The 72,089-nt window shown below is 43.3% G+C and overlaps 2 protein-coding genes and 1 pseudogene across 2 annotated transcripts in view; 2 read left to right on the plus strand and 1 right to left on the minus strand.

Moving 5' to 3' along the window:
• Positions 1-13,114: 13,114 nt before the first annotated feature.
• On the plus strand, positions 13,115-14,080 carry LOC127210542 (olfactory receptor 7C2-like; annotated as a pseudogene).
• A 9,059-nt stretch (positions 14,081-23,139) lies between these two features.
• Positions 23,140-51,154, minus strand: Slc1a6 (solute carrier family 1 member 6). Its single transcript, XM_051170730.1, has 10 exons — positions 50,914-51,154; positions 44,573-44,784; positions 42,687-42,824; positions 40,014-40,218; positions 38,262-38,304; positions 35,214-35,557; positions 30,393-30,626; positions 28,715-28,909; positions 25,178-25,312; positions 23,140-23,619 (listed from the first exon to the last, which is right to left on the minus strand). The coding sequence occupies exons 2-10, from the start codon at positions 44,775-44,777 to the stop codon at positions 23,424-23,426; spliced, it is 1,695 nt and encodes a 564-aa protein (XP_051026687.1). The 5' UTR covers positions 44,778-44,784; positions 50,914-51,154; the 3' UTR covers positions 23,140-23,423.
• Positions 51,155-69,415: 18,261 nt separating this feature from the next.
• The window catches only part of Ccdc105 (coiled-coil domain containing 105), a 5,114-nt gene continuing 2,440 nt past the window's right edge, over positions 69,416-72,089 (plus strand). The window contains exons 1-3 of the mRNA XM_051170702.1: positions 69,416-70,067; positions 70,557-70,661; positions 72,061-72,089. The exon at positions 72,061-72,089 is cut by the window's right edge and continues 170 nt beyond it. Of these exons, the coding sequence (XP_051026659.1) occupies positions 69,498-70,067; positions 70,557-70,661; positions 72,061-72,089 (704 nt within the window). The 5' untranslated portion in view covers positions 69,416-69,497. The remainder of the gene's footprint in view (positions 70,068-70,556; positions 70,662-72,060) is intronic.

Raw genomic sequence — 72,089 nt, forward strand, 5'->3', positions numbered from 1 at the left:
ATAATAGCATATGTAAGTAACTCAAAAAATTCCACCAAGGAACTCCTAGAGTTGATAAACACAAGTGGCTAGATATAAGATTACCATGCCAAAAAAAAAAAAAAAAAAAGTAGCCATCCTATATACAGACAATAAATAGGCTGGAAAAAAAAAGTCAGGGAAACAACATCCTTCATAATAGCCATAAGTAATATAAAATATTTTGTTGTAACTCTAACCAAGCAAGTAAAAGACCTCTATGATGATAACTTCAAGTCTTTGAAGAAATAAATTGGAGAAGATATCAGAAGATGGAAAGATCTCACATGCTCATGTGAGATCTTGTAAAAAGGGCCATCCTACCAAAAGTAATCTATAGATTCAATGCAATCCCCATGAAAAGTCCAATGCAATTCTTTACAGGCCTTGAAAGAATAACATTCAACTTCATATGGCAAAACAAAAAAAAATCCAGGATAGCTAATACAATCCTGTAGAATAAAAGAATCTCTAGAGTTATCACAATCCATGATTTCAGGCTCTACTACAGAGCTAGTAAAACTACATGGTACTGGCACGAAAACTGAGAGGTGGATCAATGGAATTGAATCAAAGAACCAGAAGTAAGTTTACATACCTATGGACACCCAATTTTTTACAAAGAAGACAAAATTACACTAGAGGAAAGAAAGAAAGCATCTTTAACAAATGGTGCTGGTCAAACTGTATGTCAGTGTGTAGAATACAAATAGGTCCATATCTATCACCCTGCTCAAAACTCAAGTGCAAGTGGGTCAAAGACCTTGGCATAAAACCAAATGCATTGAATCTGATAGAAGAGGATGTGGGGAATAGTCTTGACATAGGGGACAACTTTCAGAACAGAACACCAACAGCACAGGCACTAAGATCCAAAAGTTAATAAACGAGACCTCAGGAAACTGAGAAGCTCACAGAGTGGAAAAAGATTTTCACCCACCCCACATCTGACAGAGGGCTAATAGGCAAAATTGTTGCCTCTGACTCCTTCAGGATTCTACTTAGGGGTTTATTAAAGGCATGTACCTTCCTTACAACCCGACTACCCTAAATAGGAGGGAAAGGAGATTAAGGAGAACAAGAATGAAACCTTCTGGGTATCAGTTCCATGGGGCAATTCCCCTGCTGTAATTCTTAGGAGTCTAACAGATCATCTATCAGACAGAAGAAGCTGCACTGTCCATGGACCCAACCTGGAGGTTCAGTAGTCAGGTTGTAAGGGAGGTACATGCCTTTAATAAATCCTTAAGAAAGTAGAATCAATAAGGAATCAGAGCCAACATGATGTATAGTATTTTTATTCAAAGAAACCAAGAAACTATGCATCAACAAACAAAATAATCCAATTTAAAAATGAGGTACCACTTTAGACAAAAAATTCTCAACATACGAATCTCAAATGGCCAAGAAATGCTGAAAGAAATGTTCAACATCCTTAGTCATCAAGGAAATGCAAGTCAAAATGACTTTGAGATTCCATCTAACTCCTGTCAGAATGGCTAAGATCAGTAACACAAATGACAGCTCATGCTGACAAGAATGTAGAGTAGGAGAAACAGTCCTCCACTATTGGTGGGCATAAAAACTTGCACATCCACTTTGGGAATCAATATGGTGGTTCCTCTGAAAATTGAGAATTACTCTGTCCCAAGATCCAGCTATACCACTCTTGGGCATATACCCAAAATACACCCCCATCCTACTACAAGGATGCTTGCTCGGTGATGTTCATAGAAGCTTTACTTGTAAGTTCCAGACACTGGAAGCAACCGAGGAATAGATAATGAAAATGCCATGCATTTATACAAGAGTGTTACTCAGCTATTACACAATTACATCATGAAATTTGTAGGCAAATGGATGGAACTAGAAAAGATCATCCCGAGTGAGGTATCCCAGACTCAGAAAGACACACATGGTATGCACTCACTTATAAGTGGATCTTAGCTATAGAGTAAAAGACATTCACACTACTGTCCACAGACCCAGAGACACTAAGTAACATGGAGGGCTGAAGTAGGTATACAAAGACCTCCCTGGGAAGGGGAAATAGAACAGACTTCAGGATGAACTGGGGTAGATAGGGTTGGGAATAGGAGAGATCAGGTTGGGGGAAGGCTAAAATACTGAGAGAAACAAATGGAATTGGGGGCATCTCATGACAAGGTGGAAACCTAGAGCATTGAAAACTCTTTGGAGTCTTTGAGAGTAACCCTACTGAAGGCTCTTAGTAATGGGAGATACAGAGTCTGAACAAGCCATCTTCTGTAACCAAGTAAGTCCTCAAGTGGAGGGATTGGGAAGCCAACTCAGCCACAAAACCATCGACCTAGTTTGTCCTGCCTGCAGATTGTTCTGAGACCAGAGCCTAGCAGAATCATCACTGAAGAGACTAGAGAGACTTCATATGGTAACTGATGAGAGCGGATGCAGAGTACCACAGCCAAACATTAGGCAAAGCTAAGGAATCTTATGAAGGAAGATAAGGAGCTCGGTGTGGTGGTGCATGCCTTTAATTCCAGCACTCGGGAGGCAGAGGCAGGGGTATCGCTGTGAGTTCAAGGCCAGCCTGGTCTACAAAGAGAGTCCAGTCCAACCAAGGCTACACAGAGAAACTCTATCTTGGAAAAACCAAAAGAAAGGCTATAGAGATGGCTCAGAGGTTAAGAGCACTGACTGCTCTTCCAGGACACCTGAGTTCAATTCACAGCAACCACATGGTGGCTCACAACCATCTGTAATATGAAGGAGGATAAGGAAGGATTGGAGGAACCAAAGGGCTCAGAGATGCAACACAAGAACACAGACCACGGAATCAACTCACGGGGACTCGTGGCGACTCGCAGAGATCAGAGGACTTAAGGGTCAGACCTAGATCCTCTACATACATATTCAGAGCTGAGTAGCTTGTTGTTCTTGTGAGAATCCCAACCGTTGGATCAAGGACTTCCCCTCACTCTTTTGCCTACTTATGGGACCTTTTTCCTCCTACTGGGTTGCCTTTGTCCAGTCTTGGTATGATGGCATGTGCCTGGTATTATTGTAGCTTGTTATGCTGTGTTTGGTTGATGTCCCTGGGAGGACTGTTCTTTTCTGAAGGGAGATAGAGGGGGTTGCATTTGGGGGAGAGGAGCTATAGGGGGAAAGCTGGCAAGAGGGGGGAGGGAAACTGCAGTTGGGATATAATATATGGGAGAAGAATGAAATAAATAAAAATAGTTTTGGAAGGAAAAAACATGAAATTTGCAGGCAAATGGATGGAACTAAAAAAAAAAAATCATCCAGAGTGAGGTAACCAGACACAGGAACACAAACATGGTATATACTCACTTATAAGTGAATAATAGCTGTAAATTAAAAGATAGCCATGCTACAATCCATAGACCCAGAAAAGCTAAGTAGCAAGGAGGTCTCAAGGAAGAACATGTGAGTCTCCCTAGAAAGAGGAAATAGAATAGACATACACTGTGGGTGGAGGAGGTGAAACAGGGTGGATAAGGTTGGTGGAGGATAGAGGGAGAGACTACTGAGAGGAACAACTGGAATTGTGGCCATCTCTGATGAGCCAAAAACCTAGTGCAGTGGAAACTCCCAAGAACCTACACCCCTAGCAATGGGGGATACAGAGCCTGAACTGACCATCTCCTGTAACCAGACAAGACTTCCAATGGAGGGACTGGGACACCAGCCCAGCCACATAACCTTCAATCTATAGCTTGTCTTGCCAACAGGATGTGCTGGGGCAAAGGTGATGCAAACATTATGAGAGTGGCCAACAAATGACGGATACAATTTGAGACTTATGCCAAGAGGGAGAGCTCACCACTGACACTGCCTGGAGGGTCAGAACCCAGAGGCTGGATAGTTCAGTAACCTAGGATAGATCCAAATATAACTGGTGGAAAATATCCATGAAATGATTCCTAATGATATCCTGATATTCTTATAGAGTTGTGACTAGCCCAGTGGTTATCAGAAAGCCTTCCACCAGCAGGACTGAGCTGAGGGACCAGGTGGGGACCTATAAAGCACCACAGCTGGAGTACCCTGGATGAGAGGGGTTCACAGTATGTGTGTCTGGCCTCAGGCCATCAAGCTGGTCCACAGAAGAGTCCCTGGATCCCTGCAGGCAAGTGCTTAGGCCCCAGGGTCTAGATGCCTGCCTGTGAGCTTCATCTGTATTCTAAGTCATCAACTCTGTCTTAGACTGAACTATGGGCTGCAGGGCACCACCATATGGGTTTCCTAGATCAGGGGACCCAAGGTGTGGAGCACAGGTGGGTCTGACCTCAGATCACCCAGCCAATCCACAGAAGGCTGCCAGACCCAGGTGGGCATTGATGCAGTCTCCAAAACCAGCCATAACCAAGACAGCATGCTGCACAGCCACACTGTCTCAGAGTGAACTGTGGGCTGCAGGGCACCATCATTTGGGTCTGCTAACCCAGGGGAGACTCCAAGATGTGGAGCACAGGTCAATCTGATCTCAGGCCAATCCACAGAGAGTTCCCAGGTCCAAGAAGGCACAGGCACAGGGACAAGAGGGGTCCTCAAACCTTAACCTCACACCGGCAGGCACACAGCATCCTCCCTCTATGTCTCTGACAAAGAAGTGGGCCACAAGGTGTCAGTGCCTGAGCCTTCTTACCCAGAGGAGACTTTATATTGTGGAACTTGTGTAGATCTGACCTCAGGTCACCTGCAAATCTCCAGAGAATTTGCAGATCTGAACCCACAGCACCTGCCTGATCCACAGAAGGGTTCCCTGATACCCATGGTTGAGGGATCTTAACCTATAGCCACTCACCTACAAACTGCTCTTCATGGCCAGTGAAGGACACCAGAAACTACCACCCAATGTCAGAAACAGCAGGATGACTAAGGCCAGCATGAAAACACAAAAAAAACAAAAGCAAAAACAATATGACTTCTTCAGAACCAAATGATCCCAAATCAATCAGCCATAGACACTCAAACACAACTGAAGCACAAGAAAATTACTTCAAATCCTTCATAATGAAGACGATAATGGAGGAAATAAAATCTGAAAACAAAAACAGGAAGATAGAGCCAAACAGATGTAAGATCTTAAAGAGTCATATAGAGATGAAAAAAAGAAATCACTGCAAGAAATTCAGGAAAATACAATCAGGTGAAGGATATCAATAAAGTGGTACAAGATCAGAAGGTGAAAATGGAAACAGAGGAAACCCTGGAAGAGAGAATATAGAGAAGAAAATAGGAACTTCAAAGGCAAACATTGACAAATGAATACAAGAGATGGAGGAAAGAATAGGTCTAGAAGAGACAATGGAAGAATTTGATGCAATCATCAAAGAAAATGTGTTAAATCTAAAAAATTCCTCACACAAAATATACAAGAAGTCAAGGACACCATGAAAAGACGAAACCTGAAGATAGTAGAAACTGGGAAAAGAAAAGATATCTGGCTCCAAGGCCTAGAAAATATTTTCAACAAAATCATAGATGAAAAAGAACTCCCCGATTTAAAGAAAGAGATGCATATAAACATATAAGAGGCCTACAGAACACTAAAGAGAGTAGACCAGAAAAGAAAATCCCACTGCCACATAATAATCAAAACACAAAATATACAGAACAAAGAAAAAATATTAAAATCAGCAAGGGAAAAATGCCAAGTAAGATAAAATAGCAAACTTATCATAATCACACCCAACTTTTGAGCAGAGACCATAAAAGCCAAAAGGGCCTGGACAGAGGTTTTTCAAACACTAAGAGACCATAGGTGCCAGTCCAGACTACTATACCCAGCAAAAATTTAAATAGCTGTAGATGGAGAAAACAAGACATTCTATGACAAAAACAAATTTAAACAGCACCTATCCACAAATCCAGCCCTATAGAAGACAGTATAAGGAAAAACATAACCCAAAGAGGCTAACTACACACAGGAAATAGATAACTTCACTTTAGCACAGCAAAAAACCTTCACAATAGCCACAAATAATATAAAGTACCTAGGTGTAACTCTCACCAGGCAAGTGAAAGACTTGTATGAAAAAAAAAAAAAAAGTCAAGCATCTTAAGAGGGAAATTAAAGAAGATATCAGAAGATGGAAAGATCTCTTTTGTTCATGGATCAGTAGAATCAACATAGTAAAAATGGCCATTTAACCAAAAGCAATTTACAGATTCAAGGCAATCCCTATCAAAATACTTCCACAGTTTTTAAAGATATTGAGAGATCAATTCTCAACCTTATATGGGAAACAAAAAATCCAGAATAGCTAAAGCAATCCTGTACAATAAAAGATTCTCCAGAGGAATCTCCATCCCTGATCTCAATCTGTACTACAGAACAACAGTAATTAAAACAGCATGGTATGGCATAGAAATAGGCTGGCTGGTCAATGGAGTCAAATTGAAGACCCAGAAATAAACCCACTCACCTATGGACACTTGAGTTTTGACAAAGAAGCCATATAATGGAAAAAAGATAGCATCTTCAACAAATGGTGCTAGTCTAACTGGATGGCTACATGTAGAAAAATGCAAGTAGACCCATATTTATCTCCATGCAGAAAACTCAAGTCCAAGTGGATTAAAGACCTCAACATAAAACCAGATACACAAAAATCTGTTAGAAGAGAAAGTGGGGAAGAACCTGGAACTCACTGGCACAGGAGACAACTTCTCGAACAGAACACTAACCACCCAGGCTCTAAGGTTAACAATTAAATAAATGGGACCTCACGAAACTGAATAGTTTCAGTAAGGCAAAGGGCACTATCAACACAACAAAACAACAGCCTACAGACTTGGAAAAGATCTTCACCAACCCTACATCTGACAAAGGGCTAATATCTAAAATATATAAAGAACTCAGAAATTAAACACCACCAAACCAAATGCCCAGTGAAAAATGGGGTTCAAAGCTAAACAGAGAATTCTCAACAGAGGAATATGGAATGGCTGAGAAACACTTAAAGATATGCTCAATGTCCTTAGTCATCAGGGAAATGCAAATCAAAAAGACTCTCAGATTCCAACTTCTACCTATCAGAATGTAAGATCAAAAACTCAAGTGACAGTACATGCTGGTGAAGATGTGGAGAAAGATGTACACTCCTCCATTGGTGGTAGGAGTGCAAACTTGTACAACCACTTTGGAAATTAATATGGTCCTTCCTCAGAAAATTGGAATGGTGCTACCTCAAGACCCAGCTATACCTCTCCTTGGCATATACCCAAAAGATGCTCTACCATACAACAAGGACATTTGCTCAGCTATGTTCATAGCAGCCTTATTTGTATTAGCCAGAATCTGCAAACAACCTAGATGTCCCTTAACTGAAGAATGGATAAAGAAATTGTGGTAGATTTTACACTGTTAGAAACAAGGAAATCCTGAAAATTTCAGGCAAATGGATAGAACTAAAGAAGATCATCCTGAGCAAGGTTACCCAGACCCAGAAAGATATACATGGTATATACTCTCTTATAAGTGGCTATTAGCCCAACATAGATGTCTTCTGAGAGACTCTCCCTAACAGGGGATCTAGACAGATGCTGGGATTAGCTGCTAGACTCCAGATGGAGTGCTGAGAGGGGTATGTAAGAAGGGGGGATGAAAGGACCCAGAGGGTTCAGGAACCCCACAAGGAGACCATCAAGGCTAGAAGGTCTGGACCCAGGGGGTCATGCACAAACTATTGCACCAACCAAAGACAATGCATGCAGCAAACCTAGACCCTCTATTCAGATCTAGCCAGTGGACAGCTCATTCTTCACAGTTGTGGGGAGAGTGGGGACTGCCTCTGACATGAAGTCAGGTGCCCCCAATTTATTCACTTCCCGTTGGTGGGGAGACCCATAGGCACTCAGAGGAAGGGGAAGCAAGCTATCCAGATAAGATTTGATATGCTGTGGCCATGTGGTGGGGGAGGAGGTCCCCTCTGTCAGTGGTCTAGGGGTGTGGAATAGGGCAGAAGAGGGAGGGAGGGTGGGAACAGGAAGATTCATCCAAGAGGATTGCATTCAGGATGTAATCTGAATAAATTATAATATTTTTAAAACTAAAATGCAGTGACAAAGTCATTGCAATGCTTCTAGGTAAAGAGAATCTGATCACTGTCCCCAGTTCCACATGTAGCACTCAGGGCTCATGTGGGCTGGGAACCATGCCTGCTGATATTCTTGACAGATAAATTTCCATCCCACGCATTGAAATGTACATGGATTGACATGAACAGGAAAAGGTAATTTCAAAGTGAAGATCCGTCCCGAGAGAAAGGGCATCACGAGCAAAGTGTCCAGGGGCAAAGATAGATGTACCTGACAAACAAAACACTCTTCAAGATACAGAAAAACTTTCTACGTATTTTCTTAATTTATGTGAAATAATCTCTTCAGAGAATATGGTGATAATGGAACAATTAATCTAATGAGATGCTGTGGGAATTCAACAGAGAGGCACCGAAAGGCTTTTTCCCACTGATCCTCCCACATACGGGGCAACAGTCCAAGGAATCCGTGAGCTCAACTGCACCCTCAAAAGGGACTTACCATTTGATGTCACCTCCCTGCCTTGCCTTGGAGCTCAGCTGAACTTCTGCCACTAGCATAAAAAAGAGGACGCAGATAGCATACCACTGTTGGAGCCCCTGATGGGTAGCAGGTACAGAGTTAGAGTTCTCAAAGGGTGAAGCTTGGGGCCCAAAAGGGTGCAGGGCAATGATGGGCATCTGTTCACCTGAAATGTTCCATGCACTCAGCTCCTGTGTCTTTCTCAGTTTCTCTTACTCTTCACCTCCATCTTGTTTCCTCCCCCTTCTAGAATCTCATTCAAATAGTTCTCACCTTCCCAATGCAAGTTCCTCTTCTCTTAGCTCTCTGAATCTCTCAAAGTGTTTTTCTCCATCATCTGTCATTTGTCTGAAGACATTAAATTGCTTTCATTCTCTATCAAAAATGTCACTGTCTGGGGAGATGGCTCAGGTGATAAGCACTTGCTGTATCATCATAACAACCTAAATGTTGTCCTCTGACCTCTACATGCACTGCATGTCACACTTCTGCACACAACCACAACCACATACACCATACACACACACACAAATAATAATAATAATAAACAAAAATTTAAGCCAGGTATGGTGGTCCATGTCTTTAATCCCAACACTCAAGAGGCAAAGGCTGGCAGTTCTCTGAATTCAAGTTCAGCCTAGTCTACAGAGTGAGTTCCAGGACAGCCAAGGCTATACCAAGAAACAATATCTCAAAAAAAAAAAAAAAACCTGAAAAACAGCAAAAAAAAAAGACTGATTTCAGAATCAAAACACATGTAAACACCTGATGCAACAGAATGGTCTAGAAATCATGTTTAATTCTAATATAGGCAGCCAAGACAGAGGAATCCCAAGAAGCTTGCAGCCCAGCTAGGCTGGTGTATGCAGCAGCAGATAATATACCTTGTAACAACAAAATGTAAGGCCAAAATTGATAGGCACCACGGCACACAAGCACCGTACACAAACACACACACACACACACACACACACACACCCTCGTACATTCATGCATGCTTGACAAACTTCAAATATTTATCACAAATATTTAACTTTCCTTTTATAAATCCTTAATCTTCTCTGTCCTTTTCCAATAAAACATTGATGCTTCTATGACTTACAATTAAGGTTTCATAGACAAAACATATTAGATTTTTGAATATGAATCAAATATAACAGAATCAGAGTTTTTAGATGTGAAATATCTGTACTACATTTCCTCACTTGTAATTCTTTAGTTTGTCATTCTGGCTACTGAAATTTACTTCTATTTATCAAAGACATTATTCAGACGGCATTTCTATTCTCAAAGATTATACATGTCTGTTTCCATTTATATTATTTATGTATTCATATTTTCCTAAAGTAGCTCAAGTCATCAGCCTGTTCTACATCTAATGTTTGGAGTTTGAGAATATGGAATTGGATTTAGTGTGCTATCATCTAAATAGTCATTTGTCAACACTTAGTCATACATTTGCTAAAGCTTTCTAAAATATTAATGAGAGATGCGAATACATGTGATAAAATTACATAGCATACAACTTAACCTGAAAGTGAACATCATGTGATATTGTGCAATTCTACAATTATGTTCCTTTGAAATAGAGAAGAAAGCTAGCAACTCCATATCTCATCAGGAATATTGACAATGTTCTTGGAATTTCAAATGACTATAATAGTACCTGAAGGAGAAATGATAGTGCAATATGGAGAATGTTGTGTTTCTGGTTTTTTCTTACAATTGTGTGTGTGACCCTGTGTTTGTGTAAGCGTACTGCCTGTGAAAGCCAGAGAAGGGAACTGGACTCCTGCCTCTCATTCTGAAGTTATAGGCAGTTGTGGGCCTATGTGCTAAAAGGCAGGGGACTAAATCCCCATGCCCTGAAAGAGCAGTGTGTGTTCTTACCTCTCTGAGCCATCTCTATACCCTTGATTGTGATGAATTTCAACAAAAACTAGTAAATTAATAAGAAATCCCAAAAACAAATTAATACACCTCATCAAAACATAAATTTTATTTTTTTACTTATTATTAGTATCTTATTTTTAAATACATTTTATTAATTTATTCATATTACATCTCAATTGTTATCCCATCCCTTGTATCCTCCCATTCTTCCCTCCCTCCCATTTTCTCCTTACTCCCCTCCCCTATGACTGTGACTGAGGGGGACCTCCTCCCCCTGTATATGCTCATAGGGTATCAAGTCTCTTCCTTCCTCTGAGTGCCACCAGGCCTCCCCATCCAGGGGACATGGTCAAATATGAGGCACCAGAGTTCGTGTGAAAGTCAATCCCTTCTCTCCACTCAACTGTAAAGAATGCCCTATCCATTGGTTAGACTTGGGTAGGGGTTTGAAGTTTACTTCACATATTTTTTTTGTTTTGTTGCACTAGTAAAGAATGTATTATAGAGGAATTGTCATCCATCCATAACGATGTCAACTTTGAACTATACTAAGACACTATTAACAAGTAATAAGTATAACTTGTGTATTAAAAATCTTTAAATACTTTTTCTAAAAAAATATGTTTATTTCAAGAGAGACTTGTCTGTTATTTTAACAAGAGTTTTAACACAATAATAACACCAACATTTTCAGAATTAAATTATAAATTTGATGAAATATAATAAATTTAAACTTTTTTTCAAATAGTTCACAGTATATATGTGGAGGTCACAACACAACTTGCAGAACTTTGTTCTCTGCTATGACTCAGGTCTCAGTGTTTGAATGCAGAACATCAGGCTTAGTGACAAATGCCTTTACCTACTGAGCCACTTACTGGCCCACAAATTTTTAATTATATAAAATTGTCTTGTAATATGTTCACCAATAAAATATATGTGATTATTTAGAGTAACTTATTGATAAGGTTAAAAAACAATATGTTTAATTTTAAATTTACTTTATTCTTATTGTTTGTTTTGTATATGTGAACTTTCGACAACTCACAAGGTGTTCCCACAGATTGTCATAAGAAAAGAAAGTTTTAAATTCTAATTAATCTAAACTGTATTTGTAGTATAAAAACCAGGAACTGGTATAAATGTTCAAAATGGACAGGATTTAATAAACAGCTTACATGTAGAAAAAAAATCAGAGGGCTGGGGATGTAACTCAGTGACGGAACAGCAATGCCTAGAACCTTCCTCCCAAAACTGACAAAAGTACTCAACAGTAGTCACATCATAAAAATGAATTTAAGACTTTAAGCATGAAGTCTTCATGCTTAAAACTCATATTGATTAGAATTTATATAACAAAATCTACAATATAAAGAAAATCTAAGCAGTGATTACATGAAAAGTGGTATTAATACTTGTGGCCAGGCTCACACAAAAACCAGAATGCAGGACGTGCACAAATTACAAACACAGAGAAAGCACCTTGATAAAACAAAGATTTCCAATGATATACAAATCAGCATAGACTCAGGAGATTTCCATTCACACATTCAGTAGACAGAACATACCAAAGTTGCCATCAGGGATACTGATGAGGTATGATTGCTTAGAGACACCAGAGCTGTGATCTTCATATATGAGTGGACATCAGAACCCCCAGGGGGATTTGTAAAACACAGATCAGATCGCTGGCTCCACAAAATGCATGGAACTCAGTTGGTATGAAGGGCTCCCAAATGCCAATCTCTAACAAGTAGATGCTGAAGCTGTTCCAGCGAACACCATGACAACCATTCATCTACATGCAACTTTTTTAGGTGACAATGATAATGACAAATTGCCAGCCAGATATTAAATGATTACCCACAATAAATGGCTACCTGATTACCCCAAGATATTTTGTTTAAGTGCTGCCTTTAAATTTTTGTTATATTTATTTTAAAGATTTTTATAGTTATCTTTAAGCATGCATATTGTTGAGTGTGTGTGTGTGTGTGTGTGTGTGTGTGTGTGTTTACACATGAGTGCAAGTTCTAGCACTAGAAGAGGGCATCAGATCTACTAGAACTAGTGTTGCAGGTGGTTTTGAGCTCCTCCACATGTGTACTGTGAACTAAATACAGGTCCTCTGCAGAAGAAGTCATGAACCTTTAACGGCTGAGCCATCTATCCAGCTCCCACATTTATTCATTTATTCTGTGCGTGTGTGTGTGCGCACACATATGTCAAGGCATATATGTAGATGCCAAAAGACAACTTGTAAGAGTTGGCTCTTTTCTTAGACCATGCATGTACTAGAAATTAAAATCAGGTCATCAGTCTTTGCAGAAAGGGCCTTTAAACAGAGTCATCTCACTAGCATGATACTTAGGTCTTTGTGTGTATTTTTTCCTTGTGTTTTGTTTTTTAGTTTTGGTGTTTTGAGAAAGGTCTCATTCTTTGTAGATCAGACTGGCCTTGAACTCAAAAAGATCTGCCTGATTCTGCCTTCGAAGGGCTGGGATTAAAGGTATGTGCTACAATGCCAAGATAATACCTTAGATTTTAGTAAAATGTATTGCCGCTATTTGGCAGAATCCACCTGAGATGAATTTGTGCTGTGTTTTCCCTCCTTTTAGATAACCCCAGAAGTCTTATGGAGAAAGAAAACCAAACAGGAGGCAGAAACTTTCTCCTCCTGGGATTCACAGGAGACTCTGACCTTCGGTCTTTCTTCTTTGGGTTGCTTCTTTCCATGCACTTTGTCACCATCACAGGCAACTTGCTCATCATCCCAGCTATCGTACCAAACTGCCACCTGCACAAGCCCATGTACTTCTTCCTCCCCATCCTGTCCTTAGCTGATATCGCCTTCATCTCCACCACTATCCCAAAGACTCTGCTGAACATCTGTACACAAAGCAAACTCATTCCCTTCACAGGCTGCATCACGCAGATATTTTTTTTTTCATTGTGTTTGGTTGCCTGGACAATTTACTCCTAACAGTGATGGCCTATGACCGCTTCGTAGCCATCTGCCACCCCCTGCACTACGTAGTCATCATGAATTCTTCCTTCTGTGTGAGGCTGGCTCTTGGGTCCTGGCTAATCAGTGTCATGAGTTCCCTGCCTGAAACCTTGACTGTGTTAAGGCTATCCTTCTGTACAAACATGGAAATCCCGCACTTTTTCTGTGATCTTCCTGAAGTCCTGAAGCTCGCCTGTTCTGACACCCTTGTCAATAACATTGTGAATATATTCTATAGCTATAGTCATAGCTGGCTTCCCTTTCTCTGGGATTCTATTGTCTTACTCTCAGATTTTCTGCACCATCCTAAGAATTCCATCAGCTGGAGGCAAGTACAAAGCCTTTTCCACCTGTGCTTCTCACCTCTTGGTGATCTTCTTGTTCTGTAGCAATGGTCTTGGGGTCTACCTTAGCTCTGCAAGCACATCGTCTTCCAGAATGAGTCTAATTGCCTCATTGATGTACACAGTGGTCACTCCCATGATGAACCCCTTCATCTACAGCCTGAGGAACAAGGACATGCAGAAAGCCTTGAGAAAACTTCTCAGGAAAATGGTGCTTCTTGGTAAAGGGTCCATAGCAGGATCCCTATAAGGATCAAGTCAGTGAAAAATTAAACACACACACACACACACACACACACACACACACACACACACACCATCATCTAATGTACTGATACATTTTCCAGAAATAAGATTTGCATTGTTTTTATTTTACCTTTGATAATTTCATGCATACAACTCATATGTGATCATGTATGAAATGTCTCAGATGTGGGTTTAAAGGGGACTGTGACAAATTGTTGGGTTAAGGGATTTATTAGAAGAGTTGCTAATATCATGAGCTGACAGGCAAGAAGAAAACAGCATTACTTTGAGAAGAGTTCAAGCCCTAGCACCAGAGACAGACGCATGGCAGTAGCTCTGAAGAGGGTATTATGGCCCCTGTTGCAGATTCTACGAGCTTTATTATAACTCTCTCTATGAGGAAGAGGTAATTTTCTCTGATGAAGGGGGTGCTCATAGCACATGTCTGCATTAAGACTTTCTGATTCCCAAGCAGGAAGCATGGTAAAAGTTGGAGAGAAGAACATGTAGCCACCAGTACCTCTGATGTAAGTTTATTTCTACCTGGAAATCTGTTAGCTAAAGATTCATAGACAATGCCCTCAGTAGGGTGTCTTGTAGCATCTGTGAGAGAAAAGGCCTACTTCAGATATTGGGTTCTTATCTGTATTCTAATGCTATATTCTTACACACACACACACACACACACACACACACACACACACACACACACACATTTTACTCTTTGAACTTTCCTCCAACCCCCACCAACATGGCCTACTCCCAGTATCATCTCCTCTTTAATTTTCTCAAACCCACTGAGTCCTATTAGTGCTGCCAGTATGTGCGCTGGTGTGGGGCCATATGTAGGAACATGGGCAACCTACCAGCAGCCACATGCATGAAAAAGAATATCTCACTCTCTCTCCCTCAGCAACCAAAAATTCCCAAAAGCTCCTCAGTTAGGAGAGGTCCCTCATGATTCCCTTTCCCCTTCATCTGGAACACAAATGTCAAAACACAAGAAATCAAGGAAAGAAGCAACAGAATTATTCCAAAATCACCAACTCTGCAATGATAGATCCCAATGATAATGAGTCTTATTAAATCCCAGACAAAGAATTCAAAAGAATGATTATAAAAGTGTTTAAAAAACCAAAGTGAATGGTTTATAAACTCCTGAATTGGTTTAAAGAAAATATGGATAACAATTTAGATGTAATATGAATAAATTAATAACACATATATTTTTAAGAGAATATAAATAGAATTAAATGACATAAGAAAGCCAATACAGGATGTAAGAGAGACTTAATATTTGGGAAAATATCAAATTTAAATTTTGGAAATGAAAATCTCAAGAAATCAAACTTTAATTTGTAAAATTTCACTAGTAAAATGGGTGAAGCAGAAGAACAACTGAGAAATTGACAATAAGGTAAATAAATTAAAGTCTTCAAAGTAAAAAATTAAATAAGAAAATATAAACAGTACCTAAAGGATTTAAGAGACATCATGAAAGGACCAAATTTATAGAAGGGTGAGGTACACGTATGTGTGTGTGTGTGTGTGTTGTGTGTGTGATCTGTGTCTGTGTGTTTTTTGTATGTCTGTGGTGTGTGTGTGTGTGCGCGCGCATGCCATGTACATGTGTGGAAGCCAGAGATTGACATCTTTTTCAGTCTCTCTTCATCTTATTTTTTGAGATATGGTCTCTCAGTGAATCTGGATCTTCCTAGTTTGTCTAGATTGGCTGCCTTGCCATCTCCAGAAGGCCATCTGTTTTTTTCTTCCCAGAGCTGAGACTACACATATGTATCCATTCCCCCAGCTTTTTATGAGTTCTGTGATGTTGACCTCCTTTCATCATGTTGTGTGGCAAGAACTTTATAGATTGAGCCACTTCCACAGTCCTAGGAAATCAAATTTATGAATAATGGAATAGAAGGAGGAAGAAAATTCCATGTTAAAGGCAAATAAGTATATTCAATAAAATTATAACAGTTGCCAAACTTAGGTAAATAAATGGCCATTTATATACAGGAGGCATTCTGAATGTTAAACATAAAAGATCAGAAAGTCATTGCTCCACGTAATAACACTACATACACTAAGAATACAAAAAAGAAAGAAAAGAAAGAAATTCTATTGAAAGCACTTACAACAATTATTATTATAATTCCTGAGCACATGAGCATCCTGAGAGACATGGTAGGGCTTACAAATCTAGTAACATTACTGTAGGGAAAAACATTCAAAAGGAAGAATTCATTGAGCCTTGCTGTTCCTAATTTCTGAAAGAGTTTAAACAATTCTTGAATTGGGTATAATTTCTAAATATATTCTAAATATTTATTCTTATATTCACAGATAAGTGTAGTTCCCATCCCTCATCCCTTCTTTTTGCAACAAACAGGGACCATTGCCAAAAACCACAATCAATCAAAACGCAAAGTTGTGGAGACTAGTCCCAAATGATGCATCTACAGGATAACTCCTGCATCTAAGGCTCAGGGGTCATTGTGGAAAGTGAGGCAGAAAAACTATAAAAACCAGAGAACAAAGGAGTTTTCACTAAGATTGTGTCTCCTAGAAATGTCAACAAAGCTGCACCCATGAAGTCTCACCAACATGGCTGCCTAAACATGACCTAAACAATAATGATACCAATAGACATGATAATGTGGAAGTGAGGAAACCTTGTGAAGCCTCAACCTCAGACAAAGAACTACAAGCAACTAAGGAATGCTGAGAGTAGGAGAAATTGTCTTTCACAGGAGAGGAGACACCATTTGGGATTCGATAACCAAATGGCCAGCCCTAAAAATATACAAAAGTAACATTATATTGACTGAGCAGGATGTATTTATATATTGAGGACTCTGTGTGTGTGTGTGTGTGTGTGTGTGTGTGTGTGTGTGTGTTGCTAGATGGAATTGATCAAGGTGATGTAAAAACATAAGAAAAAAAAAAAGATCAACCTTAACAAAATTAGAATGTCCTTTACTATCAAAGTGAAAGGCAGCAGTCTCCCTGAAGGAGTAGAGACCATCAATGGGGCATACAAGGGGCTTGGGTATTTAATAGGACAGAAAAGGGAACCTTTGGATGGAAGATTTATTCCATCTGTAGATCGACTCCCTTTCAATTATCAAAGTTGTAAGTACCAAGTATGTTCAGCTTCTTGCCTGGAGTCTATAGACATTATCACATGTCAACTTTCCTGTCTGGAGTTTCTCAGGTGACCTGAGGATTTTAGGACATAATTTTTCATGTATAACAATAATTAAAGAAAAGGAATCCATGAATTAGAGAGAGACAGAGACAGAGAGAAGGAGGGAGGGAGGGAAAGAGAAAGCAAGTACTTGAAAGGGTTTAAGGGAAGAAAAGAGAAGGAGGAAATGATGTAATTATATTATTATCTCAATATATATAATTTTAAATTGAGATTGCTTATAATCATGGCTGACTCATAAAAGTCCTGAACTGACACTATAAGGTAATCTACAGTTTAAATTTAATCTCCATCAGAATTACAGCACAAGTCTTCCCAGGATAACTAAAACAATACTGAACAACAAAGGAACTGCTGAAGATATCACCATGCCTGATTTCAAGCTTCACTCCAGAGCTATAGTAATAAAAGCCACAGGGTATTGTCATAAAAACAGGCATGTTGATCAATGGAATTGAATCAAAGACCTAGACATAAACCCACATACATACCTATGTGTACATAATTTTTTTATAAAGAAGCCAGGAATACACACTGGAAGAAAGAAAGCATCTTCAACAAATTGTGCTAGTCAAACTGGTTGTCTGCATGTAGAAAAATGCAAATAGATTCATATATATTATGCTGTACAAAACTCAAGGCCAAGTGGATCAAAGACTGCAATATAAAACCAGACACACTGAACCTCACAGAGGAGAAAGTAGGGAATATAGTCTTGAACACATGAGCAGCAAAGACAATTTCTTAAACAGCACAGACATTAAGATTGACAATTAAATTCATTCTACTGTAATTTGATCTAGCATATCCCCCAAAAGGCCCATTTAGTAAAAGTTTGGTCCCTCTTTTGGCACATTGGGAGGTGACATAATTTTATGAGGTGTGGCTTAATGGAGGGGAGGTCTTTGTGTCATCAGAGGTGTGCCTCAAAAGAGACTGGTAAGCCCGAATCTGCTTCACTATTGTCCCAAAACAATGAAGTTAACCAATCATGAATGTAATCCTTCAAATATTTGAGTCAAAATAAACTATCATTGTCACAGCAATGGGAATCTAACACAGAAACTTACTAAAGAAGCTAGGTCAGAGGAGGGAGGCGCCAAGAATGTTTAAGAAAACACTTTGACCTATTGACATGCCATGGCCCTTTTATACACGGCACTCTCTGAGGATGGAGACCTTTGAACACAAGACAGGATTTAGCAGATCTCAAGACTGAAATTGATCTGAATACTGGAGTCTTTGGGAAAGGTTCTAGGGGTTCCAATGTTTGTTGTATGTTTGAAATGTTAGTTGATTTTGATTGGTTCGTTGGTTGGTTGGTTGGTTGTTGGCTGGCTGGTTGTTTTGTTTATGCTTTGTTGGTTTTATTTTGTGGAGGCATGGTTTCTCTTTGTAGGGTTGGCTGTCCTGGAACCTGCTCTATAGGCCAGACTACCCTTAGACTTACAGATCCATTTACCTCTGCCTCCCAAGTGCTGGAATCAAATGTGTGCACTAGCATGCATGGCTTGGAATCAAGGGCTGTTTCTAATCTCTGACTATAAATGCCTCAGTGGTGACTATAAATAGATTGCATAGACCTTGAACCTCCCCCCCCCCCATATGTTCTAACATGATTGTGTCTCCAAACACACTTGCCCTGAGGACTACTCAGTCCTAAATCAGACAATGATATCATGATCCCTCTCCACATGCCCCAGAGAACATCATGGAAAGGCATGTAGAAAGACTTCAAGAGTCAGCAGCTGCAGATAATGGATGGGAAAATGCTTCTGGGATAGGGACAATTAGTTCTCTCCTGAGAATCAACCCATGTTAGGATGCCAAACTTCCAACAGATAGCCCTACAGGTCCTCTGGGTTTGAAAGGACTTGTGAATTCATAATGGCTGTGCTTACCTGCACAATACTGGTGTAAGATCAAGCCAGTCAAAACTCCAGCATGTTTGGGAGAGGTTCATAGCTCCATCCCTAGCTGAAAAAAGCATGTGAAGCCTCCTGGCATGGGAAGTCAAGTGTTTTTCATGGAATTGGCACTTGGTAGGTTGCCTGTAATCCAGTAGAAGGCCCTACATCAGTGCTACCAAGGATAAAGCACTGATTGGAATCAGTGGTCTATGAAGTTGGAAAAGGGGGTCAATATAGGTGGTTCTGGTATGGATTTGGGGGGGGAGTAGAGAAGAGTTGTGTTCAAAATATGCTGTACATTTGTACAAAATTCTTGAGGAATGAACTTTTTTAATCTTAAAGAGAGAATTAGAAGCTAGAGAGATCGCTCAAAAGTTATGAGCATTGTCAGCTCTTCCAGAGGACTTGGGTTCATGTCCTAGCATCTACATGGCAGCTCACAACAATCTGTAACTCCAGTTTCAGATTATCTGGCACCCTCTTCTGGCCTCCACGGGCACTGCACACACATGGTGCACAGGAAAAGCACTCTTACACATAAAATAAAAGTAAATACTTTTAAAAGAATTAAGAATAAGAAATATAAAGCACTAAAAAAGAATACCTGTACTTGGATTTCTTTCCCCTATTGAAAAGCAATTCTTTCAAGTTAGAAAAAGTTAGTTCTGTCTTTCTTGGACAAAGAAGAAACAGACTTTAACTAGAATAATGTTTTTATGTGAGTGGCTTCATGGTCTCTCCCAAAATGTCCTTGCTGGAACCCTATCTTCTCAATGAAGCAGTATTGGGAATGGAGCCTGGTGAAAGCTGCTTCAGTAATGAAGGTAGAGACTCATATAGAATCATGCCTTATTTGTAGCTTAGTAATAACGTTTGTCTCCATTTTTCTTATGAATGCCCTCCCTCCGCTTCTGGCATCTACCATGTTATGAACCAGTACAAAAATGTCACCTAATTAGATGGAACTTGCCTGGAGTTAGACTCCCACTTCCAGAACCAGTAGCTTACATAAACTTCCACATTTTATAAATTATCCAGTCTTAGTTTCAGTTAAAGTAATAGGAAATAAAGTATTTTGCTGTTTCTCTGTGTTTTCACCAAGGCTTTGATGTCCTGCCAAATCCACCTTCATTCAGGAAAATAATCCTTAATTCAATGTCTGTCTTTGGTTTGTAAAGAGACACAGTATCCACTAAGGCAGCATGGAAGTATAATTATAGTCTTAGGAGTTGATGGTTGGGGATATTAGACCCAGAAACAAACCTATCCTGTAGGAAACTGTTTCATTCCCAAACTTGGAGTAAAGAGGTTAATTCAGAGAGCAAAGAATGCAAAAAGCCTATACACCCCAAATAAAAAACTGGGCTTTGCTTACCTTGTAAGCTATGACCTCTATTCTGCTTGGCTTTAACCATTAACTTGACACAGCCTCGACTTATCTAAAGGAGTCTTAATTGAGGGATTGCCCAGATCAGACTGGCCTGCTAGATTTTGGGAGAAGGGATGTTGTGGTGGTTTGAATGATCATGGCCCCCATAGGCTTGTAGATTTAAGACTTGTTCATCAGGGAGTGGCCCTATTTGAAAGGATTAGGAGGTGTGGTCTTATTGGAGAAAGTATGTCACTGGGGATGGGCTTTGGGGCCCAAGCCAGGCCCAGTGTGGTGTGTGTGTGTGTGTGTGTGTGTGTGTGTGTGTGTGTGTGTGTGTGTGTGTGTGTGTGTGTGTGTGTGTGCGTGCGTGTGTCCTGTTGCCTGCAGGACCAGATGTAGAGCTCTCAGCTCTCTCTCCAGTGCCATGTCTGCCTGCATGCCACCACACCATGATTAAAACAGACTAAAAATAAAAACAAAAAAACAAAACAACAACAACAAAAAACCAGACTAAACCTCTTAGACTGTAATCAAGTCCCAATAGAACACTGACTAAGATAAATGTCATATTGGTTGATGTAGCCCACTGTGAGACGTGTCGTCTCTATATGGTTGATCTTGAAGTATGTAAGAAACCAATTAGGTATTTGTCTGCCTGCCAGCCAGCCAGTAAGCAGCATCCTCCATGGTTCCTGTGGTACTCCTTTAGTTGCAAACTGAGTTTCTTGGTTGAAGATAGTGCTGTGTGAAATAGAAGTAGGCCTGCCTTCAAGTTTCTGCCTTGACTTCCCTCAGTGGTGGAGTGTGACCTGGAATTTTACCTCAAGTAAGTAATTTCCCTCCCTAGGTTGCTTTTGGTCAAAGTGTTTTACCACAGCAACAGAATAAAACTAGAGCACCTCTGATCTTCCTGATAAAAAAAAAAATGTCCCCCTACCCAGATCTAGCCAACGGTCAGAACATTCTCCACAGTTGAGTGGAGGGTGAGATATGACTTTCTCACGTACTCTGGTGCCTCACATTTGACCATGTCCCCTGGAGGGGGAGACCTGGTGGCACTCAGAGGAAGGACATCAGGTTGCCAAGAAGAGACTTGATACCCTATGAGCATATACAGGGGGAGGTAGTCCCCCTCAGGAACAGTCATAGGAGAGGGTAATAATGGGAAAATAGGGGGGAGGGAAGAATGGAAGGATACAAGGGATGGGATAAACATTGAGATGTAACAAGAATAAATTAATAAAAAAAATTTTTTTAAATGTCAAATAAAAGAGATACCTATGGCTGTACCCAAGAGTATATGCTGGCCATGATGCCAATGCCTACTGGTATGCACTTGGTGCCCTGGACCACACTGCACTGGATTGTCCATTTCAGAGACTGAAAAATAATGAGTCCATGGATGTTCCATGTCTGTGTGACAAGGCCCTAAAGTTCATGTGCACTTCTTGATAGTTTTTAGTCTTAATTATCAACTTGATGCAGTTTAGAATCATGTGGAAGGAAATCTCAGTGAGAAATTGTTGAGACTGGGTTTTCCTGAGAATGTGTAAGGGATTTTAATAGAATTATTCGAGACAAGAATATGCACCCTGAATGTGGACCACACTTTTAAGGGCTGGACTTTCATTTCAATGAGATGCAGGGATCAAGCTGAGCACTAGTGAGCACACACTCATTCTCTCTGCTCTTGACTGCGGATGTGAACAGTCACTTTGACTTCCTGCCACCTTGACTTCTTTGCAGTGGTGGAAAGTAACCAAGAACTAAGAGCCATATAAACCCTTTCACTCTTAAGCTGCTTTTGTCTGAGTTGTTAGAAGAAACAGAACTAAGACATCATTGTACCACGCATCTTGCCACATCATGCTGTGGGAAGAAGTCAATAATTTTCATGATTCACTAGAAAGGGGCTGGAATCACACCTCTGACCTAGCCCACCCTAGCCTCAACCACTTGTGCCTTTGCTGGTTTGAATTGGAACCTTCGCCATAATCAACCATATCCAAGATGAGAATGGCTTTTCTGCATTCTTTGAGTCTTATTAATGAATCACTCAATCTGAAGGCGGTCTTTAGCATCTCAGCACAGAAGCCACAGATCACTTTACCACAAGAAATAGCAAGTGTTTTTTCTTTACCCTCCTCAGCTCCACCACACCTTGAAAACATAAAGAATGAGTTTATCTTTCTTGCTGAATTTGAAGATTTTCCTCCCCCGATTCCAATTGTTTCTGTCCCTTTATTTCACGCCACCTTTCACATTTTCAGCATACACTCAGAGATGAACAGAGACCTTTGGCATGATGAATTGTCTTTTTCAGCTTAACTGGACTGAAACAAGTGCCTAGAAAATTCTTAAAGCACATCTGTGTGTGTCTGAGAGATGACTGCATCATAAGGACTCAGACCTAATGAATGAATGGACCGTTCCCTTGATGGTTCAATAATATGATGGCTGTATTGAAAAGAGATGAAAAGAGGGAGGAAGGATATAGCTAACGGAAGTAGTCACAGGTATGATGGTCTTGGTGAGCTGTATCCTGTTTCAGTCACTTCGTATTTCTCCTGTGTCTGCTTTCTGACCACCAGGAAGTGAGCCACTCTCTTCCACCATGCCTTCTCACTATGGTGAACCCTCCCATGGGTTGTTCTTGTATGTGAACCACACAAATGCAACAGTGACAGATACATTTTGGATACCTTTCATTCCTTCTCTTTTATCTCAGCAGTCCCCAGAGAAGCCACACAGAACATGTATGTTCAGCCCACAGTCAGTTGGGCGACAGATGGTCCCCAGGAGTCCCCTCCCAGCCCCTTCCCTCCTCCCTGCACGGAGAGCTACAAGCTTCTCACATGACGCTCTCATTGCCTCCCCGGCCCCTTGATGCCCCCTTTTCTTGTGCCATGAGTGACTTGTAAGGCTTCCCAAGGCTGGGAAGGGTCAGCTCAGCCTCTTGCAGATCCAGCTCTCGTTGGGACAAATGCTCAATGACGGCTGCTCCAATGGAGTCCCCCAGTACGTTGGTCATCGTCCGAAGCCGGTCACTGGTGGAGAATAGATAGGTTAATGGAGGGCTGAAGAGCTCCTTGGAGAACCCAGTGTAGACTAGGAGCGCTTCCAGTCTAGTCCACAACCACATGGCCTTGAACAGGCCTTACTCTTCCTCAGTTTTCCTTCCTAGCAATATCACCCCTGAAATCCCTCATAGTCCTTGATTTGTGGTTCTTGTTTGTAAACATAATAACTTAGAGATGATTAGATAAGAGAGATTGATGTAGACTGTTGGACATTATGATCTGATACAGACTATTAGACATGAGCATCTGGTGCAGACCATCAGACGTGAGCGTCTAATGCAAACCGTTAGACATGACTGTTTACTATAGACTGTTAGACATGACTCAATGCAGGTGCAGGGCGGGCTGGAGACTGCCCATGTGAGGCTTTAGTCCTTCTGTGCAAATGAGACTTGGCCTTGCTCACAGCTCCCACATGGGGATGGAAATCAACATTTTATGTAAATTCCATGTTATATATATTAAAAAAAAAAAGAAATGAGAGAATGAATGGTGAAAGGACAAAGTGACTCAGGAAAAAAAAAAGGAAAGAAAAAGAGAAAAGAGATAAGGAAAGAAGGCAGAAAGGAGAAGGAGGAGTGAGACAGGAAGGGAAAGAAAGAGTACGTAGAATAGAAGAAAAGGACAGAGGGAGGAAGAGAAAGAGAAAAGGAAGGAGGGAAAAAGAGGGCAAGAGAGGAGGGGAAGGAATGGGGATTAGGGCGTGGCTCCTCCCTGCTGAACTATTGGCTACCGATAGATTCTGTGAAAGGAGGAGTCTTGTCTTTGTGTGTGTGCCCTCTTATGAGCCTAGTAAGCTCCGTGGCATAGTCTCAACCCAAGAGACACAAACGGCTCTGTCCTAACTCAGTGGGTCACAAATAAAAATAGGACTGTGGGAAGAGGAGTTGTAGGATGGAAGGGTGACAGGTGAGAAGAAATTAAGAGCGAGTGGGGGGAATAATCAGAGGGCATTGCAAACATCTATGAAATTGTCAAAAAAAAAAATCACCACCCAAATTTAATAAATGAAAAAGAACAGGGGGACTGCAGGGAGGAGAGAAGCAAAAGAGTGAGAAAATGTGCCTAGTCATAGCATTCAGATCATAAATCCACCAGTGTCTTTTGTCCATCATCACAGATGATTTTACAAGCCAAAATTCTTTATCACTACTTAACGCAACAGGTAACCTATGTTTTCCTCTCACTTCTAAAATTCCTCAATATTAGCATGTTGCTATGAATTAAAACTTTTGCATTTTTGAGTTTAAAAATAACTATTTGAACACCTTTGTATGGTTTCTACATGAAACAGGCTGAAAAGAAATTGGCTCGCTGATGCACAGAGACCACCTTTTTTGAATCCTCCTCTCCAGGTCCCAAAAATGATAAATGTATGGGCTTGGAGTTGAGAAGCCATCACGAGCAGGCTCTCCCAATACCTCCCTCATTCTCTAATGCCCTACAGCTCTGTCCTTGCAAAATCCTTCAGAGAAAAAAGTTATGAGAAGAGATAGGCCCGCAGTTAAACCCAAAGCACACTCACAGGAACCAATCCACAGCTATGATCAGTGTGATGTCCTCCGTGGGCAGGCCGACGGATGTGAGCACAATCACCATGGTGACTAATCCTGCCTGGGGGATGCCAGCTGCTCCTATGCTGGCAGCTGTGGCTGTGATGCTGCAAATGAGAGGAAAGTCGGGAATTCAGGAGGAAAGAGAAAACAGAAGATTGGAAGATCAGGCCAACGCAGAAGGAAAAATACTACATGATCTCACTTTTGATGTGAAACTCAATTTAAAAAGTTGAAGTCCCAGAAGCAGAAAAGTAGAAACCACGATGCTGGGCAGACAGGCTGAGAGAAGGGAAATGTCTGTGAAGGGGTACAAATGTCTGTCTAGAAGATGAGTGAGCTCTGGGGATCTAATAAACAGTGTGGAGAGTGTGGCTAATAATGCTGCGGTCATATTTAAAATTTTCAAATAGAATAGACCGTAAGTCTATTCTCACCAGCAGAAAAGAGAAAGAAAGGCTGGGAGGGAAGACAAAAAGACAGACAAGGGAGAGCATGGGAGGGAGGAAGCAATAAGGCTCAGGAGGTGGAGGGAGGAAAAGGGAAGGAAGGGAAAGAGGGAGAGAGAGAAGAGAGTGAGGGGAGGGTGGAGGAGAAAGAAAGAATGAGGTGAGAAAAGGAGACATCCAGATTAGAGGAGGAAGAGAAGGATAAGAGTGAGGGAGAGAGTGGAAAAGAAGGGGGCAGAAGAGAAAAATAAGAGTAAAGGGGGAAAGACACAGGCAACAGAAGAGGAGAGAACCGGGGAAGAAGCAATGAAAATGAAACCATGGGAGAAGATAAATATAATAATCAGCCTGACTGTGGGGATCATTTTGCAAAGCGCGCATACAGCAAATAGTCAGGAAATACACCTTAAATATGCATGACTTTTGTTGGCTCTCACCCAGCCACAAAAGCTGTGGATGGCTGGAAATGATAGAGTTGTTTTTAAGTCGGCAAATGCAGCTTACCACATTGGGAGGTAAGGACAATCTGACCTGTCTTGGGTTTTGAGCCTATTTCTTTTTTGATTTCTTTAAGTTGTTCATTTGCTTGATTCCGTACGCATGAATGTTTGCCTGCATGTATGTTGTGTACTGTATGTGTGCCTAGTGCCCATGGAAGCCATAAAAGGGCATGAGGTCCCCTGGAAATGGGGTGATAAGCAGTGGGAATCAAACAGAGGTTTTCTGCAAGAGCATCAAGAGTTCTTAACAACTGAGTCATCTCTGCTCCACTAGTCCCCCCCTTTTTTTTTTTGCTCAAATAATTAAAACAAAAAGCTAAGGGTATATCTCAGTGGCAGAGCACTTGTCCAGCATGTACAAAGCCTGGTTTCCATTTTCAGCTCCACAAACTAACATGAAATTCAAAGTCAGATCTACTGGGTCAATGGGTGGCCTATGTCAAAACTCCACCATCAACTCCAATTGCCCAGAAAGATGTGCTATATACTATAAAGACCACTAAGTTTACCAGAAACGTAGTAGTGCCGGCTCTCTTGCTCTGTAGCTTAGGAGACCCCTTTCTGGATTCTATAGCTGTCCACATAGAACAAGGGGAGATGATTATCCCAGAGGATGGCTTTATCATAATGATGGTTGAGCAGTTACTAGGACTGGCTTTAGATAACGGGCTCTCGGGTGAGAAAACTCTATTCATAAGCTTTCCTTCCACCTTGCACGTGAACTCAGAGCCTCCCCTGCTTCATCAGGAGAGTGGTGGACACTCCCTATCTTCTCACTGTGAGCAGGAAAGAGCCTAGGACAGTGCCTGTTCAGGTTTCATATCTGATACTGAGATAAAATATCTGCCAAAAAGAAGCTTTGGGAGAAAGGGTTTTGTTTTGGTTCCAAGCTACAATCCATCACTGCAGAGAAGTCAAGGCAGGAACTTGAAGCAGCGAGCCACACAGTCAAGAGCAGAGAAATAAATGTGTGCATAGTTATGGGTCAGGTCTCACTCTCCTTCTAAACAATTCAGGACCGAAGCCCAGGGAGCAAATACTACCCACTTTTTTAGGCTGAATCTTTCTGCATTAATTAAAACAATCAAAATGATCTTCCACAAACACATCCAGAGGCCAACCTGACCTATACAAGCCTTCACTGAGATTCTCTTCTCAGATGACTCCAGATTCTGCCATGTTGTCAATTAAAACAAACCACCACAGTACCACATCACTAGCCAAGACTCCCATCCAAAATGAAGTATAGGGACCTGAGAGATGGTTCACTGGGTAAAGATGCTGTGCTGCCAAGCCTGACAGCCTGAGTTCAATTCCTGGGACCCACAGAGTGGAAGAGGAAAACTGAATCCTGTGGGTGGTCCTCTGACCTCCACATGTGTGCTGTGGCATACACACACACACATAAAGATAAATGCATTTTGATGGGTTGGAAAGGTGGCTCAGAGGTTAAGAGCACCATCTACTCTTCCAAAGGTCCTGAGATCAATTCCCAGCAACCAGATGGTGGCTCATAACTGTCTATAATGAGATCTGGTGCCCTCTTCTGGTGTACAGGTGTACATGCATGCAGAGAACTGCATACAAAATAAATAAATAAATCTTTTTTAAAAGATAAATGTATTTTGAATTCTTTAAAACCAAGTTGTTGGAGAGATGGCTCAGCAGTTAAAAGCACTTACTGCTCTTGCAGAGGACCCAAGGTCTATTCCTAGAAGCCGCATCCAGCAGCTGCTATCTGTAACTCCACTTCCAGGGAACTTGTAGCCCTTTTCTAACCTTAGAAAGAACCTTCACACATGTGGCAAACAGGAATTTACACAGGCACATATACATACACACAAAATAGAAAAAAAACTTTAAAAAATACTAAGTTTAGTTTGTACTGAACATGTATCACACTCACATCCTTATGATGTCAAAACATCATTACTTTACCAGGCATGGTGACACATGCCTACAATCCCAGCTCCTCAGGAATCTCAGGCCAGCCAGCTCAGAGAGACAGATGACAGACGGACAGACAGACAGACACAGACACAGACAAACAGACAGACTTACTAACTGACTGACAGAGAGGCAGGAAGGAGATAGAGGGGGAGGAGGGAGGAAAGAAAGGAAGGAAAGCAGGAAGAGAAAGAGGGACGATAGGGAAGGAGGAAGGAGGGACAGACAAGGGGAAGGAGGAAGGAGGGAAAAATCATAACTCTTAAGTCAGGATGTGTCTATGGTAGAAATTTCCAATGAAGAAAATACAGAATTAACATTGTCATTTTTTTTTTTTTTTTTTTTTTTTTTGGTATGGTAGGCAGACTATAAACAGCATGAGCAGAAAACAAACAATCAGCCTTGAGACAAATGCTATTGAGTATCCTGCATCCTTTGTCCAAAATATTAAAGGCCGGAAATGTTTCACAGATTGTTTTATTTTTTGAGATTTTGGGATATCTACATATACCATGTTATATATCTTAGGTAGGAATGAGATGCAACTATAAACAGGAAATTCGTTTGAACACACAGCCTCTGTCCTACCCAGCTGATGACATCATCCTCTCACCTGATTGTGGTAATCTGGCCAAGGTTGAGCTCATAGTTGTTGACTTGAGCAATAAAGATGGCTGCCAAGGCCTCATAGAGTGCAGTGCCGTCCATGTTGACAGTGGCTCCCACGGGCAGCACGAACCTGGTGATGCGGCGGTCCACACCCAGGCCCTCCTCCAGGCAGCGGAAAGTGATGGGCAGGGTTGCAGAGCTGGGGGAAGAGAGCTCTGGAGGCTGAGAATAGGGGGTTGAAGGATGGGGCAGGGCAGTGGCAGCGAGGAGCTAAAGGAGGGCTCTCCTCTAGCACACTGAAGACGTTGGAATTTGAGCAAAGAGTAGAAGTGGGAATGACAGGTGTGCATGGGAAAGTGAGGCTCCTGATGCAGAGAGAACTGAGTGGTGGGGATCCCTCAAGAGAAATGTCTCTTGACCCATTCACACCGACAGCTTATGACACTAGTCCAGCCCGGACTGCATACATGTGATGGGTAACTTGGTCAACTTGACAACTAAGAATGACCCAGAAAGAGAGTCCCAATGATGGGTTACTATATTTGGTTGTCCTATGGGAATTATCTTTGGGGGACTGCCTTAACTAATTGATATAAGAAGATCCAGCCCACAGTAAATGGTACCACTGCCTAGGCAGGGGGCCCTGATATGTAAGAGTGGAGGAATCAAGCTAAGCTTAAGCAAGCAGCAGGCATGCAGGCATTTATGCTCTGTTCCAGGGTGTGATGCAACTAGCTGCTTCAAGTCCAGGTTTTTATTTCCCGTGATAGACTGTAACCTGGAATTGTAAGCCAGATAAATTCCTTTCCCCGCCAAGTTGCCCTTTGTCAAGGTATTTTTCTCACAGCAACAGAAATGAAACTAGAACAGTAAAGGACAAATTGTTTGTCTGCACAGACAACAACTCCATCTACAAGAGTCCTAGGTCACTCCCCAACCACTTTCCAGAGTGTACTTTAACTGACTGGCAACTTTAGTGGGAAAAGTAGGCATTTTATCTGGGGTTATTTTGTCTGCAATAACTGGGCTGTGTGATCAGCATTATGCCAGGAAACATAAAGCTTGGACTCATGGGGTCTTTACCCTTAGAGCCAGACAATGTCTACTGAGAAGTACCCAATGCTCCCTCAATTTTCCCCATGCCTCAAAAACAGCACTACGGGACTGAAAAACTCCATAATAATCAGATAAGTTTAATTCTGGGAATAGCAGCACTATACTAGTTAGCCACCGATCAAAGATCAAAAGGCACATCTCCAATCACCATGAGGACAATAAAAATATTTTCGTTGGCTCTTGGAATAGTTTCTCAAACCATTTTGAATTTGGATGATGAGAGATAAGGGTATCGCTTTATTAACCCTCTAAAAGCACAAACAGAAGAAAGCCAAGACTCTCTGAGCTTTTACTACTCCTAGAATACCATATTAAACCCAGAATCGGCATCTGGCTCTCCTCCTTATAAACTAGAGAAATAGGAGAAGAAACAAGGATATCAGGAGAGTCATCACAGGACAAACACTATATCCTCAAGTATAGGCCACCTGTGGGGAGCTTCAAAAGTCCTCTCAATTCTCCTGTATAACTAGAAGAGGTGTGTGGGCAGGTAGAGAGGAGAACACCTAAAAGAAGCCATGAAAGATGAAGAACGGATGTAGGAAGAGTGCAAGGAAAGGCCATACCTGGAAGAGGTACCCATGGCTGTGATGAGGGCCTGTAGGATACCCCCGATGAAGGGAAAGGGGTTCCGATGAGTGACGAGGAAGTAGATGAGGGGCAACACACCACCAGCGTGAAGGAATAAGCCAACGATGACCGTCAGGGTATACATGCCCAGCTGGCCTCCAAGGACAGCCATGTCTTCCATTTCTAGAATCTTCCCAGAAATCAGGAACAGGATGCCCACTGGAGCATACCTGAGAAAGGCATATATTCATTAGGGTGATCTTCCTCATGGGTCTGGAGCTGGCATTCCCAAGGCTTTTTCCATATAGTGTCTTGGATCCAGACAGTTCTTATCATGCAAGCCCCAACTCCACCACCCCAACCCTTCCCAAGCATCAAAGCCAGCACTGAGACACTGGGCAAACGGCCCTGTGGTTATGAGCACTTGCTGTTCAATGATGAAGACTTATTTCAGATACCACCATCTACATTTGGGCAGCTAAAAAAAAAAAAAAAAAAAAAAAAAAAGCACCTCTAACTCCAGCTCCAAGATATCTGGCACCTCTTTCCGGCCTCTGTGGACACCCATAGACACCCATGAACACCCATGCATATCTGCACATCCACTTACACAGACGCATGCACATATATATATATATATACACACATAGAAATAAAATAAAATATTTCTAAATGGCACTGGCATTTGGGTTTGCTTTCAAAACATGGCCTCCAACAGCTCACATGTTGAAGGCTTGGTTCCTAGTGGGCCAGTGTTCTGAGGTGGGGCCTGTGGAAGCTAAGTATTCAAAAGACTTCCAAACTCTGCTATTGATTCGTAGCTGGATAAGCTATTGGGAGTAAACTATAAGAAGAGCCTAGTTAAAGCAAACAGGTCATTGTGTGGGGGGGGGGAGGGGTCCCTAGTCCCTCACTGTCTCCGATCTCTTCTTCCCAGATGCTGTTAAGTTAGCAGCCTCGTGGACTATACTCATTCACCATCAGGGCCCAGAAGCAACGGAACCTGCGAAGCTGTGAGGCAAAATAAACCTATCCTCCTTTAAATTGGACTTCTTGGGGATTTTGGTCCTAGAAACAGAACACTGATAAATACAATTGGATTCCATGAATGTATCCCCCTCCCAATGGTCATCTGATCAGCGAAAGAGTTCCTACAGTGCCACATCATGCAGCCTTCTGGGATGTTTTATATCATTTCCTCATTAGGGCCCTTCCAACTCAACTCCAGGTGACTATTCCTTGCAGAGTCCCATCCTTAGACATTGCTAAGTGTGGTGGTTTGAATGAAAATGGCCCCCATCGGCTCACAGGGAGTGACACTGCTAGGTGAGTCCTTGTTGGAGTGGGTGTGTTCTTGTAGGAGTGCCACTGGGGGGGGGGGCCAGCTCTGAGGTTTCAAGTGATGTTCAAGGCAGGCCCGGTGTATTTCTCTCTTGCTGATCCACATGGCTCCTTCCAACACCATGTCTGCTTGCATGCCACAGTATTTCCTGCCATGACGATAATGGACTAAACTTCTAAACTGTACGCCAGCCCTAATTAAATGTTTCCCTTTATAACAGTTGCTGTGGACATGGTGTCTCTTCACAGCAATAGAAACCCTAAGACACTAAGACACTTGCTGTCTCTGGCCTTCTAAACTTCCACAAATTGCTGCCTGTGCTAGTTAGTTCGAACTTTTCAACTTGACACAGCCTGAAATCACCCGAGAATAAAGTTTCCCATGGGGAATCAGCTAGATCAGGTTAGCCTGCGGGCATGTCTGTGGGGGACTATCTTGATTGCTATTTGATGTAGGAACGCCATTATGGGAAACATCATTTAATGGGCTTGGCCCTGGGCTGTGTAAGACTAGAGAAAGCCAGCTGACTACTAAGTAAGCAAACGATTATGGACTCACATGTTTATTCTCTCTACTCTTGAGTGTGATGTGATGTTTTAAGTCCCTGCCTTATCTTCTCCACAATAACGGACTGTCGCCCAGAGATGTGAGGCAGTTAACCATTTTGCTGCTGCCTCATGTCAGCATTTTATCACAGCAACCAAAATGAACGTAGAATACTCATTGTTCAAACACTCTGGGTTTCTCGAGCTCTCGCTATTCTTTTCCTTGTACGTGACGTACCCATCTCCTCTTCATGTCCAGTTAGGTTCTTCCTCACCTTTCAGGGCCAGGTGCATGTGTCACTCCTCATCTTCCCAGGCAGTACCCACTGCATAAGCCTCCACGCACACTGCCTGCTCCACACTCCTAACACTTCACTGCTGTAGCTTTACGACCATGCCTACTGCTTTGCGTTAAATATAAGTGATCTCCACCTGGTTCCTCCTAGATTTTCAAACTTCTTCAAAATAAAGTATGAATTAAGTGTGTGTCTGAACCCTGCTGAGATGTCTGCTTGGTCTATTATTTAGTGAAGGAATGAAAGAATTTGTTTAAAAAAAATTAATGTGAGAAGGAGACGAAGATTCGAGGAGATGACTCGGTGGTTAAGGTGCTTATCATGCAGGCACGAGAACTAGAATTTGTACCCCCCAAAAACCCATGTAATGCTGGGTAGGCACTTCAGCAAGCCTGTAACTCCAGCCTCAGAAAGTAAAGTCAGGGGAATCACTCAAAGCAATTTGGTTAGCAAGCTCAAGTTCCTTGAGCTCTGGGTTTGATTGAGAGATCCTTCTGTGATGAGTAAGGTGAAAGAGCTATGAAGAATGATTCCCAACATCATCCTCGGGCCACCTCACACATGCACACCCCAAACTCATACAAAAATAACATACATACATATGCACATCACACCATGCCCAAAAGTAGAAAAGAAAATAAGAAAACATGAGTAAGGATGTTAAGTTAATAGATAAATGGAATATCTGAGAGAGTAAAGAGAGAACGCCAAGTGCATACATGAATAGGCAGGTCTGGGAATGATCTAAACAGAGTGATTTAAGTGAGTAAATAAATAAATGTAGTCAATGTGTTAACTTATGGGATTAAGACTACATAGGTCAGTGTCACAGCCGTTGCCTAGCTTATTCAAGGCCCTGGGTTCCATTCTGATCACAATGCAAAAAAAAAAAAAAAAAAAAAAAAAGATTAGTATTTGGGAGACTGAAGGTACAACTCAGTGTTATAGTGATCGATTTCCTAGTATATATAAAGACTTACTTCAACCCCAGCATTTAAAAAAATAATTATGGGGGCCAGAATGTGGAGCCACAGGTAAAGAAATGTCCTGGCAAGCCTGGTGACCTGAGCTGGATCCTGAAATCCACACGGTAGGAGGAGAGAACTACCTCCCGCAAGTTTATTCCCTGATCTTTACATGCATTCTGTGGCATGCGTACTCACACAATTATACTCAAACACAATAAGTGATAGATGGTAGATGGATGATAGATAGATAGATAGATAGATAGATAGATAGATAGATAGATACATAGATAGATAGATAGATAGATAGATACATAGATACATAGATAGATAGATAGATACATAGATAGATACATAGATAGATAGATAGATAGATAGATACATAGATAGATACATAGATAGATAGATAGATAGATAGATAGATAGATAGATAGATAGATGTGATAAAGTAATAACAATTAGGAAATAATTTAACTAGTGAGTTGATTTATCAGTGAATTAATATATGGATGAATGATTTAACTCATAAATAGAAGAAAAGATTAAAATAAGATAAGTACGTGGGCCAATGCTAGAAAAGGGAGAGTAAATAAATGAATGAAAGAAATACGTGAGGGAATGAAGGAAGGAATAAGTCATTAAAAACAATCACTGCAGAAAAGAAAAAGTGAATTAGTGATTCATGAGTGAATTAGTCAATACAGAAGTGCGGTGGTGCATGCTTATAATCCTACTAATCAGGAGGCTGATATAAAAGTCTGGCAGGTGTCAGGGCATCCTGGGCTACATAGGAAGACCTGTCTCAGAAAAACAGTGTAACGAAGTCACAGCAACTGTAGTTGTCTGCACAAGATTGACACAAGATCAAGCCAGTCAACATTCCAATGTGGAGTAGGGAGGGGCTCTCAAGCCCCACCCATAGCTGAGAAACTATCTTTACAGTTAATGGCTGCTAGAGGAGGAAGAATCCATCCTCTTCATGAATGTGGCATCTTGTAAATTGCCCAAGCTCAGGGGATGTCCCCTCAACCATGTTCATACAGACAGCTCTAATAAGAATCAGTGGAAGATATATACACATACAAACACATGCATGTGAGAATACCATAGTTTTTGGACTATAAGATGCACCTGACCATAAGACACACCCGGTTTTTAGAGGAGTGAAACAAGAAAAACAGTAAAGACAGCAATCGGACTATAAGACGCACCCTAATTCCCTCCCCCCACTGACACTTTTGGGGGAGAAGTGCATTTTAAGGTCCAAAAAATTACGGTATGAAGTTGTAGGTACAACACGAGAGTCTGAGAGAAGTTAGAGGAAGAGTGCAAAGTGGATATTATCAAAATACTTTGAACACACGTATAAAATTCTCTAAGAATACATTTTTTAAAAAATGAAAAAAGTGGGTTACTCTATGTGTGGAAGGATGAACATAGATAGAATCAAAGCACAAATGAGTGAGAGAGTAAATAGATTAATGAGGTTATGAACAGCTGAATAAATCACCACATAAAGATAAGAATAAACAAATAAGTTAGTGACTAAATTAACTGATGCACAGATGAGTGACTTGACCAAACGCCTGCAATAGTCTCATCAGCCCCATCTCCCACTCCCAGGAACCATCACTACCCACCCAGGCACGGGGACCCACCCACCACTCACCATATGATGATGCCCACCAGCCTCATAATAGCCTCATTGAGGCTGTCGAAGAAGTCCCTTAGGACACGGCCTTTGTGCTTCATGCCACCAATGACCAGCCCAAAGGCCACAGAGAAGACGACGAGACCCAAGGCGTTGATGCCATTGGCTGAACCAGGTACAGGCACAGTCTCCTCAAAGCTGATCACCTCCTGCAGGGTGCCCAAGGCCCGGGTGACATTTTCCAGGATGCTGGTTTCATTCTCTACCGAGGATGGAGGAGACATGGAGGCCCCCAGGTCTGACCCATTCTCTGTCCTTACAATGGTCCTGGTTACCATTCGTGTGCTGTACTGCGTCTTAAACTGAAAAGCAGAGAAATTGGGGCCAGATTCAGTGTGGTGGCTAACTCACTTGTAGACATCCTTAAGAATGCTTAGCATGCATGAGGTGCTATGTTCCAAGCTTGGTGTAAACACACACACACACACACACACACACACACACACACACACACACACAGAGGAGTTATTCTTTATCCTACTAAGACCACTGTTGAATATATAGGAAATGGGTTAAATAACTCAAAGAAATACAAGCTAAGCATCCCTAAACCACGAATCCAAATCCATGGCAGACAAGAAAGTAAAGATGCTTTCAGCCAAGGCTGACCAACTGAGTTTGATCCCAGGTCCCATATGGTAAAAGTGGAGAGCTGATTCTGCAACCTGTCCTCTCTAATCTCCACATGTGCACCGTGATACATAACCACACACACACACACAAGTAAATAAATAAGATGTGATAAAATGACTAAGTAAAATAACAATCCAATATTCAAAATTGGAAACTTTTTAAAGATTTGTCTAATTTTATTTTGTGTGTCTGTGGTATGCTTGTCTAAATTGGCATGATTTGGCCATTTCACTGTATATGAATTTTATATATGTGTATATATATGAAGAATAAATATATTTCATACATGTGAATTGTGTGTTAGTTACATATTTAATACAGTGTATCTTCCTGTTGTATAAAAGTTTCCTCTAAATCGAAAGATTCATTCCAGCAGGGAACTGAAAGATTCATGAAGTTCAGAAAGTAAATACACTTCACATGTTTGAGAAATCTGTAGCTTACAAGATTCATGAAGGCCCTTCCTTGCCTCTATAAAAGCACTAAATAACTGCTAAGAGAGGAGACTGTGACCATCCAAGCTGCCAAGAGTGGATTCTCAGACCTGTTGAGCTGTTTGGAATTGCACAGAGACCTCCTCCGGGAACACAGCTTTCAATAGTTGTCACCGATACTGGGATGGGCTTTTGAGTCATCCCTGCTCCTGTCAGTAAGTCCTCACCCACACACCAGTTAGAAACCCTGCCAACAACATCTTGGTTCACCAAGCTGGACTTGGATGTGATCATCTCTTTGGTCCATCATAGGGTAAACAGACCTGTGTGTTATATCTTCCCAGGAAACATCTCACACAGAACTCCTCAGCATTTGTGATTTTCATGTCCACAAACACACACAAGCATGGATTGAAAATATTTGGAAAAAATAACATTTGTGCAGTGAACAAATACAGACCTTTGTTTTGTCATTAGTCTCTAAACCAACAGTTCTCAACCTGCGGGTCACAATCATCAAAAAGCACATATTTCCAGTAGTCTCAAGAACTGAGAGCCGGGCATGGTGGTGCACACCTTTAATCCTAGCACTAGGGAGGCAGAGGCAAGTGGATCTCTGAGGTCGAGTCCAGCCTGGTCTACAAAGCAAGTCCAGGACTGCCAGGGCTGTTACACAGAGAAACCCTGTCTTGAAAAACCAACAAGAAAATAAAAATAAAAAATAAATAAAATAAAAAGAACTGAGCCACCTCTCAGGAGCAAAATTATAGCTATGAAGTAGCAACAAAAACAATTTTGTGGTCAGCAGTCACCACACTATGAGGAACTGTATTAAAGCATCACAGTATTAGGAAGGTTGAGAACCACCTGCTCAAATAGAGAAGAACACTGTCTGCATATCATATGCATGTATTAGCTTTCCCGCATCATCTAGAGATGATCATCTCCAAATCCCACCCACTTCATATAAAAGACTTAAGCAACAAAGATTTTGGATCCAATCTTTGTTAATGCAAAGGTATAGTATAATTTTTATATATCAGTTTTAAATTTTTTTAATAAAACATATTACTAAAGAAATGAGTGATGGAACAGCAAAATAGATGCCAGCAGGTAAAAGCATTTGCTGCACACAGACCTAATGACCGGGGTTGGATCCTCAGAACCCACGGTGGGAGGAGAGAACCAACTCCCAGAAGTTGTCATGTGAGCTCCCCACCCATACTGGGCATGCATTCACACACATACATGCACATTGATGATGATGATGATGATGATGGTGGTGGTGGTGGTGGTGGTGGTGGAGGAGGAGGAGGAGGAGGAGGAGGAGGAGGAGGAAGAAGAAGAAGAAGAAGAAGAAGAAGAAGAAGAAGAAGAAGAAGAAGAAGAAGAAGAAGAAATTAGCAACTAACATTTGCCTAATATAAACAAGTCCTGAGTTTCACCCTCATCACCAGGGAAAAGAAATGAGTAAATGAACAGCAAGGACATTAAAACCCAAAGCATTAAACAATGGACATATAGTCTGAATCTTTATGTGGTTGATAAACACCACCTGCCATCCAAATCCAGCCCACTACTGCTTCTGTCAATAAAGTTTTAATGGACCATGTAAGCCCTCCTCACATGGTGCCTGTGGCTACTTTTCTACTACAAGCCCTGAGGTGATGCTAAAACACATGTTAGGATCTCTCTCTTTGACATCTATTTTCAGATGTCCCAGAACCCCAGTTTTCCCAGCCTCCATGAGTCCTGTGACCTAGCAACACTTTGCATCACCATCATAGCCACAGGAAGTACACTTGTTCTCCCAGAGTCCTCCCCAAGGGCACACACCCACTCCTTCAGACTCTTCTTCCCACCCTTCTCAATGGGAAGCAAGCTCCTTCCACCCTCCAACCCCCCCCCCCCTTAATTAAACCATGTGCTTCTTCCTAACCTGTTTGAAGCAGGCCTCCACAAGGTTAGGTGGAAACATATTTCTGCACAGAAACATCAGAGAAAGGAAAGTGGTTAGACTTTGGGACTGAACCAAAGGACACTACAACAATAACAATGACAATAGTAGCATGGTGGCAGGCAGCATAGAACTGCACGATGTGGGTCAAGTGCTAAGCAAAGTACCTGCCCTACACCATCTGACATAAATCCCACAATGACCCTAGACGTGAATGCTACTAATATCCCTAGCTTCCACACAAGGAACCCAAAGGCCAGATGACATCACCCAAACCCATTGAGCTGATCAAAGGTGCAGATGGAACTTACATGGCTTGACTATAGTTAGGCCCCTCCAGTGTTAGAGTTTAGCTAGAAGACCCTCACCCAATACTAGTACCAAGTTCTTGGACACCCTAGATCCCTGAATAATGAGATAAATAAACCACTGTTTCCTGTTTTTTACTTCTGTTTTTATTGTACAACTAACTCAGTTTCAAGTATATGTTTTACTTAATTTCTAATATATTTATGGACACATGTGTAGGCATAAGGTTATTGTGTAGTTTAAATTCTGATTTTCTTTCTAGACGTTGTGTAAACTCTGCTCCCCCAATCATCCCTCTGTTATGTCGATAAAGCAGCTAACAGCCAATCAATGAGAGAATAGGGCTGGGCTTCCTGCCAGCCTGGGGGGGAGGTGAAGGGGGAGAGGGGGGAGAAGTCAGAGGAGGGGCCATGAGGAGAGGTCCAAGGAAGAGGAGGAAGGAGCTGTAGTGGAGGAAAGCCACAAAAGTGCAAGTAAGAGTCTCACTTATTTGTGTGTTAGTTGGGTTAAGAAATAAGCTAAGAGAAACAAACACTGTTTTATAAAAAAAAATAAAAAAATAAAAAAACCCGACATCAACATTCATGTGTTGTGGTCTACACGTAGCAGGTAGACAACTTGTAGGAGTTGGTTCTGTCATTGCTCCAAGTGGATCCCATCTAAATCATCTCACTGGCCCTAAATTTTATTACATTTACTTAGCGAGTGTGTGTGTGTGTGTGTGTGTGTGTGTGTGTGTGTGTGTGTGTGTGTGTACATATGCCACAGCGTGTGTGTAGAGGACAACTTGTGGGATTATATTCTCTCCTTCCAACAGATGGGTCCAGAGGGTTGAACTCAAGTCACCAGGCTTGGTACCAAGTACCTCATTAGCCATCTCATTGACCCTCAAACATTGTATAACAGCAACAGAAAACAACGTGGTAATTCCTAAGCTCTCCCAATTCCAAGACAGGACAATGGGAAAATAGGTATAGCTTTGACATTGATTTAAACAGGAAGCAAAGTCTTCTTGGACTAAAAGAATCATTTGCTCACCCAAGGAGTTTGGGAACACCTAAGCAAATAGCAGCTCATCTTACTTGGTCCTAAGATATGACAACTGTGTCTTCTCCAGACTCAGAGTCAAAAATCATATTTAGATGTAGCTTTCTTGGAGGATATGTGCAAGGATCCAGGGGGGAAAGTGAGTATGAAGAGGCAGGCGGATCTCTGTGAGTATGAGGCCAGCAAGTTCCAGGACAGCCAAGACTTTTATACACAGAAACCCTGTCTTGGGGGGTGGGGGGCAGGGAATGTGAGTACCAAAAATGACAACCAATAGTTGCTTCCTTTTACAGACTAAATCCACCTGTCCCTGTGGTCTCTCATAGAAAGAGAGCTGCTGTTTGTAATCCAGAAATCCCAATGAACTGAAAATGTCACCTGACCAGGTCCATGAAAGCATCAGCTGTAGGGACAGTCTCAATTCGGCCCTCACGGTGCAGCCCCTCCTTGGAGCCCTTCCCAGGATGTATGATGGTGACCATTAGGATGCCGATGAAAACCGCAATGACTGTAGTCACCATGTAGTACACAGCTGCCCGCATTCCCATCCGCCCCGTCGCCTTGTTGTCCAGGGATGCCATACCTACAAGGGAGATAGTGCAGTTCCTGCAGCAGCACCCATACTCTTCCACACCTTCTTCCCCTGTCTGCTCCACCCATTCCACACCATCAGCTCAAAGCATTGCATGCATATCCCTTAACTGAAGAAATCCACAGAAAGCATGGGTGCACTTTCACCTGCTGAGAGTTGCTGCTTTTATGCTATCATGACTAAGTATATTATTGGGCAAAATATAATTTGACCATCATTTTTTAAAGTGAATAAAGGGACCTGGTAAGATGACTCAGTAATTAAGAGCATCATATACTGCTCTTACAGGGGACCCAAATTCTATCAGCAGCCCAAATATTCTGTGCCTCACAATCACTTATAGCTCCAGTTCCAGGAGATCTGATGCCCTCTTCTGGCCTCCATGGATACCTGCACTCATGTGCACAGCCCCACATAGACACATGATTAAATAATAGTAACCAGATAAAGACATAAAAGTAATTAAATGTTTTGTTTTGCTCCGAAATTAATTGTACAGTGTATTGAGCATATTTCATCGTCTGGAGATCATATGGCGCACATGGGATTAGAAGCATAGGTCATCTGCAAATGCTGCAGCATTTTATAGAAAGGGCTTCAGCATCCTCAGGTATTGGTATCTGTAGGGATCCTGAAAGCAGTCCGCTGGTGGTTCAAAGAAGGGGTGATTCAGGTTTTGTGTCTCAAGCTTAAAAAAAATTTTTTTTAAATAAAATATTGCTCAGGAAATGAGCAACTAGGTCAGCACCTTAGACCTGACTCAAAACAAATTCACTTACAACCATATTCATGGTGAGGAAGTGTACATGTGTGAGCACAGACCATGTCATTTTTCTACTCCAAATACCTCCGCCAATCATAGTACCTTCCCTCTACCCCAAGTCAACCTTTCAGTCCCACTCAACGCTCCAGTGATCTCTGATTACTCCATAAGCATCACAAACCTTGAAGTTTTTATTCCATGGTCTATGCCAACTCTCACCTCCCTCCACCCCATCCCTTTCTACAGTCTCTGCCTGGACACTGTCTGTGCTGTGTCTACAGGCCCTCTGCCAGGCCCACACAACCACCCAGCTGCTAAGAGTTTACTCATAGGGATGCTAACAGCTCTTCTAAGAATAATCTCCAGCAGGCTAGGCACTTCCTCCTCCAGAAAGGCCCTAGAGTCATCTATAGCCAATGCTTGGCTGCTGCAGCGATTCAGATGGAGACAGAGTCGGAGGTGAGGGATGACTCCGTGATGCTTCTCACACTTCAGAGACACCCCCCCCCCGCCCACCCACACTGAGAGACCAGCCTTCTTCCTAACACATCATCTCTGCTTAACTTCTCTCCGCACCCTGTCCTGCTTCCCTCACTTCCTCATTTGTCTCTCCCTGCATGAGTCTCTTGTGACCACAGGCGTGTAACTCAACCTAAGAGACCAGTGCTTTAAGTCTTGGTCATTCTTTCTGTCCCTAAACCCAGGGCTTGCTCAATATCCACCTATGGGCTAAATCTGGCGCACTGTTTGCTTTTGTAAAGTTTTCTTGAAACACAACTTGATGAGTTGTTTTAGTTGTTAACTCAACACAGTCTAAGGCCACTAGGAAGAGAAGCTCAATGGGGATGGTCTAGAAAGGTGGACCTGTGAGCCTGTCTAGGGGAGTTGTCCAGATTATGCTGATTGAGAGAGGAAGGCCCAGCTATTGTGTGCAGTCCGATTCCCTGGGCAAGGGATTCTGTGCCGTATATGTGCAGAGACAGAGCTTGATACAAACCCATGTGGGTCCTTTTCTCTCTGCCCTTGTTTGTGGCTGTGATGTGACTAGTTGCTTCAAGTTCCTACACTATCTTCCCTGAATGGTGAAATATAACCTCAAATTGTGAGCTTAAAAAAAAAAAACCCCTTTCTCCCCTAAGTTGCTTTTTTATCAGGTATTTTATTACAGCAACACGAATGAAATTAGGACAATAACCATGTCCTTTGTTGACTTATCGCCTCTAGGTGTTCTTCTATTCCAAGATCAAATCTAACCATTGCAATGAAGATCAGATAGGCCCTTGAAGACAAAAATATTTACCATATAGAAGAAGAAGAAGAAGTGCCACATAACCCTTCCATGGCTGCTTCTCTTCCTCCACCCTCTAACTTGGTACCTTACCCTGCATGTTCACCCACACCCCACCTCCTATTCATCTACCCCACATCTTAGCTCCCTTCCCTGGCCCCTCCACAGTCTTTTTTTCCCTTCTGGATAACCCTGAGCTCTAGCAGGATGGTATTTTAAAAGAAGCACAAGAAAGTTATCGGGATACATGATTCACGTGACAGCAGGATGAAGGCAAGACCCAAGCATGACTTGAGTTGATGAGTTGGGAAAGGCCCGGATGGCTGACGTAGCCCCGGCTCTTTGGTTCTTTCCCCAAGTTTGGGCGCTGGGTAGATAACGGAGATGCACAGTGGCTTGGGCTCTCACCTGTGACGAGGCTGGAGACAATGAGAGGGAGCACCAGCATCTGCAGCATCCTCATGAGCAGCTCACCAGGAAAAGAGAAGTACTTGATCTGGCGATAGGAGAGCTGGTATGGACGTAAGGCAAATGCCAGGCTGACACCTAGAGCCAGGAAGAAAGGGTTCATGGAATAGACTGTGGATCTCAACCCCAGGCACGGTCGGTCTATCCACCCCCCAAGAGAGTGTGGTGCAGTGAGCAGTGAATATTCTATGGGGACATTTATGTGCATGGACGTTGTGTGGATTTGTGTACTCATGGGTATATGCGTGTGCTTGCGTGTGGGGGGGTAAGGGTGTTTATGTATGCAAGGGCGTGTGTAAGAGAGTGTGTACATGGCTGTGTATATGTTTGGGTATGTGCATGGGTACTTGCATGAGTACGTATGTATTAGGCATGAGTGTGTATTCTGTGTGCATGACTCTGTGTGTACATGGGTGTGTTAATGGGTATGTTTGTACATGTCTGTGTGTGAGTATGTATAGACATTTGTTGAGCATGGGTATTTGGGTGCATGCTGTGAATTTGTGGAAATGGGTGTGTGTGTCCATTTGTGTGCACATGGACATGTGTGCACCACATACATCTGTGCATGCATCGGTGTGTGTGTGCATTCATGTGTGTATGTGTATACTGTAGAAATGTACAAAAGTATAGACCATACAATATATGCAAATGTATATATGTCTGCACCTATTTGTGCATACATGTGCATGTATATGTGACAGTGTATACATTCAGTTGTGAACATAAATGCATGGCTAAATTTTTTGTTGTTCAAGAAAATTTTAAACGTTTCATATATTTATACAATGTATATATCCATAAACCACTGCATCTCGCATGGCTAAATTTGTTGGCTCATATAAAAACGTATGTGCATGCATTTTCTAGGTGTGTCCGTAAGAGTGTGACTCTTCTGTCTGTGTTATCGCTTTCAAACACGGAGGTGCATATGCACTTAGCCACCTAAGTATGTAGACATGATTGCACATATAAGCATCAAAGTGCTCATAACATCTCACACAGCTGCTGGCCCTGGTATCCTTGGGTTCCACACTGTCAAATTAATCAAACACATATGGAAATTTTTAGGGGGAAATGTATATGATGAAAGTAGAAGAGGGACTATTTGAGGAAAGGAAAAGGACCGGCAAGGGGTGATTAGGTAAGAAAGGGAGAAGGAAAAAGAATATGATCAAAACACATTGTATGTGGGTATGAAGGCGTCACGATGAAACCCACTATTCTATCCAACATACACAAAATGTTTAAAAACTGTGTCTGTTAAACATGTAGAGTGTATTTTCTTGTCTATATTCCCTCAATGATACAGTAGAGCAACTGTTTACCTGGCAGTTACATTGCTTTGTAACTAGTAACCTAGATAGCAAGATAGCCTCAGAGCCTATCTAAATACTACCCTCGTTTTATTTAAGGTATTTCAGCATCTACAGACAACAAAAGCTTGTGAATAATCAAATCCCTGGGTACCCAAATCAGTGGACACTGAAGTGCCTTAACTAAAATGAGGTGTTGTTTGCTGAAACCACTCTCCAAGTGTATGATGGATTGCTGCCTATTTATACACACGTGCACGGTTTTTCTGTGTGCATCCTTTTCTGTGTGCAATCGTAACGTGCAAGTCTGCGCGGTGTACTTGTATCTGTGGACATACCTACACATGTGTCATCACATCGTGTTCATGCAGCTGTGTTTGCCTATGTGTGTGCCCTCTCTGCCTTGTGTCCTCAGAAGGGCTCGGGGAGGGGCTTGTGAAATGAAAGCACCAGAAAGAGCAAGCGAAGAGAGAGCAGCTAACAGAAGTCCTGCCCAGAAGCAGAGCTCACCAATGATCACAGCGCTGACTGTGAGCAAGATGAAGGCGTTCTGGCGCAAGAAGCGCCGCACGTGCTCTCGGGTCATGGTCTGCAGGCGCAGGCGCGTGCGCAGTGCTCTCTGCTGCAGACTGTCCTGCAGGCCCTGCAGACAGCCCACACCACCCAGGCGCTGGCCGCTCTCCCTCAGGAACAGACTGTTGCCGTGGCTGCTCATCGCGTCTCTGCGGGGGACAGAGGAGACCAGGTCTGGTGAGGGAGAAGTCCCGAAAAGGTTTGCTTAGGGTGAAGGGCCGGGCACTGGCAGCTCGGAAGTGAGGGGAAGGGCGATATTGATACGTTGGTATGTTACTTTGCCAGAATGCTTGAGACCTTCACCTATTGGATTCAGTGTTCATGTCGTAGCAGCAAAAGGTTAAGGCATTCGGACCCATACACCAGAGAGGATGGTTAGAGACAGGGTAGAGAAAAACACCAAATATTGCACAGTTTTAAAGGTTTTTCTGCCTCCATCCTCCCCCTTCATTTCACTAAAATCATCTCAAACAACTGGGGGCTGCTGCAGTTCTCAAACCTAAGTGCCAGAACTTTGCTGAGTGTCTGTTTCATGAAGGGCTCTTGGAAGGGCACCTTTAGGCTAGTCCCACGAACCACAACAGTTGGGTGTCCAGCCGGAAGACACGCATAGTCGGTTTTTCAATCAGACAAAATCACCAAGTGCCTGAAAAACAGTGGGCAGCCAATGATGTGGCTACTTTGTATGCGTGACCAGGGGAGAGATGGGGTCCCGTGGGAATCGCTTGGGAAAGAAACAATGACAATTCTGGTCCAGGCTTGTTCATGAACCTCTTTTGGATTGATACCTCAAACTTTGTGTTCCTTTTTTTACATTTGCCCATATCTATTTAACCTTATTAACTTACTTTTTTTTAAGGTATTCAAAGTGGGATGTTGTATTTTCCATAACTTAAAAAAAATGCTTGTAAATATAAAACTTCCCAATGTGTTTAGCAACCAAACACTTGGAAGTTCCAAAATAGCTTGGAAATTGTGGCTTTCAATACAAGTTAGGGCAGTTCTCTAATACCGGCTACTCCAGAGGCTGAGACAGGGGGTTACAAGTTCAAGGCCAGTCAGCACTTGCAATTTTATTGGACCTTGTCTTAAGATAAAAAGTTAAAAAAAAAAAAAAAAAAAAAAAGAGCTAGTAGCCAGAGGTTAAAAGATGGCTCAGTGGTTAGGGGTACACATTATTCCTGCAGAAGACCAGAGTTCCATTCCCCCGCACTCACATCAAGTAGTTCAAAGCTGCTATAATTCAATTCCAGGAGATCAGTGCCCTCTCCTGGCCTCATTGATACCTGCACTCACATGTGTACACACACACACACACACACACACACACACACACACACACACACACGAATAATCAAAAAGGAAAATAAAATTCTTTGTTTTTAAAGAGGGCTCAGCGGAAGGGTACTGGCTTGCCATGTGCAAGGCCCTAGGTTCAGTCCTTAGTACTGATTATCTCAGCTCCGCGAGTCGCTGGGAGTCCAGGCAGGCCACCACATGCAACCTTGAACTGCTTCGTCATTATTTTGTCAATGTTTTGCTGCCACTACTCAAGTGGTGACTAAGATGGTTGCCCTCCATGTCTGTTTAAGTTATCCACCCATTTCCAAAAGACGGGCCATCTAATTAGGCTTGCCATGCCCTGTATCCTGCAAATCAAAGCTCTGGTACTCAATGTTTTAAAGCCCCAGTTAGGATTTTGCTCCAAATGGTCCCCTGAAGCCACAGCATTGCTTCTCAGCGCTTGCTCTGAACACCCATAGACCCAGGACTGCAAGCTTCACAGCAAACAGGTAATGTCTCCCTGTCCTCTGGACACCATGGTCCCAGTTACTAAGTGATAACTCAAAGTCACGCATGAATCCCAAGAGCATTCAACTGAGTCCAAAGCAGATAGGAGCCTGGACACTTGTCTCTTTCCTTCGCTGCCCAACAAGCCATGCCATTCAGTTCAGACAGCTGGTTCTACAGATCCGCACCCTCAGACACAACAAACACTGGATGGAAAATACTCGGTGAGTAAAGGCTAGGGTTGCACACCCTCCATCTCAGCACCCAGGAGGCTGAAGACAGGAGAAGCAGGAGTTCAAGGCCAGCCTGGGATTCATAGAAAGACTTTGTATCCAAAAAAAGGCACTCAGTCAGTCAACTCACATCTAACTAAAAGAGTATTGACAGCTGATGGATTGGCATGGGGGGGGTGCTGAGAAATGGCCATTTTCTTCAGTGATGTGGCCTGTGATGGGCTGCCCATGCTTCAGTGGATGGTGCTTTATACTCCTGGGCGTAGCGGAAGCACTAAATGCACTCAGTAAATTATTTAAAGGAAGAAAAAAACAGAAGAGGAGAAAGCAGCAGCATGAAGTTAGGAAGAGAATGTGAGGGGCTGGGTGGGAAGAGTTGAAGAAGGAAAGACAGGGTAGATACAACCTAAACAGACATGTACTTGTATATGAAATTATTACCAACGAATCTTTTTAACTCAATGGTAAGGCTAGAGAGATGGCCCAGAGGTTAGCAGGGCTTGTTGCTGTTTGACAGGATCCAGGTGAGGTGGCTCACAGACAGAGGAGCCTCTAAAGGAACCTGAAGTCATATGCACATATCCATACATGAATATACATAATTAAAAGGCACAAAATTTATTGTTTTATTACATGTATGAGCATTTGACTCTACATGTATGTGTGCACTGTGTGTGTGGTGACCATGGAGTCCAGAAAAGGCTTTGGATGTCCTGGAACAAGAGCTATAGGGAGTTGTGATTAGTCACGTGGTTCCTGGGAACAGAATATGGGTCCCCTGTGAGAACAACAAACGGTCTTAACTGAAGGACCATCCCTCCAGCCTCAGCATAAATCTTATTCTTAAATAAATGATGGTGTGAGACTAGCGTGTGCAATAGCTTGGGTTTAATTCCCAGCACCAAAAATCAATCAATCAATTGATAAAGGTATTTAATCTGCATCTGTATTCGGCATGAACAGACTTTTCCTCTTAGCATTTCCTAAACTATACGTACAAAAATAAACTCTGACTTTACAAAAGTGAGGGTAGAGAGGACCAGATGGCTTGGTGAGTAAAGAGGGTTGCTGCCAAGCTTGGTGACCTGAGTTCAATTTGGGATCCACGTGATGGAAGGAGAGAACCAACTCCCATAAGTTGTCCCCTGACTGCCTTGTGTATACACGCATGCACACACACACATACAATAAATGTAATAAATATATATATGATATATATATATATATATGCTGACTGTAGCCTAGTAGAGCCTAAACGAGTGCTGGGTGCTCAGGGGTATAGCAGTCATCAAGTGTACATGATGCTATAGTGGAAACTAATTTTTTATAAGCTTCTAAAATGTAATAAATGTTTTTAAACAATGTGTTCCTTCCCAAAATTGGAGGAAGGGGACAGGGAGTCAGCCAACAGGTAGTAATTAACATTTTTAAAATTTTAAATAAATAAGCAGAAACCCAACAGATACTCAAACAGATGCTCAAACGCAAGGCTACCTTCCAACACCTTCTCTATGCCTGCCCAGATCACCATAAACTCCTGCAGCTGTGATTTGTCACTATGTTGACTCTTCCTCTTTAGCTCAGTGGACACTCAATAATCGCTCCCACTCACAGGGCATGGTGAAATCTTTCATAAAACAAAAGCAATACAGGATGCCAGACCAAGTTCCATTACACTTCCATCTTCATTAAACACTTACCATTCCTTTGCGCCGGGAGCATCTGAACTTCTGTCTTCTAATCCTTTATAAAAGAATAAACTGTTGAACATTATCATCACCCTCCCCTACCCCATCTCTCCTCTCTACTCGTTCAAGGTCAAGATTTGTAGCTTGCACATGAATGAGATCACACAGCATTTGACTTTGTGTACCTGGCTTATAAAATTAACATTAATCATTTGGGAACATGCTATAATGGAAACTAATTTTTTATAAGCTTCTAAAATGTAATAAATGTTTTTAAACAATGTTTTTAAATGCTTGATTTGAAAGTATCCTCCCCTTGGGCCTTCCTGGAGCTCTTTGGCCCTTGGGGCTCTCAGGCATCTCTCGTCAAGGCAGTCACTTGCTCTGGCTTCTCCTGGATCTAGGTCCTCTCTTTGCCCCTGTCTCCTAAGCTACCTGTTCTGGGAACGGCCTTTCCAGGATCCCTAACCTCTGCAAGGTAAAGAGCCCAAGCATGGGTCTCCCTCCTTGTCCCCTCAACTCTTGAATGTAATGCACTATGCCAGACACCCCTAGGAGATGACCCGAGGCTCAAACAGGTGATAAACTTTTAAGACTGGGAGGTCTTTGAAAGGGTCTGTCTCACTACACAGCTAACACCCAAAGCTCAGGGCTATTAGCAGCATGGCCAGAAAACAATAGAAAGAATAAAGGGGCCACAGTGTACCATAATAAGCCCTGGGGGAGAAGAAATGTGTGTTTCCTACGCTGACCATATATTGGCTATAGATGTGTAATGGCACCAACTCCACAGAACAGGACATCATCCTAGGATAGAAGGTTCATCCAAAAAACACTTGTATGAGCTGGGGCGCAGCACACGGTGGTGCAGGCCTGTAGGCCCAGCACTTGAGAAACACCACCTGAATGGCAAGCCTGGGCTACATAGGGAGCTGTTGTCTTCTGACTCAGAGAGAAGGAGGGGAGGGGGGAGGGGGCCATTAGTACTTTTAACTAAATCATAATGTGATGTGATGTAGTGTTGGCTTCAATTTCAGCCTTCAGAAAAGAAATATGCAAAAAAGATCTTTTTGTTTGTTTGTGTTTTTCATATTTTCTTTTTATTTGCTGATGCAGCCTGAAGCTGTGCAGCTTGCTCTCTCTTTCTCTCTCTCTCTCTCTCTCTCTCTCTCTCTCTCTCTCTCTCTCCTCTCTCCTCCGCTCTCTCCTCTCTCTCTCTCTCTCTCTCTCTCTCTCTCTCTCTCTCTCTCTCTCTCTCTCTCTCTGTGTGTGTGTGTGTGTGTGTGTGTGTGAGTGTGTATTGTGTGAGTGTTTGACCTGTATGTAACATGCCTGGTGCTGGTAGAAGCCAGAAGAGGATGTTAGAGGCCATGAAACTTGTAATCAAACCAGGATCCTCTGAAAGAGCAGAAAGTCCTCTTTAGCACCGAGTCATCTCTCTAGCCCTAAACCTGTGAGTTTAAATGGCCTGCTTTTCTTTCCTCCCTGCATTTTCAGACTTAGAACTAAGCCATCTCCAAAGCCTTTTCTTAAACAATGGTTTATATATATGTGGGGGAGGGGTCATCATAGAGTGACGCTGTGCTACCTGGAGGAATAAGAGGAGGGAAAGGCAGGATAGAAATTAACCACACACACACACACACACACACACACACACACACACACACACACTTGAATACAGCCTCATATCTTGTGGGCAATTGACACCTACGTAATCTTTTATGGACACCCAGTCCCAAACAGACTCTTCAGACATATGGCCACACACAGTCTTCAGAACTGCAAATCCATATGTGCCATACCAGACACACAATTACTCCACACAAATACTCGCTACATTCGTGCACACCAGCAGGCATGTAACCTCGCACACACCCTCACATACGCAGCCCCACGCATTCAGCATCAGCCATGCGAAGTCTGTCTACACACACACACACACACACACACACACACACACACACCACAGCCATGCACACCATAAGACTCAAAGCCACATACTTTGAGTCTCCTGCACAAGTACCCCACACAAATGAAATTACAAGGACAGTGACATTCACACAATTCTTAGGCACACAAGCACCATGCTTGAGCACACAAAACTCAAAACATTCAAATACTTAGCTACACACAGCTCCTTAGAAAGCAATCCCACCCCACCCCCCAAAAATCACACAAATACAACCCATACACAGCATCTCCATACACAGCTCTCCGGGAATGGTGGCCCGACAGCAGTCATGCCTGGAGTGAGGTTATGAATCCCCTGGTAGGGAAGAGAGAGTCTAACCCAAGAAACAGGAAAGGCATCAGATTCAATATTGCAAACAGGACTGTCTGAGAATTGAGTTTAGAGAATGGGGTGTTCGGGAGATGGAAAGGAGATCAAAGGATCTAGCCACAGGAAACTCACCTGGGCTGGGGCAGAGGCAAGTTCATTACCTGTAAAGGGACTGGGAAATGCTGGGGAAATGTTAGGAGAAAGTGGAGACATGTGCACAGGGGACCCCCTCCTGACTCGGACCCAGAGCCTGCCCCACGCAGGGCCAAATGTCCCACTCACCAGCCTTGGGTCAGCGGGACCGCCTTGCCCGCGCCTCGGCCTGCGCGCTGCTCCGGGATGAAGAAGCCAGAACCTACGGAAGCGCTGGGCCGGGTCCGCAGGGACCCTCCAGGGACCCACGCTGCGTCTGCGTTGGGGACAGGACGACAGAAGGACCGGCGTGGAGCAAGGACGCGCTATGCAATCGGAGGGATGCGGGCTGGCCTTGCGCTCACGTGGGCGCTGGGGGCGCGGGTCCGGGGCGAGGGGGGGGGGAGGCGGGACCCCCTCTGGGATGTCCCCCTGCCGCAGCAGCACAGGAGCTGGGGGACGTGGGGCGGGCGGGGTGGCCCGCCTACCCTGCACAGCCTCCGCCCCTGCGCCGAGCCGCGCCTCCGAGCCCGCCCCCTGCCCCTCCCAAGTCCTCCGAGGACAGCAGGCCCCCTTGGGGTGCATGGGGTACCCGGTGCTGGTACCGCTACGCGGGCGCCCACACCCTCAGTGTGTTTCTGAGGCAGGGGGAGAGGAGACAGCCAGCGTCTGGTGACCGCAGCCACCACGTGGGCTCTCTGGCCAGCTCCTCCCTTGGGTGCACCTTTCTGGACTTTACTGCTGTGTCCCTCTCGGCCAGCCCTCTCCTTCTCTGAGCCTGGCCTCCACGCTGAAACAAGGGAGGTGACTTGGCCGACCCAAGAGAAAATTACAGCTGAGCAAAGTAAAGCGCCCGCTCCAGCGTGTAAACGCTCTCTGCAGCGTGAAGCGCTGTGCAAACCGGAACCTTTCATAATTGCTGTTACCGTTGTAATTAATAGTATCCTTTGCTGTCTGCTGCGTGTGTGGGACTGTGTGGAGCTGCATTTTGCCTCTCAGATGACACTGACTTGGTTGCTTCCAGCACGTTAGTCCTTCTGAGAACTGAGGCTCTTTATAGAGTTTGGAACAGAACCCAGCGGGAGAATAAAAGTCAGTGGGGGCGAAATGGCCTATAGCTTGCAGGGCAAGGCTGGCGACCTGAGTTTCGTCCCTGGAACTTCCATAAAGGTGAAGGAGAGAACCGACATCAGAAGTTGTCTCCCGACCTCCACACATGTGCCAGAGCAAAGTCGCCAACACAAATATGCACACTGTTGTTATTGTTGCCGCTGCTGTTAGTGCTGTAGTCAGCAGGTGCCCGTTATAGTTATTACTGGGCTACCACTGGCGGCAACCTCATGTATCTCGTAGATTCCTTTAGTTATAGTCATTTGTGCAGCCCCATGGAATAGACATTACCACCCCAGTTTGCCAAGTACTGGGTGGTTATAAAGCAGCACAGCCAAAGAGCTGCCCCCTAACTTCGGTCTTTATTCAGACAGCCCTAGCCTTAATCCTTAAACACACTTGCTAACTAAGGCGGTTCTCAATCTTAGCCGTACCTTTCAAACACCAGGAAAACTTTTGTAAAATTCTGATGCCAAATCAAAACTGCGCTGAGAGCCTATCTCCAATCCCCTCCCCCCCGCCCCCAAGTCAGTGTGGCTATCACCAATAAAAAACAGCAAGAAATTCTGGCAAGGATAGGGGGAAAGGGGACCTTTATACTTTGTTGTTGAGAGTGTAAATTAGTCTGGCCACTGTGAGCACTGCTATAGAGGTTCCTCAAAAACTGAAAACAGAGGTGATTCAACCTGGCCAAGCTTGAGAATATATGCCTAAAGGATTCCAATCCAAAGATCCACAAATCAGGTGTGTGGCTACAGCCATGATGTGAGATCGTTCCACAAGTTCACCAAGCACTGAACAGATTTAAAAAAAAAAAAAATGCAGTGCATGTGCATAGTGAAATTTTACTCGCCTGTAAAGAATGAGATGGTCATGTTTGCCAGAAAATGAATAGAACTTAGAGTTGTGGTTTTAAATATAGTTTTATTTATTCTTGGAGAATTTCGTACATGCACACAATGTATTTTGATCATACCCTTGTCCTTCGACTCTTCCCAGACCTTCATGTCCACTGAGTTTTAACCCACTAGTCCCACTAGGCCTGCTTCACTGCGGATGTGTGTGGCCATCCACTGGAGCACGGTCAAACTACCAGGGACCACCCATCAGTTGTCCATAGCTCCTTAGCTGTGGGTTGGTGCTTATGAGCTAGAGAGCTCTCTAGCTAGACCTCATGCAGGCAACCCTTTCTGAGACAGGGGGAGGGGAGACAGCCAGCATCCGGTGACCACAGCCACCACCTGGGCTCTCTGGCCAGTTTCTCCCTGTAGCTATGAGCTCATGCATCCAACAGCCCTGTCGTGTCCAGAAGGCTTTGCCTCTCAACCTGCCCTGACCAAACTTCTGATTCTGCCTGAACTTCGGACCAATTGAATCGCATCCCGGGAATGGAACCTAGACAACATTGGTCTATTCAAATAACCCTGCAAGCGATATTAAGGTCTGAGTAAGGCGTAGGTAGGGCCAGACCACACTTTCAGCCAACCCTGCCTCCTTCTCGCTCCCTCCGTCTGCCTGTGACCTGGTGTTTCTAGTGCTAGTTCTTTATATCTTCTCATCTGCACAGCCCTGTGAAGTAGGCATTACCATCCCTGTTTGTAGACGTGGCAACAGGGACTCAGAGAGGCTAAGTAACTTTTCTCAGGGAGCACAGCTGAAAGTGCCCCCACTCCCCCAGTTCTAATCTTTGTGCATGCAACCCTTGCTCTGGTCCTTGAGCATATTTGCTGACTCAGGTGGTTCTCAGCTCTACCTATCCACCACATCCCGACGCCAAATCAAAACCACACTGAAGCTGCCCGTGCGAGCCCCGTTCTATAATTCCGATACAGTGTATGTGATTCTGGGCTTCAAGCTTAAGCTCTCAAGCTATCCACAAGGAAGTTTCGGGGACTGCAGAGGCAAGTGGAGCTCAGGAGATTTAACAATCTCAGAGAGGATCAGGGTTGCGGCTCTAATCCAAAATTCTCCAGTTTCCACACCTTCCATGATCTGCATGATACCACAGCTGGAGACACGTGACAAGCCACAGTGAAAATCCAGGGGCACTAAGACTACTGCAGACTCAGTGTGGCATTACACACCTACGATACTTGCATTTGGGAGTCTGAGGCAAGAAGATTGCAAGCTCAAGGCCAGCCTGGGTTACAAGTATGAACTTTTCCTCTAAACAAGAGAAAAAATCATATGTAAAATGGCCTTCAGACAATTTGTATTAGGTGTGTGCAGCAAAACTGAATTTTATGTTTCGACTAGAGCCACATGCCCAAGATATCACATTATGTACACACCAATAATCCAAAATCTGAGATGAAAATGCAAAATCTGAAACAGGGACTGGGGCAATTAAAGCTCTTGCAAGCCAAGTGTAAAAGCTGTATGGGCATAGAAGGCCATCTCTAAGCCCAGCCTCAGAAAATAAAGACAGGAGGATCTCCAGAGCTAGGTGGTTATGGAGACTAGTCATATTGGGGAGCTCTGGGTTTGGTTGGGAGACACTGCCTCAATATATAAGGTAGAAGAGCAATTGGAGGATGATTTCTAACATCCATCTTGACCTTCCATATGCACACACACACACACAAACACACACATACACACACACAATTTCGTCTTAGTTAAGACAGTCTATTCTAGAGAAAGCCTCTTTAAGATTAAGGAGGTTCTGAAAGGAGGTTCATTAACAATAAGGAAGTAAACAAAAGTCTTGAGAAATCCCTGAAACTTAGTAGATTCACAGACTCTTCCTTTATATAAGTAGTAAGGACTGTTAAGCAAAAGGGACTCCCCAACTTTTCAAGCTGCCTGCATATCGTGTAGAGAACTCTAGATTGTATGAGCCGTCACCCATGCTGAAAGTAACTCATACTCCAGTAAACGCTTTGGTTCACCAAGTCAGACTTTGGTGGTGTTGTTACCCTGATCAGTTGTCAGTTCCCTATCTGGACTGAGTGGAGACTTATTTTACATATCTCCAAGAAAGGTGGTCACGCAAAAGTGGCAATACTAGAGAGGCTGAGGTAGATATCTCCCTAGATACCCCTAGGGAGACTAGAGATACCACAGCCATGATAATTGTGAATACACAGCAGCTTTGCCTGCTGGTCCTAGGCCCGTACAAGCTGGGCCCTCCTAACAGTCAGCTACAGAGGGAGGAGGAGCTCACAGGACCTCACCACTTACAACGGAGCTATTGGCAACTAACAGAGCCTAGGAGAGGGGAAGGAATAGCAAGTAGCTCTGTAAGTTCTGATGGTTGGTTCCAAACTCAGGGTTCCACAGATGGCTCTAGTTAAACTCTGTGGGACACACCCAATGTCAATATCTGACCTTTGCATGTATTTACATATACACACAAACATACGCACAAAGTACACACTTGAAAACAAATCACATTCAGTGAAAAACAAAGCACACACAAAGGCCACGCATCGTATGTTCCTGTTCCTGTGAACTGTCCAGAATAGGTCCATCCATAAACACAGAAAACACATGTGTGGGGCCTGAGGCCAGGGGAGAACAGTGCGAGATGTTAAAGGGGTGGGATTTTCTTAGGGTGATAAACTTCTGTAGCTGAATGGGGTGATAGTTCCCCAACTTGGTGGATCATAATAGGTAAGGTAGAGTACCAAACTCATGTTCTTTAAAATGACCATTGCATATGACATGAATCTCCCCACCCCCCAGTAAAACATACAGACAAACAAACAAACAAACAAACAAACAAAAACAATTGACTAAAGAAAAAAAAACACTTGGCATTTTAGATAAATATTTCAACGCAATATTTTTCTAAGATTCACTTATTTTAAAGGAGTGCGTAGGGCAGGGAAGGTTGAATACAGTAAATGAAGTGCCTGCAAAGTCAAGTACCTCATGTCTGGGCAATAGTGCCAGGGGATAGCTGCCAGACCTGCAAGAGCACTCTGTGTGTGTGTGTGTGTGTGTGTGTGTGTGTGTGTGTGTGTGTGTGTGTTGTGCATGCTATACCAAACCCCAGCACCTCATAGCATTAGATACTACTTAAAAATAATGACAAAATACCCACATGGTGCATATTGTCACCATGTAAATAGTAGCAAGGATCCTGGGTTTTCTTTCTGTCTCAGCCTCTTATGTGACTTGGTTCAATAATATTACTGATTGTGTCAACATTTTTATATTTTAATTGTCGTAGTAGTAGCGTTAATGTGGAGGATGACTGCATGACTACGTTTGGGCATTCCTGACATCCTGCACACTACATGAATACTTCATCCCTGTCCTCACCAGGGAGTCTCTCCTCCCAGTAGGTTGTGAAAGGGGCTCAACGTGGCTGTTAATACACATTTACACAGGGTTTGAGCCCAAGTTTATGGCCTGCTGTGATACAATCTCTGGCTCCAGTCAGCTCCCTCCCAGCACAGTTGCCACTTGATGACTGCACACCTTCTTTTAGGGTAGGTAGGCCTGAGCACTAAACAGGAGCACGAGATGGAAGAATCCAGGCTAATTCCTTTGTGTGAAGCACTCCCTACCAATTAATTGGGGCAGAACTAGCCTAAGGCATCCCCGAAGCCCCAGGAGTCATTAAGGGAGAGGAGGGTCTCATTATGGGCTAGCTGCTTCCCTGCTGTTCCCAGGACCCCAGAGAGGTGGGGGCGGGTCTCCCACTCTTGACTCCCACAGCCTCTCCTCTCCAGGCAGCAGGCAGCACAGCTGGATAGGCAAGGGAAAGGTCTGACAGTAGAAACAATTTCAGGGGAACAAAAAAAGAAGTACACAATCAGAAATGACACACAGCACAAAGAAATCCAGTTCAGTCTGCATTTTTTTTTTTTTTGTATTTTATTCCAACTATTTGATATATGTTAGTTCTTGAAACTCCAGATTTTTTTCCCTCTTGGTAGTTGTGTGATAGTATATGGTGATATTAATCACACTTATTATACTTCAGGTTTTGCACATGCTTCATGTTATAAATTTAACTTTATATGCTTCATACTAAAATGAAACCTCATAAACTCTTCCGTGTTTTGAGACATATTTTGAATGTAACAGCAATCAAAGCTCTTCTCTCTTAACTTTAGATCCCATCAAATGTCTTTGGAGTCCATGTTCACAGTAAAGAGTTTTGTCACCCACAACAAATCATTTCCGTATCTTTAGCTTCTTGTACATATTTTTTAAAGTTCCTTTTAAAGGGAGGGGGGACATATAGTGGGGTGGGGACTTGGAGGGAAGCGATGGTGGGTGAATATAATCAAAGTACATTGTATAAATTATTAAAATGTCAAAGAGTAAATGTTACTTAACAAATAAAAGGTACATATATAGGTTAATGGATTTTTCTAGTAAATGAATTCATTGGGAAAATCCAAAGCGGGTAAATCCATACGGACAGAAAGCAGAGTGGTGATTGATTGCCTGTCAGAGGCGGCAAGCAGGGGAAAGAGAGGTGACAGTAGAAATGGAGTCCCTTTGGGGTGAGAAAAATCTACATTTTTTTCAATGACTTGTTTTTTAATTATGTCAAATGTGTGCAGATTTGTGAAAATTCCCTTGCGGCTGGAGTTACAGGCAGGTGTGAGCCGAAACTCTGATCCTCGGCAGGAGCCCCTAACCGCTGAGGCACCTCTCCAGCCCCAACAAGCCAGTGCTTGAATTTGAAGGCTGCATAACAAGTTAGTTATTATCAGTGCCTGAAAATGTGTGGAGCTGTCTGTTTATTTGGCTGATTGGTTTTGACATTTTTTGAGACACTGTCTCATTCTGTACCCTGAACTGGCCTCAAACTTATGGCAATCCTTCTGCCTCCACCTCATTGGTATGAATCTACTCACTATGCCCAGCTGAAGTGTGTACTTTATAGGAATTTTATCTTATGTATATTTTACACTAAGAAAAAAAATCAAGACCTAGTATGACGGTGCATGTCTTTAAGTCCAGAACTTGGGAGGCAGATGCAAGTGAGTCTCTATGAATTCAGGAATATACAGCAAGTTCCCAGCCCACCAAGACAGCATGCTGAGATCCTGTTGAAAAAAAAAAAAAAAAGAAGAAAGAAAGAAAGAAAGAAAAGAAAAGCAAGAAAGAAAAGAAAACGAAAACACCGGGCAGGCGTGGTGGCTACACCCTTTAATCCCAGCACTCAGGAAGGCAGAAAAAGGCAGGTGGATTCACTGTGAGTTCCAAAGCCAGCTGGTCTTACCAAAGGCGTCGGATAAGGTACACAGAGGAAACTCTGTCTCGAAAAAACCGAGAGAGAGAGAGAGGGAGAGAGAGGAGAGAGAGAGAGAGAGAGGGGAGAGAGAGAGAGAGAGAGAGAGAGAGAGGAGGAGGGAGAAAAGAAGGGAAGAAAGAAACAAGAGAGTCAGCCTCAAGGTATGGCTCAATGGATAACGATGCTTGCCACCAAACCAGCTTCATAAATTGTCCTTTATCCTTCTCACCTGCACCATGGCATACATGCAGAAGCAAGAAAGACACACACACATACACACACACACAATGTTTTAAAAATCAGTGTCAATATTTGATCATTTAAAAAAAAAAAGAAAGAAAGAAACCAGGCATAGTGGTGCACGCCTGTAACCTCAGCACTCAGGAGGCAGAGGCAGGCAGATCGCCGTGAGTTCGAGGCCAGCCTGTTCTACAAAGGGAGTCCAGGAGAACCAAGGCTACACAGAAACTATGTCACAAAACAAAACAAAACAAAACAAAACAAAAACAAAAACAAAAAAAAAAAGAAAGAAAGAAAGAATGAATGAATGAATCAAACCAGGCCTGATGGTGCAGGATTCTAACCCCAGCTACGCAACAAGCTGAAGCAAAAGGATCAAAGGTTTAAGGTCAAGCTGGGCTACAAGGTGAGTTCAAGACCAGCCTGGACAACTTTGCGAGACTATTTAAGTAAAACAAAATCAAATCAAACGAAGGGCTAGAGGTGAAACTGGGACATAGAGCAAGCCTCGTATGCATATGGTCCCAAGTTTGGCCTCCAGCAGTGAGGACATGGGAAGAACGCAGCACTGCGCATCCCGACTCATGATCAAAGCACAGTTGTTGGCAGCAGCTGGGGGGGGGGGGGGGGGCAGGGAAAAAGGACTGGCAGAAGTGGGAGGGGCCGGAGGATGAGAATCACCAGAACAAGTTACGTATGAAAACGTTATCCTGAAGCCCACAAGTTTGATTTTTTTTTAAAAAAAAAACTACCTTAAAAGATAAAATGTCAGTTATCAAGAACTAGAGTTTTCAAAAATCACTTTTCAGAATCAACATAGCATCAAACTGCCTTCTACCCAGCTATCCCCAATACTCACAGACTAGCGCAGCTCTCAGATCTCACGAGAGAAGTTGCTCTGTGCAGTGCGTGGAGACTAACCCAGAAACTCCCACCTGCTGGTAGTAAAGAGAGTAAATATCTGTGGGATGCTCTGCCACACGTGGGACATCTCCATCACCCTCCTTCCCTTCAAGGAAGAAGATGTAGAAAGATTGCAGGAGTCAGAGGTTTAGAAAGATCTGGGCGAAATAGTGGCTTCTGCACATGGCATAAAAAAACCCCTCTGCACTCGTGTGAGCTCACAGGAGCTGTTGTGGCCTGCACAAGAGACCAATCAACATCCCAGTGTGAATCTGAACGGGCACGCAAGCCCCCATGCCTAGCTGAGGAGCAACTGACAGCTGATGGCTGCTAGAGGAAGCAGGATCAGTGTTCATTGGGGGATGCAGTGCCAGGCAGGTCGGCTAACCATGCTCTGGGGTGTGGCCCCATACCCATGCACTTCAAAGCAGCACTAACTGAACCCACTGGGCTATGAAACCAGAACATAAACCTGGGAGGGTGAGGTAAGGGAGATTCTGGGATGAACTGGAAGAAATATGAGAGGTAAAAAAGTTGATCAAAATACATTGTATGCTTATATGAAATGCTCACAAAAAGTAAGACTATTTCAATCATATTTTACATAGTAAAAACACAATGTTACATAGGTAAGCTTCAAAAAATGAAAGAGATAAATGTCCTTCCAGCTCACGATTATTTATTCAACTTTTAAAAACACGTTTATCTTTATTTATGCACAGGAGTGTTTGCCTCCGTGTATGACTATGTACTGTGTATGTGCCAGGCGCCCCAGGGTGTTGGATCTCCTGGAACTTGAGTTACAGATAGCTGTGAGCCACAATGCGGGTACTGGAAACCAAACCTGGGTCCTCTGAAAGAGTAGCTGGTGCTCTTAACTGCTGGGCCATCTCTCCAGCCCTTACTCGACATTTATTAGCTTCTGCTTTATGCTAGGTACAGTGGCATACCTCAGGACGGAGAGGAAGGTAGATTTCTGTCCATTCAAAGCCAACCTGGTCTACGTAATGATCCAGACTAGCCAGGTCTGCAGGGTCAGACCATGTCTCAGATAATAATAATAATAATAATAATAATAATAATAATAATAATAATAACAACAACAACTAAAACCATCTATATCATCTGGGCATCATACTAAGAAGCAGCCCAGTCCAGCCTGACCTTACAGTCAAATGTTCATGAAAAATGGTCCTGGAGAGCTTCCATGGCCTCTCCACTCATCTTCGCCTCTTCTATGTCCAGCCACATCGGTTCTCATGGACTATATACCAACTGGCTCTATTATCCTCTGATTTCTCTAAGTGCAGAAGGTTGAATGGATGGAGGAAAGTAAAGCTGGAGCTGTTATTTCCTTGTGTCCCTCCCCTCATGTTCCCAGCAGATCCTCCCCTCTCCCAGCTCCTCTCCCAGGTCTGCAGCACTACCTCCATACTCACTCATCTTTGTGTTCTTTCTTTTTTGTTTTTTTGTGTTTTGAAATCTATCAAGTCCACATTGTGTTCCCCAAATATTCTTTTTTTTTTAAGATTTATTTATTTATACACACTTATGTATGCGGGTGTTTTGTCCATATGTACATTTGCACACCAGAAGAGGGCATTAGATCTCACGGGATTACAGTTATATAAATGATTGCGAGCCACCATGTGGATGCTGGGAATTGAACTTGGGACTTCTAGAAGAATAGTCAGTGCTCTTAACAGCTGAGCTATCTCTTTAGCCTTCTCCAAATATTCTTGAATGGTTAGTCTGCCTTGGTGTGTGGTCCACCAAGCCTTAAAGAAAATTTTAGCTTCCTCCAGCAGCTATAAAATGTCAATACCTTATTAGCAAGGAGTGGGAATTTGTGCCTGCCTCCCTTCCTCCGCCCCTATGTTGAGACTTTGTCCAGCTTAAACTTGTGCAGTTCTAGAGTATGGTATCATAATTGCAGTACATTCATATGTGTAACTGCTCTGTTGTAATTTTCGTCTGTTGTCTGGGTCTTACTGAGTTAAGAATTGGTCTTTAATTACTAATCCTCCGGTGAAAGTCATGAGTTAAATTAATATGCTTAGTTAAAGCAGCCTACAGCTTTTCAGTGAATTCTACAGTGTGCTTCTCTGGCATTTGGATGTACAGTAAAAGCTTAGAATTATGTCAAGACAGATAGCATCCTGTCATATGAAAAGCAATAATATGGTAGAAAGAACAGACTGACACCTGCAAATTGTCTTCTGACCTACACACACACACACACACACACACAGAGAGAGAGAGAGAGAGAGAGAGAGAGAGAGAGAGAGAGAGTTGCATATGTGTGTGCTTACACGATACAAATATGCAAAATAAATAAGATTTGTTTTTTAAAATTCCCAGCATGCACTTTTTTTTTACAAAGCTGGGCATAGGCTTCACATGCTTGTGACCCCAGCATATTGTGGGAGAGGGGTACAGAGAACAAGAGAATCTCAGGAATCCACTGGCCTCACTGGAATGAACTCCAGGTTCCATGAGAGGCCCTGTCTCCAGGCAATACATCAGAGAATGACAGAGGAAGACACCTGGTTTCCTGAACTGGCCTTAGTATGTGTGCACATTTGCACACTCATGTGTATGCAGCATACCACACAACAACAACAGTAACAACAAGGGAAAACAAAAGAAAAAAATATACATAGCTGAGCTTTACGGGGGAAGGGGAGTTGCAGCTGAAGTGATGGCTCAGAAGTTAAGAACGCTTGCTGATCTTCCAGATGACCGGAGTTTAGTTCCCAGCACCCATGTTGGGAAGTTCATAGCCACCTGTAACTCTGACTCTAGGGGTTCCACTACCCTCCTCTGACCTCTGAAAGTGCCCACACATGCTCACAAAGATAAAATTAAAAGTAAGGAGTAAGAAAGTGAATGGAGAATGGAACTTCAGTGTGTGAGTTACCTATTAATTATACAAATGATTCTAAATTTATCAGCTCAAAATAACATATAATAAGTACACTATATTGGTGTTAATGATCTAAATATGGTTTAGCTGTGTCCTCTGACTCAAGGTCTCAAACCACCATACAGATAAATGTCATCGTAGGCTGCTAGTTCATGTCAAGAGTAGACTGGGGAAGGATCTATAAGTTAATTAATGTGGTCATGAGCAGGTGTTATATAAATTTTTCTGGTGAGATATAAAAAAAATCTACTCCCCACAGATAAGGCGCCAATGACAAACCAAAGTAGCAACACCAACAAAATCCAACTTGATAAGCCAGTGAGTTTATTGGGGTTACTTGCAAGAATAGGGGTGATGAATTCCTTACAGGACTTTGGATTCCTCAAAGGCAGTTGTGTCACCCAAAAGCCCATCAGAACATAGGTGACAGCTGACAAAAGGTGTGTCCCAGGTATTAAAGTGAGGGCATAACAGTTCCAAGGTATGGTTGAAGAGATTTTTATTGTAGATATGAGAGAGGGTACAGCCAGGGGCATCTGGAAGAGTCCAGAACAAGGAAAGAAAGTAGTACATTGAACATGGCCAACAGAGTGAACTGGGTCATGGGGAGTAGTGGGGGTGGGGAACCAAGAGAAGAGAGCAAGAGAGAGGGGACCAAGAGAGAGCCACAAAAGAGGGGGGCCAAGAGAGACGACCAAGAGAGAGCCAAGAGCCAAGAAAGTGCATGGCCAAAATGGCAGGGCTATATAGGAATGAGAAGCTGTCAAAAGAGAAGCCCATGGTCTGGAAAAGTCCAGGGTAGAGGGTGAGATGAGAAGAACCAGAGCGCTAGCATGGACTCTGTAGCAGGTACCTGAGATGCTGAGATATTAGGAATAGTAGACGTCACAGTTTGTCATTTATCCTGAGTCTCCTTTGGACCTGACAGCAGAGTATCCGCACATCTTGCATGTGACTCACCAGATCAGAGTTTCCACTCCCCAGCAGTCTTCTCTGCTTAAATAACCTCTGGGAAGAACCTCATGAATCCTGTACCCACTTCAAGGATAGCCTGAGACTCGTCTTTCATTTACTTCCTGCATCTGTTTTGTTGTTGTTGTTCGTTTGTTTATTGATTTGTTTGTTTTATTTTGTATTTAGGAGCATTTTTTGCCTGCATGTATTTATGTGCACCACATGAATGCCTGGTGTCCACCAAAGTCAGAAGAGGGTGTTGGATCCCCTGGATGGACCTGAGATTACAAAGAGTTGTGGGCCACCACACGGGTGTTGGGAAATTGAACCCAGTTCTTCTGCAAGAGCAACAAGTGCTTTTAACAAGTCATTAGTACTGGCTAGTTTTATTGTCAGTTTAAACACAAACTAGAGTAATCAGAAAGGTGGAAGCCTCAGGTGATAAAATGTCACCGTAAGATGGAACTGGAGACAAACCTGTAGGGCATTTCCTTAGTGGCTCATGGGGGAGAGCTTAGCCGATTGTGGATGGAGCCACCCCTGGTCTGGTAGCCCTGAGTTCTATCAGAGTTCTATCTGGCTGAGGGAGCTGTGAGGAGCACCCACCGCTGCGTGGCTTCTGCATCAGCTCCTGCCTCCAGGTCCCTTCCCTGTCTGAGTTCCTATCCTGACTTACTTTGGTGATGGACCACAACATGGAAATGTAAGCCAAATAAACCCTTTCCTCCCCAATCTGCTTTTGGTCACAGTGTTTCATCAGAGCCATAGGGACCCGAACTAAGGCACCATCTTTTCAGCGCCACCCTGCTCCCCACGCACATACACCTTATTTATTTATTCATTCATTCATTCATTCATTCATTCATTCATTCATTTTTTAGACAAGATTTCTTACTAAACCTAGAGCTCACTAATTAGCTAGACGGTCTGGACATCAAATTCTAGGGATCGTCCTGTCTCTCTGTCCCCAGTATGAAAATTATAGGTGTGTACAAGCTTGTAAATGGATTCTTGAGGTCAAACTCAGGTCCCCATACTTATCTGGCAAACACTTCATCAGCTGATCCATGTCTCCAACATCTTGAAGCAGGTATTTCAAATGACCTCACCACCAAGAAATGATCCCTGCTCTGCATTGAAGAAGGAGGAGAAGGAGGAAGACTAGCATAAAAACAGGAATTTAAGTCCACACACAGACACCTGATATTTTTTACAAAAGTGTCAAAAATACATATTGGAGAAAAGACAGTATCTTTAACAAATGGTTCGGAGGAAACTAGATACCCATGTATATATGGATTAAAGTTGATTTTTCTCAACCTACACATAAATTATTCCCAAATGGATCAAGTATCTCAATGATAGACCTGAAACTTTTAGCAGAAAGAGTAGGAATTCCAGTTCATGACACAGGCTAAGGTAAGGATCTTCTGAGTAGGACTCTGGTCACCCAGGGGATAAAATCAACAACTCACAACTGTCAATTAATGCAATTAAAAAGCTTCTATAGTGCAAAGGAAACTGTGAACCAACTGAAGAGATGGCCTACAGAACTGGGGAGGGATTAGCAAATGAAAATTTAACTAAGCACCAAGAAAACAAGAAACACAAACAGTGTGCTACAGAACTGAACAAAGTATTCAGAAAAAGAAATACAGATGTCTACAAAATATTTTTTTCAAGTGTTCATCCTCATACCCACCAGGGAAATGCAAATTAAAACTAACCCAGGGTTTCCATTTACCCCAGTCAGAACGGCTAAGAATAAGAAAACAAAAGGAAGTATTGCTAAAATTCTCTCTCAGGGTTATAGGTATGTCTAATCCCCCTCTCAAGGTCCCAAAGACAGACCTGGGAACCAGTCTGCCAAAGTTTACTCTGGGGAGCCAATGAGCTTACTGGGCTTCCTTATAGAGCACAAATGAGGGGTTTCTTACAGAAGTGCCAGCATTCGTCCCCTCAACCAGCTACACTGAGAAGCCAGCAGAGATGATGTCTTTCTAATAGCCTCACAGAGGACACACCCCTACTCTTCCTGGCATTTACATGATCTAGCCCTTCTCCCAGGCCTGGTGCAGAGCTGACTCATAGTAGAGATCAGGTGGATATTGAGGTGAGAGTCTCCTACTCCGCCCCTTGATGTAGAAGACAGTTATTGGGGACAACAACAAATGCTTGCAAGGATGGGGAGAACAGGAAACACATATGCACTGTTGGTAGATGTGAAAATTGGTGAAGTCACTATGGAAATCGTTGACAAGAAGTCTCAAAAGGCAAAAAGCAGATGACCCCGCTATACCTCTCCTGGGCATATGCCAAAAGGATTCTATTTCCAAGTGGAGGCATGTTATCACTCACGTTTATAGCTCTTCTGTTCATAATAACTAGGACATGTAACAGCCTAGATGCCACCAACTAATGAGTGGATAATGAAAATGTAGTACCTATACAGTTAAACTATATTCAACTGTAAAGAAATATACAGGTAAAAGGACAGACCTGCAAACATTATTCTAGGTAGCCCAGACCCAGGAAGACATATGTCACATTTTTACTCATATGTGGACCATTGACTGTAGATTTGTGTGTTTAATTTGGAGTGCCTGTAGAAAACAAGGAAAATAGAAAAGGACTACTGGTGAGACAGGGGACCTCAAGGAGGGAGGATGCGAGAACACAAAAGATGTGAAGGGAAAGTGGGGGAATGGGATAGAGATTTAGGTAGAAAAATGAATAAGAGGGGAGGGGAAAGGAGGGGGTGGAGGGGGAATAACTAACACCAAGGGCGGGAGAAAAAAGCCACATGAATCCTGCTATTTTATACATTTCATATATAATTCATATAAATGAGTTTAACTGGCATCCTACACAAGGGATAATACTACTTTTAAAAAGCCGCAGATTGCCAAGTAAAAAGTCCGGCCCCAGAGGTGGGATGCCTCCTCTGAGATGTTGGTTGAGGTGACCCAGCAGCCCCACCAAACAATATACCTAATTGCTATTGCTCTCGCTTTCTCACGGGAACTTAGTAGAAGTCCCTGTTGTTGAAGCCACCAGACACGTTGGTCATAGGGCATGGAGGAATCAAGTTGATATTGACAAGGAAACTTCCTCCCTGCTGCCTAGCCTTCATAGCCCTAGACACTGCTGTGCAGGCTGCTTGGGGGGAAAAAAATCATCAATAATCTTACATGCCTGTTAGTCCTGTGTGCATGGTCAGCCAGGCAGTGGTGATGCACACCTTTAATCCCAGCAGTTGAGAGGCAAAGGCAGGCCGGTCTCTGAGCTCAAGGTCAGCTTGATCTACAGAGTGAGTTCCAGGACAGCCAGAGCTACATAGAGAAGCCCTATCTCAAAATTGAAACACACACACACACACACACACACACACACACACACACACACACACACACCCCAAAACAAACAAAACAAACAAAAAAGAGTGTGTATGGTCCATGGGAGATTGACCATGGGTAGTACATATGAGCAGCATAAACTAGATTTAGCAGGTCAAAATTTTAAAAGATTTTTTAAAATGTTAAAAAGAAGAAAAAGACAAAGTTTGTTGAAAGGAGGTGGGTGGGTATTGGAAGAGCTAGGAAGATGAGTGGGTGGTCAATATGGTCAAAATATATTACGTGCAATTCTCAAAGAATTAATAAAAATACTCAACATAAGGAGTTTATACAGGGCGTGAAGATCAGCGGGTGGGGATGACTTGGTGGTATCTTCAAGAGTACCAGCTCCACCTAAAGAGTGCGGTGTGTGATGGACAGATGGAGAACAAGCAGCTAGAAAGGATATTGGGTAGAGGCCGGAAAAAAACGCAGGCAAGAATATAAAATTGGTGCTATAGTTTCATTTCTGCCACTATGATAAAATGCCTTTACAGAGGGCAACTTAGAGAAGGAAGGGTTTATTTGGCTTATAATTCCAGGTTACAGTCTATCACATCAGGGAGGTCAAGGCAGGGACTTGAAGCAGCCAGTCCCATTGTATCCATGGTGAAGAGTGGAGACATATGAACATATGCATGCTCACTCATCATCAGTCCGCTCTCTACACTTTGTACAGGTCAGGATGCCCTGCCTAGGGAATGGTGCCACTCACAGTAGACTGGGTCTTCCCTCATCCATTACCGTTCAAGACAATACCTCACAGACATACCCACAGACCAACCTGAACTAAACAATCTCTGCTTGAGACTTTTTTTTCCCCCATGTAATTCCAGATCGTATTTATACTATCTGCCACAGGAGGGGATTCAAGTTTTAGGTGCTCAACGATTTTAAATGCTACCTGTGGGTCAAGTTGGAAAAATCTGTAAAAGGAACAGTAGGATTTGCTAAGTTCAAGAGTCCCCTGTTGACCTTAGCCTGAGTCAACTCACAGGGCCAATAAAGTTATAGCCCCATGAACCAATCTTTATCACTCACTGACCTATATGGCCACCACCTCTGCAGGAGGTGGCCAGGAAGCTCGCCATAGAGCCTGGGGCTTCCCACATCTCCTGACACCTCCACCAGGAAAGCGACCTCATTTCTCAAAGACAAAACAGATTCTAGGTCACATCCCCCTGGAATGAGAGACCAATTGATGTGATTATCTCCAAGAGAAAGGGGGCACCTGCTAAAAGTAGAAACCAGTGCCCCAGAAGGGAAGACATCGGGGAACCTAAAAAAGGGTCTCTGATAATTACCTGCCAAGATTTCAGAGCGAAGGGCATTTCCATGTAATAGCAAAAGAAAAAGAGGAAAGAGGGGCTGGAACTTTTCAGCCACCCACCTAGCAACTTCACAGAAGCGCCTTACCCACTTGACACTCATAACATAGGGCACCCTCAGCTGAGATGGCAGGGAAAAGGAACTCTTAGTGTATCATTTATTATAAAAATCCGGAGAGCTCATTTCTCAACGACAAGAACAACAAAAATTCCCCCGTCGGCCTACGTGAGAAAGAACCAGGGCATATGGGAGATGGAGACAGCAAAACAAAGAACACGTTCAGAATGAGTGTCTCTGGATAGTAAAATGAAAGGTGAGTCAGTCCCGTTCTCTCCATTTGGGTGTTTCTGTGTTCAATGTTGTGCACTCAATATCCTAGGAGCCGGAGGGCACGGAGAAGTGAAGCAAAAAGATATCACCTGGACATAACATAGTCATTGTCCTCAGCACTCACTGCAGCTGTGGCTATCTGCTCAAGACCCAACTCCACAGGATCGCACCCTTCTTACGGTCCCTGGTAGGCTGCTCGTGCTCCAGTGGGTGGGCCCACGTCCATGTGTATATAGGCAACACTAATTATATACTCAGTGGGTTGTGAAGAAACGACATGAAGTTGGGAGGTGAGGGGTAGCCCCAGGAAGAGTTATGAGGTGGGAGTGGTTATCACCAAACTGCCTTTTGTACCTGTATGAGAATCTCAACGAATATATATTAAAAATATTAAGGCCCTAAATACTTTGTCTTAGATCTGAGAAAGGGGCCCATGAAGGCCCACCGCCACCACCCAGAGGGACAACTGGCAGTTAATTGTTGTTGGGGAAGGGATGTCATTTTCTTCATTGGTGTCCTGGAAATAACTTCCCACCCATGCTCACGCAGGCAGCCTCAGCTAAACTCAGCAAGTCACACACAAGGAGGAAACATGTAAACCTGCAGGCCAGAAGATGGCACCAGATCTCATTATGGGTTGTTGCGAGCCACCCTGTGGTTCCTGGGAATTGAACTCAGGACTTTTGGAAGAGCAGCCAGTGCTCTTAACCCCTGAGCCATCTTCCCAGCCCAAGAATTGCATTCTTAATTCAGTTTTTTTGATTGCTCATTCCAAGCGTATTAAAAACATAATTGGGGCCCAACCCTATGGCGCAGCTGCAGGCACTTGTCACCAAACCTGATTGCCTGAGCTTAATCCCAGAACCCACATGATGCTATAGGATTGTCTTCTCAACTACACATGAACCCTGTGGTGGTAGACACACACACACACACACACACACACACCACTAAATACATGTATATGCTATTCGTGTTTACTTCAAAACTACTAATGATAGTGCTAGTTCGTGGACTCCTTGGGGTATTTCAAATATCTGTGTCGACAGCTCACGAGGATAGGTTGGTTGACATCTTTCCAAAATCAAGAGAAACAACGAGAGGAACTCCATAAAAAAACGGCTTCCTCAAGGAATAAGAACTGAATTTCCAAGCATGATTCTCCAGCTTGCTGTCCCCCTCCCCCGCCCCTGGAACGCAATCTCAGTGGTTGTTGCCATGGTGAAGCACTAGGCTCACTCATTCTAGCAACCAGAAAAAGAGTGGTGTGTGGTTAGGGGTGGGTGGACCCCTGTCCATTCTGCGAGAGGATCTTGGGCCAAATCCAGGCACTGAGTTAGGAACCATGCCTGTGTTGCTCCCCTCCACCGACCGTGGCCAGGACTCGCGCGTCGGGGCTCCAGAATGGCGCCAGGCGGCCCAGGCCACATCCCGCAAGGCACACCATCTGACCGATCGCTGTGGGCAGGAAGCAGTGACCATGTGGCAGCCCAAGGACAGTGTGCTGGACCCCAACGTAGCTCATCACCTGGGCCGCGCAGCCTACATAGAGCCCTGGCGCTTTCGGGTGGAGATGCTCAAAGGCGGCGGCACCGTAGAAAAGCCACCGCCTGGAGAAGGAGTCACACTGTGGAAAGGGAAGATGAAGCCCCCGGCCTGGTATGCACGCCTACCCCTGCCTATGCACCGCCTCGCACTCGCCCAGCAAACCGCCGAGGTGGTGCACGCGCACGCGCGTGGGGTGCGCCTCACCGCTGCCCGCCTGGGCCGCGCGCAGCACCAAATCAATGGGCAGCTGCGGCTGCTGCTGCGCCAGCGCGAGGCCAGTGACCGCAGGCTCAGTGAAGTGCGCAAGGGCCTGCTCATCAACCAGCAGAGCGTCAAGTTACGGGGCTACCGACCCAAGTCTGAGAAGGTGCGACCCTCCCCGCCACCACACTAGAAGCAAAGGCTGACGCCTCCTTCTGTAGACAGACAACACCTCCTATGCGCCACCTCCTGCCCAGACACTCCCAGAAGAGGTGGCTACACCTCCAAATGCCAAAGCCTGAGTCCTCCCCAAAATTGTTACCGAAATTGAGGTCCCAATCTGTGACTCCATAAAACCAGGTTCGGCCACCCGTCCTCTATAAAGCCAAGTAGAACAGCCAAATAAATAGTAAAAAGCAGAAAGGGTATTTAACCAATGAGGCCACATAGCGAAAAGAGACAAAGAGAGCCATCCAGTGACCCTCTTCTGTCCATTTTCGCTGTCCTGAGTGAGATTAAAGTTTAAAGAGGGAGCCACGATGCACAATTCATAAGGAGGTTTAGTCCTCTATTCTGAAAGATGAAATCTCCCCCCCCGCCCCCCCCCCCCCCCCCACCTTCTCCTGAAAGTAATCCCCTCCTCCTTCTTTTCTAGATCCCAGATAAGGCTGACAGCATGCTTGAATGGGAGAAAGAGGAACTGAAGTCCATGAAGAGAAAAATGGAGAAAGACATGGAAAAATCGGAGACCTTGCTCAAGGTTAGGGGGTATCTGTGGAGAGGGTCCTAAAGCGTAAGCTATTCTGGCCTAAGTGGGGATGGATAGGGTCAAAATACAATTGTGTACAGTTCTGGAAAATGCCATAATGAGCCCATTGTGTAAAATTAACACCTACCAATAAAAAGTTTTTAAACCAGTAAATAAATAATAGCCCTCCTCTCTTGACACCCAGCTGCTAGTCAAGCCTGTCTACAGATTTCTCTTGGTGGGAACTTGTTCCTGTTAGCCGAACACCGAAACCCCACCCAGCACAATCTCTGGCACACAGCAGGGACTTGGCAAGTGTCTGGATTCGTGTAGGGAAGACTGTTAGGATTCTTCTGCTGTCCACCTACTTATGATGTCATTACTTACCTGCCACAGGGGTGTGGCCCCGCCATATAAAAGGACAAACTCTTCATGAGGTCTCTCTCCTCTCTCTCTCTTTGTCCTCCCACCCCCTCTACTCTTCATTTTACTCTTCCTGTCTCTGTCTCTGTCTCTCTCTGGGGTACCCCTCCCCCCTTTCCTTCTCCCCCCCCCCCATGCTCATTTATTAAACCTCATATAACATAATATCTGGTACCATGTATCTATCATTATCTTATTTTTTATATATAAAATTGGTCTTATATATAAAAATTGAATATATAAAAAAGATATTTTTCAAAGTATTAGGTATTGAACACACTGAGTTATATCACAGAATCATTTTTTATAATTTTTAATTATGTGTGTATTGGAAGGGGGGGCTTGTACCTGTAGTGCAGGTGCCCCTAGAAAACCAGTGGCATCAATTCTTCATGGAGCTGCAAGGACCGACAGTTGTGAGTTGCCCAATGTGGGTTCTCTCCAGTGTGGCCAGGAATAGGCTTTTAACAGTATCCTGATCAAAATAAATAGTTGGGTGGTGGTGGTGCACACCTTTAATTCCAGCACTCAGGAGGCAGAGGCTGGCAGATCTCTGTGAGTTCGAGGCCAGCCTGGTCTACAGAGCGAGTGCCAGGATAGCCAGGGCTACACAGAGAAACCCTGTCCCAGAAAAAAAAATAATAATAATAATAAATAAAAATTAAATCAGGCTGCCAATCTACATCTGCAGTTTGCTAACCCCTTCAAAAAGCATGCAAAACTATCTGCTTGATTCAGGAGACAGAAGAGGCACCAGGAAAATACATGGGTTACTAAAAGGTTACAGTACCTAGGTGAGCGGTGTGCTTACAAGGATATACATATGAAAAGAAAAAAAAAAAACAAAAACAAAAAAAAAAAAAAAACTTCTATTTTGATGAAGTTGGGCCTCACTATAACAATGAGCTAAATCAGTTTAGAGGCCCAGGATTCAGGCCTGCCCCCAACCTCCAAGCTTATTTTTTGGTCTTCTTTCTCTGGATTTCAGGCTCTGGCCTCCTGCAGGGATACTCTGGA

Source organism: Acomys russatus, chromosome 28 (assembly GCF_903995435.1).
Source record: "Acomys russatus chromosome 28, mAcoRus1.1, whole genome shotgun sequence".
Taxonomy (NCBI): Eukaryota; Metazoa; Chordata; class Mammalia; order Rodentia; family Muridae; genus Acomys; species Acomys russatus.

Excerpts from the sequence above, each read along its gene's own strand:
- Slc1a6 (XM_051170730.1), bottom strand. The coding sequence starts at position 44,777 with ATGAGCAGCCACGGCAACAGTCTGTTCCTGAGGGAGAGCGGCCAGCGC. Across the intron at positions 38,305-40,013 it reads GCTTTCATGGACCTGGTCAG|AAATATGTTTCCACCTAACC; the intron begins GTGACATTTTCA and ends GTTTCTGTGCAG. Across the intron at positions 23,620-25,177 it reads ATAGCTGTGGATTGGTTCCT|TGACCGGCTTCGGACGATGA; the intron begins GTGAGTGTGCTT and ends ATTCTCCACCAG.